This window comes from Sciurus vulgaris, assembly GCF_902686455.1.
Source record: "Sciurus vulgaris genome assembly, chromosome: 1".
In the NCBI taxonomy this organism is placed as follows: domain Eukaryota; kingdom Metazoa; phylum Chordata; class Mammalia; order Rodentia; family Sciuridae; genus Sciurus; species Sciurus vulgaris.
This window is the reverse complement of record NC_136461.1, coordinates 197,291,759-197,363,847: the sequence shown is the minus strand read 5'-3', so window position 1 is coordinate 197,363,847 and position 72,089 is coordinate 197,291,759. Positions and strand designations below refer to the sequence as shown.

General features: G+C 47.3%; 1 long non-coding RNA gene across 4 annotated transcripts; it reads right to left on the bottom strand.

Annotated features, from left to right (window-relative positions):
• Window positions 1–32,620: 32,620 nt before the first annotated feature.
• Window positions 32,621–64,974, bottom strand: LOC306669218. 4 transcript variants are annotated; one of them, XR_013766064.1, is made up of 5 exons: window positions 62,567–62,936; window positions 62,100–62,534; window positions 56,299–57,816; window positions 33,938–34,058; window positions 32,621–33,472 (listed from the first exon to the last, which is right to left on the bottom strand). It is a non-coding gene; the product is annotated as an uncharacterized lncRNA (long non-coding RNA). The 4 variants fall into 4 exon arrangements; XR_013766061.1 differs by lacking the exons at window positions 62,100–62,534; window positions 62,567–62,936 and adding an exon at window positions 64,768–64,974; XR_013766062.1 differs by lacking the exons at window positions 62,100–62,534; window positions 62,567–62,936 and adding an exon at window positions 64,503–64,634.
• Between the last annotated feature and the right edge of the window lie 7,115 nt (window positions 64,975–72,089).

The window sequence follows — 72,089 nt, the reverse complement described above, 5'->3', positions numbered from 1 at the left end:
CACACACGATAGGCTCTGGGTCTCTGGAGAGCCCAGCTACACAGTGCTACTGGTACAGTGATTTATTACGTGAGCTTTCCTTAGTACAGAGGCAAAACAATCCTTGCAACTTGTTCTGTAAGCTCAATGAAGACCCAGCTCCCTGTCCATTATATAATCATTCTGCGTGCCAAAATAATATTCCGGAAGGCAAGGTTAGATTGTCTCTCTATCTAGCATCAGGCACCCTGGAGGCAAAAGCCCAGCTGTGGGAGGACCCTTCAGAGATCAAGCATGGGGCACATGGACTCCAGGCCTTGCTACACTCTCAGAACTCATCCTTGCAAGTGTGGGCACTCTCTCTAAAATAGTTACTTCAATGCACATATTATGTGAAGCACTAATTTTGCCAGTAAGAGTCCCTTTTGAGCACCCATTATGTTCATTAATAACCCACATATATTGCTAATGAAATCTATTTCTTAATTCATTGTACTAATTGACAGAGTCCTTGTTATTAATAAAAGAAGTAACAAAAGCGATCGTCATAGCCATTTCCAGAACGTGAGCTTTCTGATTCTATTATTTGCTGTCACTCCTGGGAGGCAGCCTCCTGATGCATGGTAACTGACTGCGGCTAGGGTGCGGTCAGAGCTCATTGGTGCACAAATGAAATCACGCTGTGATGCTGAAGTATTTAAAAGTACATTACAGGCATTGCAACCATGGGGTATGAAAAATGTCACATTCCTAAATCAAATTTTAATCTGCTTTAAACCACTGTCCCACTGGGTGGCAGAAAATTCAATCCCAGACCCCAGTAGATCCCTCCTCCAACCCCTCCTTTGCAGGCACAAGAGGGTCCCAGAAGCCTTAAGCCCCGGCCTCTCCTCCATGTGGTTCCTCTGATGACTCCCTGCGGAGACTCCTCAAGCTCAGTGTCAAGTCGGGAAGCCCAGGGCCTAAGTGCCGTCTCCAGTCACACCACCCTGTAGGCCTGAGGCAGATCTGTACCTTGACGCTCCCTCCATCCACCCACAGGGTGAAAAAGCCAAAGGGCCACAGGAGTGTGGCAGCTGTGACCCATGAGAAGAAAGGGTGAATCCTTGAGAGCTGGAAAAGGAAGAGAGAAGGAGCAAGACGCCGGCCCAGGCCTGCATCAGGGAAGGCCCGCAGCATCCTCAGGACTCAAGGAAGGCTTTCAGCAGGGCTGAATCTGAGCAGGCCCCATGTGGGGGTTTGCAAAGATCTGTGAGGTTCAGAAGCAGAAGAGGAAGGACAGGAAGTAAGAAAATGGGAGGAGAAGAAGTTTTTTTTAAAGAAAAGAAGAGGAAGAAGTGGCTGGCTGCCGAGGACAGCGCCGTGTCCTGTGGGTCCTCCAGGAAGCTGACACCAGGAGGTTCGCCACCTGAGGGACTGTGTGATGCAAGGGTGGAGGGAGGAGCAGGCAGGGAGAGGCTTCAGAAGCAGGCCGCGTGCCAGAGCTGACATCCGAGCAGGGAGAGCGGGGACAGAGATGACGTAGGCAGAGCCTCCAACAGCAGCTCAACTCTGAGAAGGGCACGGCCGGCCAGTGGGCAGCTGCAGGGAGATGGCCTGTGGAGGGGCGACCTGCTCGGAGCCCCAGACCGCTCCGTCCCACGTCTGCTCCAGCACTGCTGTGGACCCCGAGGGCCCACAGCCCACTGACCCCACTTCTCGCAAAAGACTCTCCTGAAGGGACAAACTGTCCCGCTACCAGGCTGCTCCATACACCCTAAACTGAACACAAAACCATTCATTTGCTTTTGGGAAAGGCACGTGGGACAATACTGCTGCCTGATAGCATTGGTCACCTCTGAGTGGACATTGTTGTGGCAGGGGTTGTGGCACCCAGCACCCCCTTGGAGGGTCCCTTCTCCTTCGTGCTGTTCTAGTGGCCTCATTCCCACGCCTGCGCCTCAGCAGGGCAGATCACCTGATTGTGACAACCAAGACATTTCAGTCTCATCCTGGCTTAGACTGGAAACACAATTTCAGCCTGTGTTTAGTTAAGATGTAGGTTAAAATTAAACACAAATACTAAGCAATTAGAAAAATAAAATAACTTCCAAATCATTAGAGGGAAAAACAGATTAAAGACAATGCCATCAAACTAAGGCAGGAAAAGAGATACATATTCCGTGTCCAAGGGGCTCACATTCCAAGACCCCCAGTGGATGTTTGAAACCTTGGGTGGTTTTGAAGATAATGTATCTTGTTTTTTCTATACATTCATACCTGTGACAAAGCTGAATGTATAAATTAGGCACAGCAAGAGACTCAAAACAACGAACAAGAGAGAACAATTATAATAATATACTGTAATGAAACTGTCAGCATCACGACTATTGCACTCTGGGACAATTATTAAATAAACTGTCACTTGATCACTAGCACCAGGATGCCGCAGCAGTGGATCTGATCACTGACAGCTACTAAGTGGCTGATGGGCAGGCAGTGTACACCACGTGCACACACTGCACCAAGGGACAAGCCACATCCTGGGGGCTGGAGTCGGGTGGCACAGGCTTTGTCATGTTACCCAGAAGGTATGTAATTTAAAATTGGCGCATTGTTCATTTCTGGAGTCTACATAATATCTTGGGCCATGTTTGACCATGGGTAACTGAAACTGCAGACCACCAAACTTCAGTCAATGGGCATGGCTACAAAAAAGAAGCATAAAAGTCACAGCCAAAGTACAAATTTAAGTGATAGGACCAAATTCAAACATCAATATATCCACAATAAACATAAACCAAACCCTCCAGGAAAAAGACAAATTGGTTGTCAGGCCTGGAGGAATACATACTCGGGCTGACCCCATTATCACACCAGCAAGCAAGGAAGTTTACCAAGACTGCAAAGGGCTTCCTAAAGGACTTGGAGCCCACTTGGAGAGGCTCCCACAGGCCAAAGCAGGGACAAGTTGAGCATTGATGAGGACAACTGCAATGGAGAACACAAAAGATACATACAACATCAAAACACGTAAAATCCCTTCACAAATAGGGCAGCAGATGACATGATGAACTGAAATTGAAAATATGTCCTAATAGTAATTTCAAATGGCAACTTTTTTAATGTTTTAAGGAAATCAATTCCTTTCTTTAAAAGCTGGTCAATAACTTAGGGGGTGGGGGGAACAAGCACTTACCCTGCTCATTCTCTGCAAATCCTCTATCAGGGTAGCCACATAATTGGTAGGGAAAGTATCTCCTTATTATAGCACCCCATCTCTTGAATGAAGAGGGGTATACAGTTAGAATTCTCAAAGAAGGAGCACAGAATCACCATCTCACACCCCTACCAAAATGCTGGATCCAGTCCAAGGGCTGACATTCTATTTCATGAAAGGCCAGATAGTATTTTAGGTTTCATGGCCCCATGATCTTTGTGGCTACTACTCACTTCTGCTAGTGTAGCTCAAAACAATTGGGCGTGGCTGCATCTCAATAAAATTTAAGGTACAAAAACAGGCCAAGATTTGGCTCACAAGCCTCTACAGTTTGCTGACCCCAATGGTGATCATTAACATTTGCTAAAGTCATAAGAGAGGTGACCACAATAACCAAGCACTCTATAGCACAATGTCACCCATTTAAAATACAAAAAGCGAAAGAAAGTCATCTTTGGAAATGTTTGAATATAGTTCTAAAGATTAAAGCATAAATCAAAATGGAAATTAGGAAATGCTTAGAACTAAATGATAACCAAAACATTGTGTATCAAACTTGGAGAATTCATCTAAAGTGGTACTTAGAGGGAAATTATAGCCTTTAATATTACATTAGAAAAGAAAAAAGATTGAAAATTAATGAGCTTAGCTTGCAAGCAGGGAAAAAACAACAGAATAAATCCAAATAAAGTAGAAGAGGATACATAATAAAGACAAGAGGAAAAGTTAGTAAATCGGAAACCAAAACACAGAACAGGGGAAACAGAGCCGAAAGCTGATTATTTGAAAAGAACAATGAAACAGACCCAGCAGGAACCCAGCTACACCCACACTGCAGACAGTCAGAATGAAAAGGAACCAGGACATTTCACATTAAAAAATGCTGCCAAGGCAGCCCAGCATGGAGACCCACGCCCGTAATCAATCACAGTGACTCAGGATGCAGAGACAGGAGGATCACCAGTTCAAGGCCAGCCTGGACAACTTAGCTCGCTGGTAAAATATCCCTTGGTTCAATCCCAGTAGCCCTCCCCAAAATGCTGTGAATGACAGACTGGAAAGGAAGCTAATGTTTTGTTAACTAAGGACTTGCAAACAATTAGGGTGTACTTGGGGGTTCCCAACCTTTTACCTAGGTACTTGTAATTTCTTTGCGTTTTGTTCGGAATCCGCTAGTTTATACCTGATCCTGCCTCTTTGGTTCTCTTCCTCTGAACTTCCCTCCTCCCTCTCAGCTGATGATAACCGGGCCTCAGTGTCATGGAGGAGATAGAAACTGTTAGGTGCCAGCCCCTCCCCCACCCCCACCCCTGAACCCACTCACCCCCTGCCCTGTTTCCCCCAGGGCCAGGACTGTGGCGCCTTTTCCTGGCCTCCCTTCTCATCCTGTAGCCAGCCTGCTGTCCCACCAACACCCTCATTAACAGGCAAGGGAGCAAGCACAGCCGCCTCTCACCCCAGCTCCCCACCCCTGTCACTTTCCCCCATCACCAAGGCAACCACAGACAATTTAATCTCCCTTTAAAAAATTAAATAAAAAAAAAAAAAAAAAAAAAACTAACCATGATTCCAAGTTCTAAAACCAGCCACAACTCCCCCCGCAGCCTGTCAGATGAAGACCCAGGCTGGTGTTGGCCATTCAGGCTTTTAGCTTCCCACTTGGGCCCTGGCTCCCATCCGCTCCTGCTCTTCCAGGACCAGCCTTCGGGGCTCTGGGCTCCTCGCTGCAGCTTTCCTCCCATTTCCTTACCAAGGGCTCCCTCCTGGGGGCCTCCTACTCACCCAAACGTTCCCCCAAACTCTGTGAACTTCACTCTGTAAAGGATTTGGGGACTTCACTTGCAAAACACTTAAGAGTGATTTCTGCAAGTAGAAAGTCATTCTTTCATATTGAGTATTTTCACCTAAAGACTTTCATTAGAGCTTATCGGTTCTGATAGATGATAGATAGATAGATACATAATCAAAAATTTAAAATAACCCAAAAAAATAGAATGGACAAGTAAATTGTGGAACATGTTAGAATGAAATACCCTGCGGCACTGAGATCAACAAGCGACCATAATGCAGAGTGTATCTATGATGCCGTCCATACAAAGTGTGAAATGAAGCTTTGGGACTGGAGGTCAGGATCATGATACTCACTGGATGACAGGAGCAGCTGGGGACCAGAACAGGGCACTGAGGAGTCTTCTGTGCCACTAACGGTTCTGCTTTTTGGTCTGGGTGCTGGCGAGAGGGTATGTCCGTTTGTAAAAGTTCCTCAAAGCATAACTTTATGATTTGTGCACTTTTCCTTTGTGTTAAACTTCAACAAAAGTTCTGCTGGAAAAAAAAAAAAAACTGCAATGGGCACCCTCATTGAATACCAGGTGCAGGATTAGTGGCACTAGTAATACAGAAAGTGGGTCCCTCAAGGCCTGGGAGTCCTGTGCAAGAGACAGGTGGGCAGCCGTGACCAGCATCTCGACATGGGAGTGAGCAATGAGCAGAGTGAATGCAGAGCCTCACTTCACCTCTTTGAGCCTCAGTTTTATCATCTGTGAAATGGGAATGTAGATCCACCCTCAGTGATCTATAGGAGCATCCAAGTAGAACTCCAAATATACAGTAGATGAACAAGCGCCACAGAGTGCCTGGGGCACAGAAGGTGCTCATTGCTTGACTCTGAATTCAATTCTCTGCATGAATATTCCAAGGAAGCTCCAGAATAGAGGCCTCACACTCTGCCCCCTTCCTCATCCACACATGGGTTCATGCACACACTCGACACACATCCACATGCACAGACACACTACTATTCACTGCTTCTTGAATGAAGCCACCAGAAGAAAATTCATATTGAACTTCAATAGGGCCGTTTTCTCTCTTGTTTCTAAAAATCCCCAGGCTCCCATCTCCACCCATCTGCCATGTCCTGCCCTGCTCTGGCTCAGAAGGTACATTGAGTTCTTCTGCAATGCAGTGGCCAAACTGCAAGACAAAGGGCTACCAAAGAGTCCCATCTGAGGCAGACAGGCCCACCCTTAATGCACCTGCTGAGAAACAGATGGTTTGATCTCCAGACACTCCCTTTCCGTGGGATGAAAAGAGTCACCTGGAATCTGTTCGTGTTTAGAAATGAATGGGGACCTAGGGTGGGCTGTGCTGGCTTGGGAGGCCTTGACTCCAGCTGGATTCATTGGCCAGCAGTCCCATGACACCTGATGACTGAAACAGTGGCCTTAGTCAGCAGCTACTGACTTGTGCTTTGGGTATGAAGTGTCCCCCAAAAGCACCTGTGTTAATGCTGGAATATTCAGAGGTGAAATGATTGTGAGGACCGAACCCAATCAGCCATCCTACTGTGAATGAACTAACAGGGTGGTAACTGTAGGCAGGTGGTGTGATCGGAAGAGGCGGTCACCAGAGGTGTGCCTCGAAGGGGGCGTCTTCCCTGAGTCCCCTTCCCCTGCTCCCCTCCGCTGTGCCCTTCTGCCATGATGACTCCTCGTCTTCACCTGGAGCAAGAGAGTCAGCCCACCATGGACTGACCCTCTGCAGCGGTGAGCCGGAATCACCTTCTCCTCCTGAGTTGTTCTTCTCAGGTGTTGTGGTCACGGCAGTGCCAAGCTGACTGACACATTGCATGATGGTGACCGGGTGCAGGGGACTCATCACCTGTGAGATGTGGGCATGAGCAAGTGAGCCGTGGAGGACAGGCAATCCCCCGCGGTGGCTCAGCAGCCTCGCGCCCGTGCAGGGAGTCTGGACAGCACTCGCCTCCTCTGGTTCCCTAGCCAACCTCTCTCCACAACTCCACCCCTTCTTCGCAGCTCCCTGGCCAAAACCTAAGCCCCAGCTTCTCTCAGCTGAATGTGTAAAATTGCTTCCTCTCCTATCTCAATTGCTTCTGGACCACCCCCCATACCTGCTTCCCCTCATTCCCTCAAACCACCAAGCTCCTTGCTCACCGGCAGGTTGTCCTGGAGACAAATTGTTCAGAAAGGTGCAAACGTCGTAATCGTGTTCCACACCCCACTTCATCTCCTTCCTTTCCAACGTCACCTTCCCAAAGTCCTTGCAGACCCCTCTCCAGTCTGCACTCGATTCCTGTCCTGTGGCCCACCCCCGCTATCATCAGCTGCCTGCAAGGATCTAGCCATGCGCTCATGGGTTCCACATCTGTCTCCTTCACTGCCGACCACAGACTCTGTGAGATCGGACGTGGCTTCCCTCACCACACCACCCGCAGGGCCTCGCAAGCTGCCTCAAACACAGTAGGTGGTCAGCAGGACTTGACAGATTGAATGTTTGGTTGCTTGCTTGATTGAATAGGCAACAAACAGTGCCAAACAACTTTAGTGTTAAAACTAGGAGGACTGTTCCTTCATTTATGAAAAGGGATTGAGGAATAATGTGCTTTTCATAGCTAAAAATTATGGGGACGGTGTGTAATAAACACAGAACTGGACAGGCCTGTCATTGCCATACACAAGCTCTGTGAACTTTAGAAAGTAATTTTACCACTCTGAGCCTTAGTTTCATCTTATCAAAGAGGAAAATAATACAGTTTCTAGTTGTTGATAGAATTAGAATAAATAAGAGATAGAAAAGTGTTTAAAAACTCTTAGAGCACTAGACATTTGTGCAGTCTGGACAGTAACGGAGGCAGAGGGTCATGGAAGTTGAAGAGTCTGTTTGGGGTACAATCCACACAGACTTCACTTGCTGTTCTGGTTGAATAGTATCCCCCCCCCCCCAAATCCACGTATACCAAGAAAATGGGAGTGCAAACTTACTTAGAAATAGGGTCTTCATCAATGTAATCAAGTTAAGATGAAGTCATAAAGGATCAGGATGAACCATGGCCCAATGATTGACAGGTTTATAAGAGAGAATTTTGAACACAGAGATACAGGGGCGAAGGCATGTAAGGATTGAGTTGGGATTGGCGTGAGGAGTCTACAAGCCAAGGACACCAGTGATTGTGAGCAGCCAGAAGAAGCCCAGGAGAGGCGAGGGGGCCTTGCCCATGGGAGCCTAGAGAGCAGTCACCACCGTGAGTCTTCAGAGGTCACAGACTCTGTTACCTTCAGAGGGGCCACGGCCCTGCCAGCATCTTGGTTTTGGATTTCTGGACTTCAGAAGTATAATATAACAAATGTCTGCTGCTTTAAGACACTAATGCACATACACGTGGAATTTGCCATTTTGAACACCTCCAGGTGACACTGGCAACCCACCTTTGCCCTAGTAAGTAAGCCTTTGTCACCAAGGAGACATCTCTAGTTCCTAGCCTTTAAAAGCTACCAAGCAAATCTTCAGCGAAAGGTGAAGAACAAAGATGAATTGTTCTCTGCCTGCTCCTTGGATGACACCTGTCAATCTTCCTGCCCCAGTTCCCTGCTTGCAAAGAGTGCCTGACTAGGTGACAGTGGCAGCACCAATGACAGCTCTCCCTGTTGCCTGAGTTCTGATCAAACCACTTAGGGAACAACTCCATCCCAGGTTCAAATTCACTGCGGAATAAGTAGCCAGAAAGGATTTTCATTTGCAACCATAGGCATGTGACTCTAAACAATCAACTGGAAGGAGAAACTAGCCAGAGAGGGACCCCAGACTGGGACTGCCTTTTCTTGACTACTTGTTAGACATCAGAGAGCAGAACAGCAATCAGCAACTAGCAGGGACAGAGAAGAAGCCCCAGCTCATCCACTGCAGCTGGTTCTGAACCTTCTCCTGCTGGTACGGGTGGGAATGCTCCTTCCTTACACCACTACCCATGAGCTACCCCAAATATTCTGGTCCCTTGCCACTTAATCCTCTCTACAGAGACAAAATGAGGCTCCCGGTACCTGTTCTACAGTCACTGGCTCATATTTCTTCCAAAGGTGTTAAAAGAGGGTCATTCTTCCCTTTTACTTTCCCTCTCCTCCCAGACCTCCCAAGTCAAGGGTAGCAGTGACTTGAGGAAGTGTGTCTGCTCTGCAGAGAGAATCTCCCCACGAGGCTAGGCTATAGGCAGGGAAGGAGCAAGCCCACCAGGGCCCTGCACTACAGCCTCCCCGATCTTCATCAGTCACAAAGGTAGCATTTGTTCTCCATATTTTAGTCATTTGTGTTATTTCTCAATTGACTCAGATCTGTTAAACAGAGGTGCTCTTCCTTGGGCACCCCAGTGTCCCTGAGGTACAGCCAATTCTCGCTACTCATGGTAGTTATCTTCTATAAAGTCATTGCAAACTGAATTAGCTGATATTGAATCATTGTCCCTAGGGGAAATACATCTACAGATACACGCACGCATTTCTATACCCATGGGGAGAGAGAAAGGGGTGCCGGGGTTTGGGTGAGTTTTCCCAAGTGTCCACGTGTTACATTTGGTCCCAGGGTGGTGCCAGTGGAAGACGGTGGGACCTGAGACGTGGGGCCCAGTGGGAGGGCCTCAGGCAAAGGGGGCATGCCTTTGAAGAGCACTGGAACTTCAGGCTCAGTCTCTCTCTGCTCCCTGGTTCATGAAGTGAGCAGTTGGCTCTGGTGCCTCCTCCCCGCCCTCCAGAGACCTCGCCATAGGCCCAAGCAATGGGGTCACCTGGCCTCGTACTGGAAGCCCCAGAATCATGAGTGAAATGAAAGTTCAGTCCTTTTTAACATAAATTATCACCTTTATTATTAATAATGCCTAATGTGGCTAATTATGAAGTTCCAGATGGGTTTGTAACTTTAGTAATTTCTTAGGGCTATAGTAATAAATTACCATACCATGGCCTACAGCAAAGGAAACATATTCTGTCACAGTTCTGGAAGCCAGAAGTCCAAATCCAAGTGTTAATGGAGCCATGTTCCACACTCTAGGAGAGTATCCTTCCTTATCTTTCCCCCTTCTTTTGGTTACAATCATCCTTAGCTTGTGACTCTGTTCTCTGTATCTTTCTTCACATGACCTTCTTTGTATGACTGTCTTCTATTCTGTCTCGTACAAGAACAATCATCATGGAGTTTGGGACTCACTAAGATAATCCAGAATCTAGTCATCTCAAGTTTCTTAGCTAGATTTGTAAAGACCCTTGTTCAATTAAGGTCCCTTTCATAATTTTCAGAGCTTAGGATGTGGACACACATTTTTTGGGGGGTTGGGGCATGCTTACCATTCAACCCATTAAACTAACCAAACCCCAGAATTAGGTACATCTACCTACCTAATTACACACACAAAATAAAAAATAGTGAACTCCTTTGCTTCACAGGGGAAAGACTTTCGTCCTGGACCCAGGGATCTCTACCAGGGACAATATCTGCAGGAGCTATTTGGCAAGGTCTAGAGCCATTTTGGGTTGTCATTCCTAGGGGTAGACCTTTACTTTTTATAAGCAAATTGCCTCAGATTTTGTTTCAGGAATACGAACCTGAATAATACAATAAACACATGCTCACACACATCTCACGTAGATTATAACCTTAATACATAAAAATAATTCATCCTGTTAGATTCTAGTTTCTTTCTATTCTACAAAAGGTAAATAAGGTCAAGAAGTGTTAAATGACTCTCCGGTGGCTATCACACTACCAGGTGCCATAGTTGTGATATAAACCCTGTTCAACTGATTCAGTATCAGAGCTCCTTGCACTGAACTGCACCCTCTGCAGTGCCCGTCCTTCACTCTTGTCTCTAAAGAGTTAAAGCAAGGAGGCAGAGCATCTCCCCAATACACCTCAGCTTGGAATATACACATTGGAAAACAATTGTTTCACTGTTCTGGGCACGTATGCAAATGATATTGATATGGGGATTACAGATAAATTTTAGCAGGTAGAAAGATTCACAAGTACAAAATGTGAATAATAAGGATCAACAACCACGTTATATTATTGTTCCTAATAGTTCACTCTTTCAGTCAGTTTTTCATTGCTGTGATCAAAAGACCTCACAAGAAAAACAGAAGAGGAAAAGTTTATTTTTGCTTATGGTTTCAGAGGTTCAGTTCATGGTCAGATGACTCCATAGCACTTGCCCTACAGTGAGACAGAACATCATGGTGAAAAGGGATGGAGGAGGAAAGCAGTTCAGGATATGGCAATTGGGAAATAGAAAAAGCTCCACTCACCAGGGACAAAATGAAAATCCAACAGCATGATCCCAGTGACTTATTTCCTCCAACCACATTGTACCTGTCGAGAGTTACCACCTAGTTAATCCATATCAGTGGATTGTCTCACATACGAGTTTTTAAGCGATATCTCATATTTAAACCATAACAATTGACCCCTGGCCCCCAAAAGCTCATGGCCATCTCACAATGCAAAATACATTTGGTCCATTTTCAAGAGTCCCCATAGTGTTAACAGTTTCAGCATTAGCCAAAAGTCCAAGTCCAAAATCTCTTCAGAGGCACAAGGCAAACTCTCAGCTCCTTTCCCCTGTAAAGATCAAAAGAAAGTTGCATATATCCAGAATATAATGGCATAGAGTAAACTTTTCCTTTCCAAAATAGCAAAGTGGGAGCATAGAAAGAAAGGATGAGACCAAAACAAGGTTGAAACCCAGCTGGGCAAATAAGTCCTGGGACCCCACATCCAGCATCTGGGGAACATGGCATGTGATGTTCTCTCCAAAGGGATTGTGCAGCTTTGCCTCTATGGCCTGGCTGGTTGCAGCCCACATGGCCTCTCTCTTGACTGTTTCTGTGCCATTACTGTAGCTCTCCTTGGCAGACAGTCCACATTACTAGCATCACTTAATCTCAGGGGTCTTAACTGCAGCTTCAGCTTTCTTCTCACATCTCTATGCATCACCCCTTTCAGAGGAAGTCTGCAGGGACTTTGACCCTACTACACTTTGCCTAGCCTCCTAGGTATTCCTTTGAAATCTCAAGGGATGACTCCATGACCCCCTGACTCCAGTATCCTGCAGTCCTTCAGAACCAGCACCACATGGTTGATACCAAGGTCTATGATCATCTTGAACAGTAACCAAACCTCCAGGGACCATGGCTGTAGTAACCTCTGAATGCCTGGGTGTCTGAGAATAGTGAAAACTTCCTAGACCCCTCCTGTACAAACAGGGTGCCTCCATAGTCTCTTCTCAAAGGAATTTTTACTTTTGCACCTTTCAGCCTGAGATGGGTGGGTCTTACCAATTCCTGAGATGCCCTCAAGCAATCGTTCCCATTGTTTCTGGGAAAAGTGCTTAGCATTTCTTTAGTGACTATAGTCTCTTTAATAACCACAACTTCCTTAGCCCCAGTTTTACTTGCACTTTTCTGACCAACTTCAAATTTTTCAAGCCTTTCTGCTCTGCTTTCTGTTCCTGATTATCAGAGTAAACTTGGTTAAAAGTTGCCAGCAATGCCCATGCCACCCCTGAATGTCGTGCTGCCTTGAATATTTTCCCTCAAGTTAATTTAGTGCATCATCTTTAAATTCTGCCTCACAGAAAGTCTCAGGACATGGGCAAAATGTAGACAACTTCTTTGCCAAAATGCAACGTGAATGGCCTAGTCTGAGTTCCAAAGGGTCCTCCTCCTCCAAAACCTCATGAGCCCAGTCTTTACTGTCCACAGTCCTATCTGCATTCTGATCTTTTGGGCTCCTATCAGAATCGCCCATTCAGCTCCACTTACAATATTCAAAAGATTTTTCAGCTTACATCTCTACACTTTCCAAAATTCCTTCCACAAACAAAAAATCTTCAAAGACTTCTGGACCACATGGTTAAGTTAGTCACAGAAAGAAAAAAAAAAAAAAAAAACCCTTTGTCAGTACCAATTGCTTTTATTTTTTTCAGGTTTTTCATTGCTGGTGAACAAAAGACATGACAAGAACAATGTAGAGGAACAAACTATTTTGGCTCATGGTTTTATAGGTTCAGTTCACAGACAACCAATTCCATAGCTCTGAACATTATGGTGGAAGGGCATGGAGAAGGAAAGTAGCTCAGGAGATGGCAATCAGAAAGTAAAGAGAACTTTGCTCACCAGCAACAAAATACAATTCCCACAGGCAAGCCCCCGTTACCTATTTCCTCTAGTCACACTCTACCTGCCTACAATTACAAACCAGTTAATCCATATCAATGGATCAATCCACTGATTATGTTAAAGTTTTCATAATCTAATCATTTCACCTCTGAGCCTTCTTGCATTGTCTCACAATGAGCTTTTGGGGGACATCTCACATCTAAACCACAATATTAACCATCCTTGAGGTAAGGGGCTTATATGCCCCACCACTGCTGTGTAACTTACACTGCCCCCCTGGGGGATAACTATACCTCTCTGTCCACTGTCATCAGGTTTGGTTCTGACTTGCTTCAGCCAATGAAATGCAAATAGCAGTAACATGTGCTCCCCCCACAGGAGAATTGATAGGAACCATTTCATATTTTTATCCACTTTTGTGGTCTTTTTTTCTCTGCCATAAGAGCAAGATCCTGGAATGAGGAAGGAACGTGGATCACATCTGGCATGCCATGTAAGAACTGTGCACCTTTGGGCTTGTCAACCATTGGGCCTTTGAGGTTTGAACTGCAGCCTCATCAAGTCAAAGCTGACTAATATGGACGCAGCGTGATTACAGCCACTCTTGCTATAACCTGCATCCTGCAGACTGAATAATAAATCCCCTCCTGTTTAAACAGCAGCCATTGGGAACTTTACTATTTGCTTTCTACAAACCAATAAAGAGGAAAGTCAGTCCACGTGGTCAAGAAAACAGACAATGCTCAAACACAGGACCTGATTCCACAATAGCTTGGGATGCCAGTTCCAATCTTCCAGGAAGTGCCACCAAAGCAGTAGTAGAGATTCCCTAGCAGTGCGGGATAGAGGGGAAGGAGCAAAGGAGGTGGAGAGCATTCAGACAGCCAGGCAGGTTTATTGCAGTGCGACCAGAGGGAGTAAAGGAGGAGGTAGGGAGGAAAGGGCCCAGACTGAAGTTCTGAGAAAGTTTCAACCAAGATAGAAGTCCCAAAGGCAGAGCTGCTCCTTGGGGAAATCTAAGGTTGAGCAGGACTCCTGCCAAGCCCAGCCAATAGCCAGGAGCAGCCTCGAAGGCCCTGCCTTCTCGAGCTCACAGGGCCACAGCTGGGCACTGTCAATCCCCTTTGCTTCCTGCAGCATGATCTCTTAAGAGACCTGAGCATCCCAGCGCCATGAACCCCACACTGTCAAGAATGAGAAGAGGAAGTCTGTGCTTTAAAAGAAAAGCCCCTCTGTGGGGTCCAAATGGATCCAGAAAGTGGGTCAGATGAGGGATATGTTAGAGATAAAATCCAAATGACTTGTCACCCGATGTCCCTTTACTGGCCACCTCTAACACATGGAATTGACTCAACACCTAGAGTATATTTTTATTTCTACAAAGTTCTTGAGAACCAAGCCATCCCATTACCCATTCAAATAAATATTAAGGACACCCCTTTAAAAGAGTAACAGTGAGGTTCAGTCACCTATTTAAGATGGTGCAGCGCGTCCAGGCAGGCCCAGCAATTGGGCTCTGATAGTACAATCCCCAGACAGCCTCAGATTTCTTCTCAGGAGGCCTGTGCATATTCTCCACTCAAGAAGGCAGAAGGTGACTGCGCCTGCCCCTGCTCACACCTCCTGCCTCAGAGGATGTGTGCTTATAGAACGTTCCCAGGGTCACCATATCCACTCCTAGCTCTTCACTTCACATGGAAAGTAAATGACACCCATGCAAGAGGAGGGCAATGCCTGGGCCCGCACGCCCAAGTGGAGGCAAAACCTCCGACTCCCCGAGTCTGCTCAGGATAGAGAGGAAGCAGCCTCTCTCAAGAACTCACATGTGTTGTGTCCGTCCATTCACTCCACACAAGTTTATTGAGCCACTACTACATGCCAGTCATTGGCTTCAGCCCTGGGAATACAAATGAGAACAGGCACTGGGGATCTGCCCTCGCAGAACCGACCTCTCCAAAGGTGCCGCTCAGAAACACAGCTCCAGGCTCCCGGGCTTGGTTCTAAATCCAGCCAGGTAAAAACCCCGCCTTTCCTGGGCCGTGGGAGCTCCTGGCTTTCCTCCTGTGCCAGTGAGGTCAGTTACTCTCCCACAGCTCTGCATAAAGCTTTTCCAGACTCACGAGCCCCCGCTCGTATTAATTACTGTATCAGCTGTTTTACATACCCTAATTATCTCCCCATGGCACAGACAATGGCCTTTCCTAAGATTTTTTTTTTCTAACTCTGCCTGGTAAAAATAGAAAATATGAATATGTATTGAATTCTTCAACCTTTTTCAGAATTTAAACACAACATGTGAGCGCCACCTTCTGGACACACTGAGAAATGCCCACATTGATTTCTACAGCCTCCATCTTGAAAATTCCACTAATAATAAAACAAATGGTAATCAAAATAAGTAATGATGTGTTTTAAATAATATTCTGAAAGACCATCTCGGCACCCACCATATCCTCCTGATAAATGCCAAACCCATTATTCTAAAATATCCATCTTGAATATCACTTGGCAACAAATGTGTTATATATGTATTATCTCATTAAATTCTCACAATGGGGCTTCTGTTGGTCTTTGCATTTTGAAAATTTGTTGACAGAGAGAGGAAGTGATTTACCCAGGCAATAGAAGAAACAACCAAGATTTGAACTCCTCCTTCTGTGCTTGTATTGTATAAGAAGCTAAGCAAAAGGAGGCAGAGGCATATTTAAAGTACACAGGGACCCTTCCCCTAGCCTAGCCCCATTCCCTCTTGCATCTCCCATGTCTGAAGGCTCCCCAGTCCTCACTGGGGACTCCCAGCCTACAGTCAGTCCATCTCTTCACATGCCCACATGCTGCCTAGCCCTGCCTGATTCTGCAGTGTTTCCCGAACTTCAAAGAACAGTGAATATCATTGCTTAATCCTTCCTGGTGCCTTCCAAACAGCACTGTGCACCCGTTGTTGGTAACTCATTGACACTGAAGGAGCAATTAAGAAGGGAGAAATACAAAGTCCATTTGAAACCAAGTAAGTAATTTTGGGCACAATTCCAATCTTTTCTGAAAGTTTTTAAATCTCTGTGAACTTCAGTTTTCATCTCTAAAGTAAAGACAATACTCCCAAGCTCTGAGAAGGTCAATGGTATCAAAAGGGATATCCCCTTGGAAACTGCCCATCAAGTATGAAAACCTTTGTGTGTGGTAGACAGCCTTCCTAAACATCGTGGCTTTGTGCCACGAGGTCAGCTGTTGACTCCTGCATAAACTGTGGAGCTGGTTGGAAACTACAGAGATGTAAAGACTGACTGTAATATGCTGCCTGAATATACATCTCACCATTATCAGACACGCAGAACTGGGGTTCCACAGTGACTTCTCAACTCTACCATTTATCAAGTTCTGTGCGCCAGGCACCCATGCTGGCGGCATTGAATGGCACAGTTTTCCAAACACACTATGACCCGGGGCTTGAGGCAATGGCTACCCAGCAGAAAGGCTGTCCTCCTTCCATTTCTATGAAACTGATGCACCAGGACCAGTGAGCAGCTACAAAGAAGGCAGCTTCACCTTGGAGTGGAAAGTAGGCCAGTACAGAAGTGGGAGAGCAGCAACAAAACAGTTCCCGGCCTGACTCCACTACGTGCCCTGCGTGTCCTTAAACAAGGTCAACCGTATGAGCATCAGCCCTGACGGTGGACATGAAAATGATAGGTAAAATACTAAGCCAATGCTGTAGCAAATACTATTAATATTCCTCATTTTCATCCCCCAACTTCCAACGCTGAAATCATGGCTGTTCACAATAGACTACATTTCCCAGACATCTCTGTAGGTAGGTCTGATCACATGACTAAATCCCACCAATGGGAGATAAATAAAGAGCCATATGGTAGACTCTGGGAACTTCCTTTAGAAATAATTGCCAGGCCCCTCCTTTCACCTTCCTCCATGATATATTTTCAATTTGTTTGTGACTACTGAAAGTCCAACTTGGATCATGAGGACACTAGTTAAACAAGACAGAGTAAAGCAGAAGGTTAGAAATGGCCCAGGTCCTGAGGACTTTGTGGAGCAGAGCATCATAGCAGTCCTGGATTGGATTGTGTGTGGACATTCACATGACAGAGAAATAAATATTTAAGCCATTGCCACTTTGAGTTTTCTATCACCCATAACTGAGCCTAGTTCTAACTGATACGTAGCTCGCTGTCGTTACTGTTCTGAACTTTCTAGCAAAGGGCACAACATAGTAGAGTTGGATGAATGAAAGAGAAAGTCACCTCCAACCACAAATATCACTCAAGGAGAGAGTGTGTAAATTTCCGTTATTATAGAACAGAATCGTCCATCATCTGGATTCCAAGGACCACCAACCAAGGGGCATGAGTCCCACGTGCATAATAGAATCCATGACAGAAATCAAACCATATCACGAATCATCCCTGCAAAACGTGTGTTCAAAGCACTGACCGTGTGCCAGATGCTCAGACAGCAAGGGAGCTGGGATATGATCCCTGCCCTTGAAGTGGCTCACGGTCCAGTAGAAGACAGACAGTGAGAAACCCTGGGGTCTGTGCTACAGAGGAACTTGAAGTGCTGCGGGGACCAGAGGGTGGAGAGACCCAGGCTTGCTGGTAAGGACCTCGGGGAGCAGGAGCGATTTCTCAGAGCAGACACTTGAGCTTGGTCTTCATGGGTTTATGGGTTATCCCGAAAGGAAGGAACAGCGAGGGAACATCCCAGGCAGGGCACAGAGTGCAGAGGCCAGCAGAGGCCGCCCTGCCACGGGCCACAGAGCAGCACCTGGGGGCGGGGGCAGCCCAGGTGAACCCTGCTGGCCTTCCCGGGTTTCACTTGCTGGGTGACTCAGAGGATGATGTGGAAATGCTCTGGGCTCCCAGGTGGTTTTTAACAGGGGCAGCTTCTGCATTTCAGGTCACTGGTGGTGAGTAATGAGACAGATGGACTCCACAGATGGAGAGTGAGACAACATCAAAAAGCTCGAAGCAGGAAGAGAGAGACTTGGGTCAAGCAGGTGTCACTGACTTCATTTCTGGAGAAAACTCTAGAGCTGGGCCTGCCACCTTTTGGTCTGTCCCTCAAGGAACACTGTCTCAATCCCACCGCTGCAGGAACCCAAGGGGCCTGGCAGAATTGTCAGGGAGCCTCCCTGGACATCCTCGTGCGGTCTTCCGCATCAGAACAGAAGCACGCCCCTCTGCGGAGTACTTGGGCCAGGCTTTGCATACTCCGAGAGCCAAGTCCTGCCTCACCCGGCTGCCTTCCGAGTCTGCCTTCCGGAAACCCAGGACATAGCAACGTCTCCTTGTACCGCTTCACACGTAGTCTCTGGCCTGACTGGAACTTGGCCGAGCACATGTAGAAACTGTCGAGGTGATAAGAAGGCTGATGTTTGGAGGAATCCAGCATCCTGGCAATCTCACCTGAGGGCTTGCCAGCCCCATGTGTGTGTGCCCCAAGGACACTACCATCAGCCTCCGGTTACTCCCTGAGGACCACACCATGCTGGGGCCCTGGGAAATCAGAACAAACCTGGGGCCTTGCCCTTAGTGCAGACAGGCCTCGGAGGAACACCTGCTGAGTGCCCAGCGCTAACATCAGTCATGTCACCTGTCCCTCACCATGACTACGATGAGGTGGGACCATTAGACCTGCTGTACAGACTTGGGGAAGCTGAAGGGGCTTCCTAGGAGACCCAGAAACCAGGAAGCAGAAAATTCAGTCCCAAAACCTGTGGCCTCTTCCTCCACCAGAGATCACCATGGCGAGGTGTGCTGGGTCTGGATGGCCGCAGCAGCCCCCACTCACCTTTAGAAAGACTTTCCTCCTTGCAGTGATTTTTCCATGAGCAAAGCGTGAGGACAGTGTCTTACCTCCTCAAGTCCAGTCATCTGGGCAACAGCGCGAGAACAGTGTGACCAGGAGGCTGGCACTCAGGGGCCAAGAGCATGGTATCTGGAGCCAGGGGGCTCGGGTTTGGAAGTGGCTTTGCTGTATATCAGCAGCATCCTGTGGCAAGTCAGGCAGCCTCGCTGTGCCTCAGTCTCCTCATCTGAAAGGTTGGAGTCAGTTTTTTAGTACAGACCTATATAATTGAGGGATCAAGTGAATTAAATTGTGGAAAGTTTCAAACAGTGACCAAAGTGACAGTGTCATTTCTGATATATGATTATTGCCAAAAATGACCCAGAAAGGGGGAGAATACTTGATAGTGTCCCTGAAGGAGAGGCCAAAGGGCTGAGTTTCTCTAGGTGGATCCAGAGAAAAAGAGATTAAATCATCAGCTGTCTCCCGTTTCCAGGCTGGTTCTTGAGCCACTGTGTGTTGTTCCTCAGGAAATGTCACAAGAGCAAGTCACTGCTGTGGAGAGAGGTCATGAATCATTCTGCAGGGCTGAATCACAGCCACAGTGCATCCCTGGGACTTGCAGATGAGAGAGGTGACCACCGGTCTCAATGCTATTGCCTTTTTCCAAGGAGGGAGCTGCGTTTGCTTCTGGTGGCCACCAGGGGGAGACAGATAGAGCTTATTTGACTAGGACGTTCGAGCAGGCTCTGGAATTCCTCCTTTTGCACCACTTTCCATTGCATTAGTTCCACCAGTGCTGTCCCTCTTCTAAGAATGGCCCCACTTCAACCCATCAACCTGCTGTCAACTTCCCGGATGGCTTCTTCCTAATCAACTCACTGTGATGGGGCCATGCACTGGCCATGCACTGGCCCTGCCCTGGCAGGCAAGGGCTGCTAAGGCACACCTGCCGTGGGCTCACACCATGCTGGACACCTGACACAAAGCAACTTATCTAATCCTTACAACGGCTATGATGACGTGGAATTCATATGGTCACTGTTCAAGGCTCAGTTCAATGGGAATAATATTCATGGTACTACTACCAAGTGTCAGTCAGTATGCTAAATACTAACTCAGTTAATTCTCAGAATGACCCAATGAGTAGGTACTATGTTACCCCCATTTTACCACAGGAGAGACTGAGGCTTAATGAAATTAAACAACTTTTCCTTGCCCCCAAACACAGAGCTAATATGCAGGATGGAATTCAGACATGAACCCATGGAGTCTGGTAAAAAAGTCAAAGCTTCCAGCCTGGCCACCACAAAGCCCTGTCCTTCCACAAGCCCTTGACTCTAGCCCACAAGTCTTATGCACTCTCTTCTCTGTATTCTGAGCATATTTGTAGCTAAGTTGCACAGGGATTTAAACCTACTTCTCTCTCACACACAGAATGGCTTCCACTCTCTGTTCCATCCCCACCCTGCCCCCTCTGGGTGAAGAGTAAGTCTCTTGAAGACAGTGACCCCCTCTCTCCTTCCTCCAAGCAGCCACTGAGCACCTGCTGTGTCCTGCATTACAGGGGCACTTTCATTCTTTGGTGTTCCTGTCTCTTAGCCTCTGCAGTGACACTGGGTACTATTATTCATTTTCACAAACAGAAAGAAGATGAAGGTGACTCTAGACCAGGCCTCTACTCAGCAAGTAGAAAACACAGGACCCTAAAACCTATGCATTCCCCTTTATCCTGAGCAATCTGTCCCCTTCTGAGTGAAGGTAGGCCTCTGAACATGAATTTGAAGAGTTGGTCAGATTCCCCAGTCAGTGACTAACTAGTTGTGAGACTATAGCCAGTCATTTCAACTCCCTAAGAGTCAGGTCTAATGCATCATCTGTCAACTCCTGTCCTGTACAGCTCCCAGGCAGGGGCCATCCCCTGTTTCCAGTCCTGCTCCTGCCTCTTGAGATTCCGAATTTGAAAACACCACCTTTAGAGACCTCCTTGAGGACAGAAATCTTGTCATACACATCATCTTGTCCCTGGAGCCCAAAGTCCAGTACGAAGTGAACACAAGTCATACTTGATGAATAAATGATCCAATAAGCAAAGAAAAATGTTGACATATATAGTTCCACGTGCACCCCGTGAACTGGCCTGACTTCACACCAATCTGCTGCCCTCAATTCCATGATGCAAGTTTGGACAACAATAAAAACCCTTTGTGGGACTAGGAGTGTGGTTCTGAAGTAGAGTGCTTGCCCTGAGCTGGCTACGTGGCAAAGAAGAAGAAAAAGGAGGAGGAGGAGGAGGAGGAGGAGGAGGAGACTGACTCTTTGAATTTCAACAGGCTATGAAAGGCTCTCTCTCTCTCTCTCTCTTTCTCTCTCTCTCTCTCTCTCTCCATCCCTCTCTCCCTCCCTCCCTCCATCATTCTCACTCGTCTTCCCAATAGTCTGAGGAGAATCCCACTAGTCCTAGGATGTCCAAGGTCACTCTGGCAGCCCATGGAGACAGTTGATACTTGATCTAGCCTAGTACTGAACCTCGGATACTGGTGGAGACCTAAGAGTCGTCAGTACCTCTGGGCCTCTGGTGCTGGCACAAAGATGCAGGAGGTTTCAGACATCTTCCAAAGCCCAGGAGGTGTCATGAGTCCATTAACAGCTGGAGTCAGAGCTGTTCGTGATGCTGGTGCTGCTGGTGCTGGCTGCCACTGTCCAGCCTGGCCTGGTTCCCCGCTGGTTCTTCAGCCCCCCCTCACTCCTGAGCTACCCAGCATGCCTTGGCAGAGTATCCTTCTGAGCTTGCAAAGTAGCCAGTTAGATGCTCCCCAGGGCCGTTTCCTCTTCTCCTCGGGACGCCAGACTACTCTTCTCCGTGTCCCTTGCAGTGGGGTTAGTGGGATTTTGGCCAATGGGATGCTCACAAAACCTGCCGAGCTATTACCACACTTTCTGTTCCGCTTCCACAGTGACTTCAGAAGCCACTTGGTTAGGAAAACAGTATCACAAAATGGAAAAAAACCAGATCCCCAAGTGACCACTGGGAAAAAGACACCACAGTCACCCAACCAGGATGAAACCACACAATACTTAACTGTTAGGTCACTGAGGTTCAAGCAATGTTGATTCAGGATCTAGACGTCATCCCTTGGGCTAACCCACCAGGGGTGACCCTGACTACCTCAATCGGGTCTTTGGGGTCACTGTCATTGGGATCACTATCATTAGCATGGCTATTTATAGTAGCAATTCAATAAGTACTTTATTGCTGGAAATGGTGCCCTATTTAGGTCATGGATAACCAGTTCCTATGAGGCACCTACATTACCCTAGACACCGTCATGCATCAGTGTCCAGGAGGCATCAGCCCCATGACCCACTTCAGACACCAAAACCTGCAGATGCTCAAGCCCCTCGTGTAAAATGATGTGGCATTTGCATATAACCTATGCACACCCCCTGCACGCTCTAAATCATGTTAGATGACTCATTATACCTAATGCCATGTAAAGGTTACCAGAATACTTGTTATTCTATATTGCTAAGTTTCTATATGTTTACTACAGTTTTGTTTTGTTTTGTTTCCAAATATTTTGCTTATTGGTTGATTGGAGGATGCAGAACCCCCAGTGCAGACCTGGTGGCTCGGCAAGGCCACCTGCGCGCGAAGTCAAGGACTTGATGGGGAGCACTAAAGGAGCCGGGGTTGGGGTTGTGTAGCACCGGCACATGCGCAGTGTGAGTGAAGAGCGCCCCGCTCCTCAGACGTAGCAGGACTTGGTGGCGAAGACCGTGGGCTCCCCAGTGAGACAGACCTGGATTCCGCCCTCAGCCTCTGCATGCAACGGTGGGAACTGAGAAGCTCACTCTGCTTCCTCGAGCCTTCCTCTATGTCTCTGTTAAACAGGGGAAACCAATGGGGTTTGATTTCACCAAATCCAGGAAACTTCACTGAGGTCTTTCTTTAAGGATTATGTCATCGCAACATGAGCACCCGGCCTTGAAGGACACAGCCAAAGTCCTCACATGCCCAGGTCTGACTCCTGTCCCCACCACGCCAAGTCATGCATCTGTAAAATGGGCACGATCAGAGCTGCCTCGCGGCGAGGATCAGGTGTCAAACAGCAGGGTCCTCCGTGCAGAGGTGCTCCCTGAGCCGGGGTTCTCGGCCCTTCTCCTACTTCCTTCCCTGACATTAGGCCAAAAGAGTGACGAGCCAGTGTCACACCCAGCCAGCCAGCAGTTGTAGTTGTTGTTATTGTTGTCATTGTCGATGTTGTTGTTGTTGTCATTGTTGATGTTGTTGTTGATGTTGTTTGTCCTGGGCCTGGATAGGGACGGGGGTGTGGGAGAGAGGTGTGTCACAGCTTCAGCTTCGTGACAGGCAGGAATGCCCTGAGGAGGCTGCTATAAATGCAGAAGCCTGGACTCCACCCAGAGACATTCTTACTCTGCAGAGTGAATTCTTAGCAACTTCTTGGGAGACTTGCCCTCGGTCACCTGACTCCAGCCTGTCCCCCATGTCCTCCTACCCTCCCAGTATTTTAAACTTAACTTCTCTATCCACTGTTTATTCCAACCCATGTGTTATCATACCTTTAAATGGATCCATTTCTCTGAGTATACAGTTGGCCCTCCGGATCTGTGGGTTCCACAGCCTTAGATTTAACTAACCACAATAGAAAACGTTCAGGAAAAAAAAAAATCATGTCTGTTCCCCCATGATTATTCCATAAACAATGCAGCATAACAACTATTGACAGAGCACTCACGTTGTCTTAGGTATTATAAGTAATCTAGAGATGATTTAAAATACAGGGAAGGATGTGCAGAGCTTATGTCCAAATAATGTGCCATGCTTTATAAGGGGATTGAGCATCCACAGCTTTTGGTATCTGCAGGAGATACTGAAACCAATTCTCTGCAGGTACTGAAAGACAGCTTTATATCAGTACCATAAATGCAAATATTTCCAAAAATAAAAATAAAAAATAAGACATGTGGCTAACAAGAACTTGGGTCTCGGTTCCAATCCAAGATGGCCTGATAGAAATCCTGTCTCTGCTGCTCACCACCTGTGTGGGTTGGAAAGTTTGTAAGGCTCCTTAAAGTCTCTGCATCTCAACAGATCCTGTGTGCAAAGGGGGTAATAAGAATATCTAATCACAGGGCTGCTGGGATGATTAAATGCTTTCCTGTGAAGCACTTAATACAGGGCCCAGCACAAAGTAAGCACTCAGTAAATGGCAGTTGTTCTTGTTCTGAGTGAAAAAAAAAATTAGTATCACTTGCTACAGATAGAAAATAGGCACAAAAATATGGGCAAAACTATGAAAAGTTATTAAAAGTTCATTCATGGATCATCTAAAATAATGTGCCACAGTGTACATTCCACACGTAAGCAATGTGGTTCCAGAAAGTCCTAAGTAACCATGTCAAGTGGTAGTCTCACTGGACTGGCTACTTTGGAGTTACTTGATATCACTTTAAACGTGAATCTGAGAGCTGCAGGGGTCTAGGGAAGATTTCCCTCAGAATCCAATGTTTTGGTTCATCTGGAAGCAGCTGGAAGACACCATCTGCCAGAGGTTAGGCACGGATTCCTCCTCTGTGGGAAAGAGAGCAGCCTCTCAGAGGCAGTTGCTCAACCACAGGCTCATTAGCACGGAGTTCTTCTTGAGGTTCGTTATCTGCAGATCTCAACGTGCCTCAAAACACTCATTAATACTCCCAGCGCCCTGTCAGCCAGAGTCACGATCCCCATTCTGCAGATGGGAAAATGGATAGAAAGGGCTATTAGGTGACTGAGCCATTAAGTGACTGTTGAGCAAGTAAGGAGTGTGGCAAGAAGGAAAGTGATGACTCCTGAAGTCCAGGCCTGCAGAGCTGCCCGCAGACCAGGCTCCTGCCCAGCTCATACCCACACGTGGCAGAAGGCCCCATTGTTCTCTTGCTGTTCCCAAGCCAGGGCAGAAACAGACAGGGACTCCTCTGGAGAGACTTTCAAGGCTGCCAGGCCGTGCAGTGTGCACTTCATAAACCTCTATTGGATGCAAAGGCAGCGGAAGTTTCCAGAGGAAACTTCTTGGAATCCAGTTCCCACCAAGGAGTGGAGGGAACCCCACAGGCTTTGCGGTGTAGGCCAGATCTGGCTGGGAGATTCGCGGCCCAGAGTAACAAAGAGCAATGAGGGAGAAGCAAGAGAGAAGGCCAAGGAAATGGAGACGTCAGATCCAAGGAGTAAAGTGAAGGACAGAACCAGAAAACAGGCCAACAGCCCAGGAGCCACGCTCCAGGCTCAACACAGAGGGGAAAGATGGGCAAGAACTCTCAAAACAATCATGCCTTTTAATCCAGCAGAGTTTCAGGAATCTGCCCAAAGCAAATAGGAAAATTAAATGTCTCTACAAATTTTCATAAAATAACTATAAATACAAAATTATAAATAATACAAATATTCAGAATTATAGATTGGTTTTCTGTGTGTTTTATGTTGCTATAATAGAATATCAGAGTTTGGGTTTTTTATTTGTTTGGTTTGGGTTGTTTGGGGATTTTTTGTGGGGGGAGTCTTGTTTGTTGTTTGTTTTGTTCTGTGTTTCTTTTGCTTTTTTGGTGACAGGGATTGAATCCAGGGCTTTGCATATACTGAACACTGAGCTACAGCCCCAGCCCCAGACTGGGCAATTTATAATGAGCAGAAATTTATTTCTCACAGTTTTAGAGGCTGAAAAGTCCAAGATCAAGATGCTGGTATCTGTTAAGGCCTTCTTGGTGCATCATTCCATGGTAGAAAGCAGACAGGCAAGAGAGCAAACATGAGAGAGAGACAGAGAGAAGGAGAGAGAGACAGAAAGAGCACACATGTGCAAAAGGAAGCCACAGAAGCTCAAAGTTACCCTTACACCAAACACTCTCTTGATAACCAACCCCTCCGTGAGATGATGGCATTTGTTCATTCATGAGGGTTCTGCCACTTACCTCTTAAAAGTCTCAGTTCTCAAATGTTGCACTGGGAATTAAATTTTCCACTCACAAACTTTGGGGGACGTGTTTAAATGACAACAGATTCAGAAAGGTTATGCTACCTCCATACTACACAGTCATTAAAAATGTTTGTCAGAATATTTTATTATATAAGGAAAAATCATTAAAAATAAACTTCAATACTCAAAATAATAGATATCAAAGGAAACAATTCTATACTTAAAAATAATAATTTTTAATTATAATTTGGGTGGTGTAGTTAAGTGTGATTTAAATGTCGTCTCTATGTATATTTTACTAAAATTTCACCAATAAGTATGTATTACTATGATTTTTCATGTTAATTGTCTGTGTTCATGAAAGGTGTTGCAGGGTGTGAGAATAAGCCCCAGATTAGAAGTCAAGAGATCCCTGCTATTCATCCCAGGTGACTTCCTTACTCACTCTACAACCTTGAACAGAGTACTTCATCCCAAATTCTTCAACCAAAATGGCAAGAGCAGTGCCTACCCTGACAACCTCACAGTAGCATAGGTTATTAAAAGCATGCTCAAATGGGAGGGGTCATTCCAGTGGAGATAAAATGAACAGCATCCTACACCATGACCCAGAGAATGACTTCCAAGTCCATCTTTGATAGGTTCTGCCCAACCATGTGCACCATCTTCCCCTGTGGGATCACCTGCCAAGAACCAAAGTTCACCATGGTGCCTTGGAGACACATCTAGCTCCTAGAAGGCCTTCAGAATCATCCAAGAAGGACTAAATCTGGAGTGAAAATATTGGAAATATTTGCCATAGTGGTTCTCACTGAGTCAGGATATTTTAATTAGCTGGAACATCCCATTCCTGCATACAACTGGATTAATAATTGGCAGGAACCATATTGGCTACTTTGAATAACATTATCCGTATTCAACTGTTAACACACATTTATGTGGTATGGGGAACTGGACCTTCCTGTGGAGTCCTTCATCTTTTTAGATTGTACGATTTCTTCTCATGAAGTGGGCAGAGCATTTCTGACTTCATAGGCTGCATGCTAATTCATTGGTGTTGTCCGATAGGCTACATATCTCTATATCTCTAAGGTCAAGTTCTTTAAAAAATGAACAGCAGAACATTAGCTACACAGAAAGATGATTACAAGAAAAAGCATGTCCTCAAGTCAATTTGGGAAATAAAGCATCAATAGAAAATTCACAATAAATCTTCTAGAGTCACCATGGTAACCATGGAAATTTTTCTCATAACCTATCACTGAGACTAGTGGTCAGGGACATGTTGGTTAACACCGCTTTGAGGTCCTGTCATGTCTGATAGCAGTCAAGCTAGCCTTGTCTTCAGATCATTCCCATCTAATTTTTAGCTATCTGGTAAATATTCTTCAAAAGGAAATGTCTTCGCAAAATACTCTACACTAAACAAAGTCATGGTTAAGCCCTGGGGGTTGCCCAGGGGCTTCCTTATTCATCTTTCACCCAAGAAGCCATGATTCTGAGGCATCCCTGGCAACCCACCCTCCACCCCACATGCACATAGCTAGACTCATGCATGGAAAAGAATGCTCTGTTTGTTTGTTTGTTTGTTTGTTTGTTTGTTTGTTTCTCCTGCTTTATACAACTTTCTTGTGCTCACAGAAGCCTATTTGAGGCTTGTAAAATCTCAACAGAGGCATCAAACCAAAAAACAATCATAGGCAAAAAAATCCAGACCTCAGCACCTTGGAGAGTCGACCGCCCTCAGAGGCTCATTTACAGTAGGAGGAGGTGGGACTTCCTCCACCTTCTTCAACTTTCTCCAAACTTCAAAAACAAAGAAAGCAAAAAACCTCATGGTTGAAAGCAAAGGGGTGTCCCCATATGAAGGGCCACAGCAGGTGCTGCACAGTCCCGGCTCCAGGGAACCTCAGGTCTCTTCATGATATCAGATTCCTACTTTGCCAGTAGGGAAACTGAGGCGAAAAGCAATTGTTTGTCTAAAGATGCAAAGCCAAAAAGAGGAAAATCTAAGATGAAGACTCAGATTCAACAACCCATCATGCTGAGCACACTGGAGACCAGAGGCCAAAGGCACATCACAAGCCCATCTCTGTGATCTGGAGTGTAGTGTCTGCTCGGCCTGCACACAGTGTTCACTCTCTTCTCCTTACCATCCCCCACCCCCCCACCCCACTTAAGGATCTTTGTAAGGTCCCCACACTTGGGCAACTTCATCTTACTGAAATGCAAATATCAGGACTCTAGGAGGAAGACACCAGGCACACATTCCACACCATCTCTGCGGCTTCCCCTTCGGGAATGCAACGGTCGACACTTCCCACACCGCTTCCGGCTCTCTTGCCTGAGACAGGAACCTCTGATGCCTTCCGTGCCTGGGCTTAGCCTGAGGATGAAGGCCGGGGTGGCCTGCAGCCTGCAGAGGACCCGCGGGAATTACTGAGCATACTCCAGCAAAGGCAGCGGGGGAGGTTAGAGGTGGAGCCACAGAGGGGATGACCATCTAATCACTTTCCTGGAGCGCACATTGTGGGCTGGTGGAAACTCCAACCATTTTCTTTTGTCTCACCTGGAAAACAAAGGGACACTTTTCCTGTGATCTGCTGAGGAAACATGCATAGCAAGAGGAGTCAGCAAGCAGGACCCCTGTGGAGACACTGGCTGCCCCTGTAGTTGCATACACCACCTTGAGGAAGTGGGGCTATCGAAAGCCCACCTGCCTTAATAACCAGGATCCTGATCTCTCACCTCATCTGGGACCCCACAAGAAGGACAAACCCATCCCAAAGCACTTCCAGGGATCTCAGGCTTACTCATTTGAGGATTTTCCCAGGGATCTCCATTAAAAAGGTAAACATCTTGTTTCTATCCATGTCCATCATTTAGCCAAGAAGGGGAACCAATGACCCTCCAATGTGTCCTGAGCCAACACATTGCTTTTACACTGGGACTCAATCTATGGTCCCAAATTATACTGTCTATCAGTTAGGAAAATTATCTGTCACTCTACCTCCAATTTAAAGGTTTGTTTTGCTGCTGACTTTTGGACGGTTGTCTGATTGTGTTATGAGTTGGTCTATTAATGTTCTAGAATTGCACACTCCACCTCTGAGCTCACTGCTTCAATCCATGTTTACACTTAGTCAATCTCTGGCCTCAGCTCCGGAGTCCAGGGAGACAGACACACCCAAACCACGGCTGGGAGCTGTCCTTTCGATCCCAACTCTTAACACCACTTCTAAGAGTGTGATTTCTTCTGAGTGGGGCATCAAGTCCCAAAAGAGGATGGAGAAGGGAGATGTGGTCATTTTAATTGAAAAATCCTAAATCCCTATTGCCTTGTTGTTGATGTCGTTTTGCAAGACAGAGTTTCACAAACTGTCCACCTCTTAGGAAAAACTTCACAAGGGTCTGGGGCACCAACCAATTCAGATCCACAGCTTGTTTGCAGCACCTGTATGTTAGCATAGCCTTTACGTACAGTGGTGATCCTCTGGTACCCAAAGGTGATTTTGGACTCATGGTCTGCAGTTACCCCGCCAGTGGAAGGAGATGTCCAGCCTGACTTCTTAACAAGTCAAACCTGTGTCCTCCAAAGCGGAGTATGGAAGGAGGGTCTCTAAGAGCTGAAGCTGGGGCTTAAAGGAGCCAGTATCTCTGCTTTCACAAAGATTCTCCTTTCACGAAAACACCGAAGGCTCTGCGTTCAACTTCAGCAAAGAATTGGGAGACTTTGCAACTGAATTCCAGACTGCCCATCCTTTCCCTTGGCTCTGCCAACATCCTAAGCAGATCTTTAGGGAAGTGGATTATTGGGGAATAAGAAATTGTTAGAGCCCTGGAGGATTTTGAGATGAGTTGATCAGAAAAGAAGGAGGCTTAGGGCCAGGCAGACCCTGGTTTGAGTCCTGGCTCCAACTCTGGCTATCTTCCTGGTAAGAGTGAAGATGGGCTTTCTGGCCTTCATTAATAACAGATGAAACTAATACCTACCTATGGGATTCATAAAAATAAAACCTGCATGTAAAACACTAACACCTTGGCTATATTAGTCTATAATCACTTAAGAAATAATAAAAGCTAACTATTGTTTTTTGCTCATTTGTTCTTTGGGTAGTTTCTAGGGATTGAACCCGGGGCACTTCACCTCTGAGCCATATCCCCAGCCCTTTGTATTTTTCATTTTGGGACAGGTTCTTGCTAAATTGCAGAACTTGCAAGCATCGTGCCTCAGCCTCCCTGGTCACTGGGATTATAGGTGTGGCCACTGCCCTGGCAAAGCTAACCATTGCTGAGCGCTGACTGTGTGTTGGACATAATCCTAAGGACTTTACATATGTTAAGTCACTTCATTCCCAGGAGACTCTGGATGCAACTGTTCTGTTATCCATGTTTTTAATAGATAACAAAACAAATGCACCGAGAAGTTAATGATGTACCCAAGGTCACAGAGTAGGAAATATTAGACCTAAGACTTGAACCCTGTGATCTGGATCTGGCCTATGTTCTTTGGTACCAATTTTATTGCTTCTGCGTGCATTTAGTTAATAGCCACCATGTATTGGGCACAGGAACACCAAGGACTAAGATCCAGTGCCTTCTCTCAATTAACAGTAACCTGTAAGGAGGGAAAAGGTAAGAACGTGACCCAAGCAAGATGCGGGGGAAGGCACCTGAACCAGAGGAGCAGCGAAGAGAAGACAGGTTCCCTTCAGGGACTCGTCCAGGTTCGTCACCTTCAAAACTCAAGGGCTACCTGAGAATAGGAAGAACGATACCAAAGAGGAAGCAGGGCCCTGAGGCAGAGACCTTCGGAGCCCGGCAGGGGTCTGGGCTTCCTTGGTGATGGTGGAGAGCCCTGGAAGAATATGAAGCAAGGGAGGAGCACAATGGGATTTAGGGTATGGGCGTAGCACTGAGAAAAAGATGGAACGTCCATCTGGAGGCTCAGAGACAGGCTGCTGTTGGGGCCTTCCAGAGACCTGTGCTGGAAGCTGGACCACGGGAGTGGCGGTCAGGAGGAAGGACAGAAGAGCCGTCAAGGCATGAGTGGCAAAGTCATGCCTTCAGGAGGACTCCAAGAAGGGAGGGCAGTGGGGAAGGAAGCGGGACCCCAAGTCAGGCCTCAACAGTTTCCCCTGGCGGTGAGCCCCACTCCAGGGGACAGAAGAGGGGACGGGAGCGGTCCCGGCTGCAGCGAGCTGTGCTGAACGAGGAAAGAATGGGCAGTTGGAAGTGCAGGCCGGGCCCACAGGACGGGACCGAGCGTGGGCTAGCAACGTGGGCGTCGTGGGGACTCAGGGCACGGAGCCATCGGAGGGCAGGCGGCGGCTCAGGAAGACGGATCCAACACGCTGGCAGAAAGAGCACAGGGAGGTCGGGGCCAGAGCCTCGAGGAACAGCAGAGTCTAAACGGGGAGGCCGAGGAAGAACCCAGCGAAGGAAACAGAAGGCAAAGAAGGGAGAGCTGTGCGGTTTCTCAGACGTCAAGCGACAGAGCTGCTACGGGAGAGACAGCCACGGGTGGCACCTGCCGCAGACTGGTCTGTGCTCCTAAACCTCACGGGGAAGCGCTAACCTGGAACCGTGATGGTGTTTGGAGACAGGGCTTTTAGGAGGTGAGGTTAAAGGAATCCTCAGAGGGAGTCCTACCCAACCTTCTCAGGGGGCCTGAGAAGAAGAGTTCTCTCCCCAACGCCTACTTCATACACACACGTGTGAAGAGGCCCTCACCAGAAACCAAGGGAGCCAGCACCTTGAGCTGGGACGCCCAGCCTCCAGAACTGTACAAACCAACGCCTGCCATGGAAGACGCTCAGCTTAGGCTATTTCATTTCAGAATCCTGAGCAGACTATGCACTATGCACCCAGTAATGCAGAGGTGTCTAGCATTGGCACAAATTAGTGTACTTGTGCAGAATCCAAACTCAAATTGGCCCACTGTTCCACACGAGTGAAGAGACCATCAGCATGGCCTTCAGGAAAGGCTTGATCATGACTCAGGGTCCTCTTTCCTGCAACTCTCCCAGATGGATCCCCCCCTTCCCCCCCGGTTACGGGGTTACGGGGCTTTTGAGGCTTCCCATTCACCTGCCACACTGACCAGAAAGCGGGAGGGATCAATGAAACTGAGCCCCAGGTTCTCTCCTGTAAATAAGGACAGTTGACCCTCCTCCTACAGCTCTTGTGAGAATTAAATGTGTCAATTCATGAAGCTTAAAACCTGATGGTGCCCCACAGGTAGCCTTCCCACAGCTGGGAAGAAAAGAGAGACTGGATATTGGCACTGAAAAAAAGGAGTGAAAGCAACAAGGAAAAAAAAAAAAAAAAAAACCTACATCAAATCATGTCACTTCCTCTCTCAAATATGACCCATGGATCCCCAGTGGCTAAACTCCTGAGGGTGGAATCCAAGACTCGCCACCTTCCAGCCCAGGCCACCCTGAATCCACCGTCTGACTCTACTCTGTGATAATACCCACTCCTGGCTGTTCTCGAAGCTTGTGAACCTCATCCCCCTGTGAGTCTGTAGTTCCAGTCTACGGCATCCACACATTCACGTGGTGCCCTCCTCCCAGCTTGTCATTCTAGGCCTGGTTCTAGCTGCCCGACTTCTGAATCTGTCACTCAAGATACTCGGTCTCTCCTTCCTCTGTGGCACCCTAAGACACGAAAAGCAGGGGATCTCTAGGTGCACCGAAGCCTTTGTAGAAGTGTTGATCTCGCAGAGCAGAGATAATGTCTTCAGAGCCCCAGTTGATCCTCTAATCAGCCTTTTTAGGTTAAACTCTTATTCAAGTAGCTTAGAATCCACGTAACTAGTTTATCATTCATAACCCATGACCCCAACTCTTCCAGAAAAGACTCCAACTATTCATGATGGATCCCACAGAAGGTTGTACTGAAAGCAAGATGTTCCTCTCTTTTTTCTTTTAACAGGTTTCACTCACTATTTTTCTTGTACAAAACCCTATATTGTAGCCACAGTTGGAGCCTGGGTCCACAGAGACTCTGGTGTGATTTTTCACAAGATGGTGGTGAATTCCTAATAGGGAGTTTGATGAGCACAGTGTCTTTCCAGAGATCGGGTGTCAGGTAGCTGGAGATGGCATCAAAGATGACCTTGGCAAAACTGCTCAAGGTGACAGTACAGGCAAAAGTGTGGCCATCGTCAAAACCAGCCAGCGGCAGCAGTTCAGCCCTGGGCACAGGGGCTGAGATGATGCAGTACCTCTGGGGGCAGAAATGACATTCTCGAGGGTATCACAGGACCACTAGTCTAACCACCATGTTCAAAAAAGAAACGTGCTTAGCCTTAGCATGGTCACTGGGATGGGACAACTTCTGCAGCGGGAACGGGTCAGGACATCTCTGTGGCTCAACAGAGGACAACCTTGTTTTCATGCACATGAAGTCCAGCCTGGGCCCTGCTGTCCTACTCTGTCTTACTGTTTTGTCCTTGAGATAGTGTCCTGTGAAGCTGCCATGGCAGAAGAAGAGAATGCCAGAGGTTACCAGTAAACTGTCACATGGCTCCAACCTGACTCCAGGGGCATCTGTGAAATAGCCAGGAGAAAATGAAGCGTTGGTGGCACTAGCCATCTCTGCCATACCTGGGTGCTTCTCTGTGTGATCTGGTGACCACTTTTCCCTCCTCTGTGTTTAGAAACCTTCATCACCCACCTTAGCATATGTAGCCTGTAGAGAATCCTCCACCCTGAAGTCTGGACTATTTCCATCACCATCAACCACTGCAGTAACAAATGCCAGTACAATAACCTAGATGTTCCCAAATATTGCTTAAGAAGTCCTTTCATGTCTCTGAAAAAAAAAAAATCTAATCCTCTGACCACTTCAGGAAGGAACTCTCAGTTCTGAACAACGTGCTTGACTAAGTCTGATTAATGAATTTCTGAAGTTATTTTTGTTGATCCTCCCACCCTTGACGCCATAATTAGCCTGTGGCAACATGTGTGTAGATTAATGAGGCTTTCAGCAGCTAGTGGAAAAGTGTTCATTACCTTAATTATCCACACCTTCAATTGAGGGCAACTCAGGCTGTCAGGACACAGCAGAGCATCGGGCTGGAGAAGAGCCCTTGCCGGGCCACGTGGGCTGTCCCTGGAGATGTAGGGTGAGGAACTGGGAAAAGACAAAATGACAGAGGAAGATTTAGCCTGGTTGCCTGAATGCACGCTGAATGTGCATGCATTTATTTAGCAACGGGTCTGGGTAAACCTGCAGAACCAGGCACCTTCCAAACCTTTAGCCTGCTAGACCCTCATGCAATTCAAGGACCAATTCTCTCCAATGGGAATGGAGTAGATAGATGGATCCTCATCAGGATTAAACCACAAAGCACCTCGTCCACCCTCCTCCTGGACCCATCTGATTTCATGTCCCAATTCTCATCTGGCACCTATGTCACAATGATTCACAGCCTGCCCAGAGTGCCTCCAGCATACCTAATTCTCCTTTACTATCCTTCCACTTCCAAGTTCCTGCCCTGTCCCTTCCCATCTCTCCCATCCCCCCACTGTGATACTCTGCCTCCTGGGACCTTTTACTCAGCCTTCCAGCTGTGAGTTTTCACCTCCCCCACCTGCTTCCCTTCACCACCCAGTAGCTTGTAGAGCTCTCTGCAGACACCATGAGTGACAGGCACGGTCCTACATAAGCTCATGGGGCTTTGGAGATAAGACTTGTCCTCAGAGAACAATCTTTAGAGGAAAGAGGACTTCAGTAACTCCTAAATCAGCCTTTCTCAAACTCACTTGAGATCCACTGGGACCTTCTAAAGATACAAGCTCTAAGTCCCCACCCAGGAGAATCCAAGGTGACACCTAACCATTTTCAACAATCACCCAGATCTGTAGTATGAGGCAAGTTTGGAAAGCACTGGAAAATGATTACCTGACTGTGGTAGTGGCCCCTGATTCTACTTCTTATAGAAGTCAAGGTGCTAAGATACTTACACAGAGTGACCCATTGGGTAAACCCAGCTATTTCAGATAGACATTATTACACTAATTTAAAAAATCCACATCCATTAATTCATTGCTCAAAATCTTACATTTTGTACTTAGTAGAATCAGGACTCAAACCCTCCTCTCTCTGGCTCCTAATTCACATTGGCTAAGACAGCATGTTACTAAAGGCCAGGCGAGGGTAGACCAGCAGTCTCTGAGCTTTCTGGGATCTGGTCCCACATCAGTAACAATGTGCACAACATGACCATCAACATAGGCCTATGTATTGTTAATTCATAGATATAGACTATTTTTCAGTGTATTATTGATATTATATAAATTAAAAGAACTATTTTTATAAGTTAAAATCAAGATGAATTAAGTGATTTATAATAGTTTATTTTATTGGGTAACACCTTACTACATTTTGTTTTTCTAAAAAAATGCTAATGATAAAAATTATTATAGTGACAGCAATATGATTTTGAACATGGTTTCCTAATTTTTTTCAATATGGTTTAATCTTTCTGATATAATAATTGATGGTTTGATTAAAATTCAGTTTTTTTTCTGAAATTTGCTTTTAATGGTTGCCCTACCTGGAAGAGATGCCTCAAAAAAATGTAGATCTAAATGAAAGAAATGCAGCACTTTTGAGCATTTCATTTCATTTGAGTATTTCATCCAAAATGCTCATTTTTTAATTCTAACTATGCAAAGGCTTTGGTAAAATTTGGCTAGTAAATTTCTAACTTCCCTGAAAACAATCTGTTTTTCCCACAATTTATTAGAAGTCATTTTTTCTTGAACAAATGAATTCAGTATGCACTGAGACATTTCATTTGGTTCAAACAGGCTAGAATGTTTTATTTCAATACTTTCAGAAAGAGAAATATAAGCTACATTCATTACATTCAACAGGGTTAACATAGAAAATGTTTTTAAAACATCAGTGCTCAAACACAGTATTCATAGAACAAGTGACATTTTATTCGAGAATAATATGCACACAGAAACGCACACTTATTACAAGAGAATAGATCAGTGTCATTTCATAATATAAACACACCCTTTTCAAGAAGTAGAACATGTCCTTCATCCACAGGAGTCTTTGTGCCCTTGCCAGTTATTGACCCAACCTCAAAGGTAGCCACTATTCTAATTTCATCAGAGTTTTCCTTTTAACTTTTAAACTTTTTTTTTTTTTTTTTGGTATCAGGGATTTTTTTTAGAACTCAGAGGTGTTTAACCACTGAACCACATCTCCAGACCTTTTTATTTTTATTTTGAGACAGCATCTTGCTAAGTTGCTTAAGTCCTCACTAAATTGCAGAGCTGGCTTTGAACTTGAGATCCTCCTTCCTCAGCCTCCCCAGTCACTGGACTGACAGGCTTTAAATTTTTATAAGTAGAATCATATCAGAAGAACTGTTTTATGTGTGTGATTTATTTTGATCAAAATTTCATTTCTAAGACTTGCCCCAATCGCTAAGTGTGATCACAAATTATTCACCCAGTGTCCTCCTGTGTGAATGCTCAACAGAACGTTTTACTGGGCATTTGACTAATTTCCAGTATTGAAGTACTAGAAATAGCACTGCTGTGAACATTTCAGTGACTTCCTTTTGGTGAACATATGTATGCATTTCTGTTGGCTGTCAGTCTAGAGTGGAATTGTTGGGTCATTAGATTTACTTACGTAAAACTTTCCTGGATGCTTCCAATCTGTGAGATGTATGATCACTTCACATTCTCACCAACTCTTGTACTATTTGCACTTTTCTTGTTAGCCATATGGATGAAGTAGGATGATATCTCATTGTGGTTTACAATTTTTTTTCTTCTCTCTCTCTCTGTCTCTCTCTCTCTTTTCTTTGCAGTGCTGGGGCTTGAACCTAGGCCCTTGCACATTCTAGGCAAGAGCTATACCCCTAGCCACATTTTCAGCCAGCCCTAAAAGTTTTGTTTTTTTTTAACCTTTATGCTCTTTTTTTTAAACTTTTTCATCTGTTCTTTTTAGATATACATGACAGTAGAGTGTATTTTGACATATTATGCGTACATGGAGTATAACTTCCCTTTCTTAAGGTTGTACATGATGTGGAGTTTCACTGGTTGTGTATTCAAATATGAATACAGGAAAGCTATGTCCTCTTCATTCTACTGTTTTTCCTGTTCCCATCCCCCTCCCTTCCCTTCATTCCCCTTTGTCTAATCCATGGACTTCTATTCTCCACCCCCCTTTGTGTGTTAGCATCCACATATCAGAAAGAACATTCAGCCTTTGGTTTTGGGGATTGGCTTATTCACTTAGCATGACAGGCCCTAGTTCCATCCACTTACCTGCAAATGCCATAATTTCATTCTTCATTTTTTTTTTTTTTGCCACTTAATGGGCAATTTAATAAATGTTAAAAGAAAACATTTAGATGTATTAAATTTAACAGAGTTTAATTGAGCAAAGAATATGAGCCTTAGGCTGGGTACGGTAGCACATACCTGTAATCTCAGTGGCTTGGAAGGCTGAAGCAGGAGGATGGAGCCACAGCAACTTAGTGAAAAGAAGAAGAAGAAGAAGAAAAAGAAGGGGGCGGGGAGGAGAAGAAGGAGCTCCTTAGTTAGATTTCCAATTTGTTTGAATGCTTAGTTAGATTACAGGTCCTTAAGTAGAGAATCAAGGAACAGAGTCATCCTCGGACCAAATGTAGTTTAACATAAGGTACTGTAGAGTATTTGGGATGAGTGAGAAGCAAAAGAATGCCTTTGCTTCTTGGTGGGGCAGTTCCAGGGATTGAAATTGGGGCACTTGACCACTGAGCCACATCTCCAGCCCTATTTTGTATTTTATTTGGAGACAGGGTCTCACTGAGTTGCTTAGTGGCTCACTATTGCTGAGGCTGGCTTTGAACTCCCGATTCTCCTGCCTCAGCCTCCTAAGACACTGGGATTACAGGTGTGGGCCACTGTGCCCTGCTGCCTTTGCTTTTTTTTTTTTTTTAATTAATTTTTTTTTTTTTTTTTCTTTTACAGACTGCATTTTGATTCATTGTACACAAATGGGGTATAACTTTTCATTTCTATGGTTGTACACAATGTAGATTCACACCATCCATGTAATCATAAATATACATAGAGTAATAATGTCTGTTTCATTCTATTATCTTTCTGTCCCCCAACCCCTCCCACCCCATTTTTCTCTACACCATCCAAAGTTCCTTCCTTCTTCTCTTCCCCCTGACCACCCCACCTCGTTATATATCGTCATCCACCTATCAGAGAAAACATTCAGCCTTTGGTTTTTTGGGCTTGGCCTATTTCACTTAGCATGATATTTTCCAACTTCATCCATTTATCAGAAAATGCCATGATTTTATTCTTCTTTATAGCTGAGTAATATTCCATTGTGTATATGTACCACATTTTCTTTGCCCATTAATCTATTGAAGGTCAGCCCTACAAATTTCTTCACAAAATTAGTAAATCAGTTATTGTCTCACTCATTATTAAATCATGACATTTAGGAGACTATTACCCTAAGGGACAACTTGAGGGTGTGTTTATGAATGTTCTAATGTATCTGCTGAGGCTTACTCTCACTTGTCATCCTAAAAAAGATTGGATTATTTGGAACAATTGATTTTATGGTCCCTTGCTGTTTCAAATGCTTTTCCAAAATACAAAGAGGAAATCTCTGATTGCACAAAAGATTTTCAGACTCACTGTCTGTCTAACCACAAGGATTATAAGGGTTCTGCTATATTTTAAATACTTTGCCTCGGCACAGTGATTCACCTCAATGACATCCTATTATGCTCTGTGTTCCTGTGACTTTAATTTTCTTTGCTTCGATAGCTTGCTATAGACAGCGCAGCAGATCAATTCCGCATGAAGTGCTAGCGCACGAAATTTATCTATTTTTCCATTCTAGTGATACACAAATACCAAAAGCACTGTTTTGATTAAGGGGTTCCTTGACTATTGATAACATATTCCTTCTGCTACATTTTTCCTCTTAGGGGGTCACAAAAAAGGGTGCTCCGACATCACTACTGAGGTGAAAAAACCTGGCAATAGAATTAGCTGAAACGCGTTGTTTCAAACTCTCCAACTAAGTTGTTTGTTTTAATAATTGTTTCTTCAACCCTTTGGCAACAAGTTCTATGCATTTTCCAATAGTATTGAAAAGAGACCCAGTGCAGGCCATATAGCCTATCTGGTAGAGTGCCTGCCTCGCATGCTCGAGGCCCGGGTTCGAGTCCCCAGCACTGTGGGATTGCAGAAATAACACACAAACGAAAAGAGTCAATTTAATGTGTCTCCCTGTCATTTCCAGACATTTCTTCAGCCACTTTCACCATAGCAAGGAGCAAGTGTTTGACCAATCAATTATAGCTTTTTATTTTTATATATTCCAAATTTTCAAATTTAATCAAACTTCGTAAGGGGCTGGATTGAATGTCTCAATACTTGACACCGTCATAAAAGCTTAGTTTTTTAACGTCCTGCCATTAAAAACTGCAATGGCTTCACTGTCCCATCAGCTGTTTCAAGAAATGATATTCACTCGAGAAGACTCATTGTGACCAAAGATGAAACGCCATAATAATGTTTTAGGTCTTTCGATCAATCTTATGACTCATGTACTTGGATTGCCATTCATTTCCCCCTCAACCAGCAGGAAAGCAGTAGCATCAGGAGCTGCAGACGTGTCAGTCAGCATTCCTGCCTCCCTGGGGCTTGCCTCATTGATGGGATCCTCAGCCGGCAGCCTCTCAGAGGAATCATTCAAGTTGATCGTCCATTGCTTGAGGATTAGTTAAATTGCAATGTGACATTATGAGCTGTAAATCCACTTAACCAGGAAAATAGACACGCAACGTGTCACAGATAGACAGGCAATGTATCACAAAGAGGCTACACGGGTATAGGAGACATATCAAATTCCATTGCAGAATATTCTCCTCCACCCAAGGGTTCCTGTGACTCAAGAGTTCCCAGGTCCCCATCCTAGGAGTCTCAAATATCTGTGCTCAAGTGCTTCCAGAAAGCATCTTGTCAGCTCCTTGTTTGATAGATGAGGAATCAACAGCCCTTAGAGGAAGGGCGGGGGCCCTGTGAGAACTGGTGGCTCAGTACACAAGCTGTAGCAATGGAGAACGCAGGTTCAAATCCAGGCCTTGCCAGTTCCTCTCTGTGTGTACTCTAACTGGTCATTTTCCCTCTTTAAGCCTCTCTCCATGGAAACACCTAAATGGGGTAAATGGTACTGGATCTCAATTGTATCTCAATAAACCAGTCTGAGAAAGGAAGGGAGTAAGGGAGGGAGGGAGGAAGCTTCAGTGCGGAGGCTGAAACTAAGGAGAGATTCCCAAATGAGCCTGGAGTCTCCTAGGGTAGCATCTCTTATTAATCCTCTCTGCATCCCTGCCGTGCTTAACACAGTGCCAGGCCCATACTAGAATGTTCTGAAGTTATTACTGGTTATAAGTGGGTTGAATAATGCCCCTCAAAAGACATGCCCCCATACAAATCCCCAGAACCTATGAATTGAATGTGACTTATTTGGGGAAAGGATCTTTGCAGATGTAATCAAGTTAGGAATCTTGGATTAGCCAGGTAGACCTTACATCCAATGACAAGTGTAAGAGACAGAAGAGGAGAAGATATGGAGACACAGAGGCATGGCTATTTGAATACCAAGGAGGACTAGAGTTCTCGGTCAAGCCAAGTTGCTGGAGCCAGGAGAATCTTGAGAAGAGAAAGGGAAGGACTTTCCCCTCGAGTCTCTGGAGAGATCATGACCCTGCTGACTCTTTGAACTTCTGCTCTCCAGAACTTTGAGAGACTAAATCTCTGATATTTTGAGCCCCCAGTTTGTGGTAATTTGTTATAGCAGCAGTAGGAAACTAATACACTGATCCTGTTGGCTACACATAATCATACAAAGTCCAGTATTACCTAATTCAGTGATTTCCCAACTTAAGCTCTACAGAGTTAAGCATTTCCCATGATATAGTAACAGGTAGGGTACCTATTTCTAAGATTTCTTATAATTATTTTACAGACTAACTAAATTAAAAAATTAATCCACAACCCTAAATCATAGCCAACTCTAAATGTGAACCCTGAATATCAGAGCAGCTGCACAGCTTGTCCAAGTTCTTTGGTGGGCAAGAGGCATAGCTGCAGCCTGCACCCCATTTTCCTACTGCTGGTTCATGGCTCACTAGACACCAAGCAGCCTCCGGTAAGTAACTGTCCCAAGAAAGGAATGGAAAGGCCTAGCCACGTTCCCATAATAGTTGAAGACAAAGAAGCCCCCCAACATCCTCCAGAGGCCAAGCATGACAGTAAGCCAAGAGCAAGGAAGAGTGTGGAAATAGAAAAGGGAAGAAGAAGTCAAGTGTATTGGGGTGGGGTGGGACTCAGGGTCCAGAACGGGAAACCTGGGGAAAGCACTCACAGCGTCTGCACCTGCAGAGGTAGAACGTCTTGCTCTGTGGACCAACCAATTAGCTCAGCCTGCCCTTGCTTTGAAGTCAGACAAAAGCAAATTCCAGCTGTGTTCCTGTCACCTCTGTGTGTGTGACCTGGAGCAAGCTTACCTCCTCTGTGCCTCGGTGTCCTGAGGATATGCGGCAACACTCTTGTAGGGCTGTTGTAGGACTTAAGTGCAGGTTTTGAGGCTTAATGGATGCCAGACCTCGCCATCCCAAGCTCAAATTCCAGGGCCCAGCTAGCGGCTCCCACCCCTGTGCTACAGTAGCTGTGGCACTGGGTGTGAACTTGGGTGATTTGCTTGATCTCCTTGTCTCCGTTTTCTCATCTGTCAAGCAGGGATAATGTTGCTGACTTTGGAGGGCTACCATGAAGTTAAGAATGAGCTAATGTTCATAATGTATTTGGAACAGACACTGGCAGAAAGTGCCACATGAGCATTTGTTAAATTAAAAGTTCATAGGAAGAAACTGAAGAAGACCTTAGACCATGGAAAGATCTCCCTTGCTCTTGGACAGGCAGAATTAATATTGTCAAAATGGCCATTCTACCAAAAGTGTTATATAGATTTAATGCAATTCCTATTAAAATCCCAATGACATTCTTCATAGAAACAGAAAGAGCAATCATGAAATTCATTTAGAAAAATAAGAGACTCAGAATAGCCAAAGCAATCCTTAGCAAGAAAGATGACGCAGGAGGTATCACAATACCAGGTCTTAAATTCTGCTACAGAGCCATAGTAACAAAAACAGCATGGTATTGGCACCAAAACAGACACATAGACCAATGGTACATAATGGAAGACACAGAGACAAACCCAAACCCACATAAATACTTTTTCTCCTACTAGAAAAAGGTGCCAAAAACATTCACTGGGGAAAAGATAGCCTATTCAACAAATGGTGCTGGGAAAACTGGAAATCCATATGCAGCAAAATGAAATTCGGCCCCTATCTCTCACCCTGCACAAAAATCAACTCAAGGTGGATCAAAGACGTAGACACTAGAAAAGACACCCTGCGCCTAATAATAGAAAAAGTAGGCCCAAATCTTCACCATGCTGGCCTAGGATCTGACTTCCTTAACAAGACTCCTAAAGCACAAGAAGTATTATTACTCAGCCTTAAGGAAGAATGAAATGATGGCATTTGCTAGTAAATGGATGGAACTGGAGAATATTATACTAAGTGAAATAAGCCAATCCCAAAGAACCAAAGGCTGAATGTTTTCTCTGATGTGCAGATACGAATTCACAATGGAGCGCGGTGGGTGGGGGGGGGGGGCAGGATAAAGGTATTCTGGACTAGACAGAGGGGAGTGAAGAGGGAAGGGAGTCTCAGGGTAGGAATGATAGTAGAATGAATCAGACCTTACCACCCTATGCGCATATATGATTACATGACCTGTGTACAAACATGTACAAACAGACGAATGAGAAGTTATACTCCATGTATGTATGATGTGTCAAAATGCATTCTATTGTTGTGTATAACTAATTAGAGCAAATAAAAAAAATTTTTTTAAAGTTCATAGGAAAGCATACCTGCAAAGAGGAGGATTTCTCTAGCCTCCTCACAGGAAGAGACTTGCATAGAATTTGGCAAAAAAAACCAGACTCTGATTGCATCATAATGCAGCAAAGTCAGTTTTAACAAGAAAAAGCTTTGTTTTTCTGACCCGTGCTCCATTCTGGAGATTCTGAAAGACTGAACGTCTCCTCCCCTGCCTGAAGCTGTATGGACAGAAAGTCAGATGAGGAAAGCAAGACCCCACGGGCTTCCCTGATTGACTGACAGAGTGTTTTCTTTCTGGTGAAGAATTGTTCCGACATCACGGGCCTGAGTGAGGGGTGCGCACAGGTCAAGCCCCTGGCACAGAACAGTTGTTGAGCAACCCCTTCCTGTTTCCGGGTGCCTCCCTCTGAGAGGATAAAGATTGTTCCAGGCCGGGGACCAGCCATCCCCAGGCAATGGCCGTGTGCCTGGCTGACTCATGTCTAATTCCCGTAACACTAATCCACAGGTCTTTAGCTTACATCAGCTCATCTCTGAGCTCTTTCATTCCTTCTGACAAAAAATAGTAAAAATAATAATAATAATAAGCTCCAAGCATGCGTCAGGCTCTGCTGCTAGGCACGAGGAACACTGAGACGAGCTCACAGGGAAGGCAGATGAACAAATAGAACATGGCGAGTCCTGTTAGGTGGAAGCAGAGGAGAGAGACAGCACAGCTCAACGGCGGGCAGGGAGGTGAGTAGAGAAGAATCAGGGAGCCATTGACCCGTGCTCAGCACAATCCCCTGTGCTTCCTCTTATGAATACAGTCAGCCCTTACAAGCACTCTGCAAGGTAGATGATTGACAGAGCCCCAGTTTACAGCCAAGCCAAATGAAGAACAGAGAGATTCTGTAACTAGCCTGCAGTCACACCGCTAGCACGGGGTGGAAACCATGTGCATCCAGGTCGCGGGACTCTGGAACCCATAGTCTCTGCCATCACATTGTCTCTCAGATGGGACCAAGGTATCGCACCTGGCATTCCAGGTGCTTTCTGCTTTAGGGTTCCTAGTTCCTTTCTCTTTAGAAAAGAGTGAGTTCTACCTAGAATGCCAGTGTCATATTCCTGTCAGGAGAAAGGAGCTCGTCGGCCCTCTGAGGGACCTGTCTCTAAAAGTAACTGCTCAAAGTGGGGTGAAACTTCAAGGGACACACTTTGGTGGTAGGGACATGGGTCACATTCTAAAGGGTCAGTTGCAGTCCAATGCAGCAGAGTGAGGCCTGATAGGAACAAGACTTGCATCTGACATCATGTCCCGTGTTCACCCCCACTCCAAGATGAGTGTTTGAGTCCTCGTGTCACAGACAAGGAAAGCAGAGGGTTGGAGAGTCGCCATGACTGATGAAATCACCTGACAGACTTGAGAACTCATGCCTGTTCCATTGTGCACTGGAATCACTAGAAGCCAGAGGGTTCAGAGTTTGTATTGTATACAGGAACCAAAAGCTGATAGTAAGAAATAATAGGGATAATAGTGGCAGATCATGTTTACTAAACTCTTGGCAACACCACTCTAAACACGTTATCTCATTTAATCCTCTTGACGTCACTATGATGTAGGTCATTTTTTTATCCTCATTTTCCATATAAGAAAAATAAAGCTCAGATGATAAATAATTTTTTCCAATTTCTATGTGGTGCAGCAGGAATTCAAATCCAAGCAAGTTGGAACATAGAGCTCATACCCTCAACTTCTCTTGCCCTTGCAGTCAGAAATGAAGCATCCAAACAATTCCAGGCTCCACATAGTCAGGTACCCTTGAACAACATACATAACCTCTCTGAAATTTGACTTTCTCAACTGCAAATGTGGGACTGTATTTGTCAGATCTCTGTTGCAATAGCAAAATACCTAAGGCTGGGTATTTTATGAAGAAAAAAGTTTTACTTAGCTCACAGTTTGGGGAGTTAAAGGTCTAATATCAGACAACTCTATCAATTTGGCCTTTGGTGAGGGCCCCCTTGGCTGTGTCAAAACATGGGGGATGACATCACGACACCATGGTGGAAATGCATGCCAGAGCGCGAAATAGTATGGTGAGACAGGAAGCCGGAGGGATTCAGGGGCCAGGCTTGCTCCTTTACAATGATCCACTCTCTTAGGAACCAACTCACTCTGAGAAACCAACATTAATCTGGTTCAAGGGCAGGGCCCCAGGTCTCTAATCACTTCACATTAGGCCCACCTCTTAATGGACCCAGTGTCACCTCACTAGGGAGCAAGCATACCCTGGGGAGACGCACTCAAACAACCACATCCACACTGTAGCAGGAACGGATAGTATCCACCCTCTGGGCTAGTCAGAGTGATTGAATCAGGATCCCCGGGGACCAGGGGCTGGGCATTGCTGTTGTAAAATCTCCCCCAAGTGATTCTAATTAATAGTTCATCTATTTGGGCCTGCTATGATTCAGATCTTTTACTTTTTGCTTCCTTCTTTGTTTGGACCTTAAATGTCCCCCAGGCCCTTATGCTAAAGGCTGGGTGCCCAGCCCAAGGCACCACTGGAAAGTGGCAGAACCTTTAGGAGGTGGGGCCTAGTGGAAGAAAGTTAGGTCATTGGAGGTGTGGCCTCACGGGGACTTTGGGGTGCTGGCATTTTTCTCTCTTGGCTTCTTGGCCACCATGTGGTGAGCAGCTTGCCTCCCACACACCCCTGTCACACCCACACACATCCTGCCTCACCACAGGAAGAAAAGTAGTAGAGCCAACTGACCATGGACTGATGTCTCTGGAACCACATGCCAAAACAAATCATTCTTCCTTATGAGTTGACAACCTCAGGTATTTTGTCTCAGCAACGGAAAGACTAACATACAGTCCTTATAGGCCTTCAGACTTCTCACACTGAGAACTGTTAAACCATAGCTTCTGGCAGCAAATCAGAGGGCGAGGGCTGAGATTCTGCATTTATTTTTTTTTTCCCTTTTTGTTTTCTTGCAGTACAGGGGATTGAACCCAAGGTAGGATTTACCCTACTACTAAGCTACATCTCCAACTTTTTTCATTTTAACTTTGAGGCAGAGTCTCATTAAGTTGCCAAGGCTGGTCTTGAGATCCCCCTGCCTCAGCCTCCTGAGTGGCTGGGATTACGGGTGTGCATCAACATGCCCAGCTTTGAGATTCTCATTTTTAACTAAGCCTGCCTCCTCACCATCCCTCCCTCAGTTCCCCCAAGTCTGTGAACCCCACTTTGAACATCAAGATTGCAAAGCATGATGATGATATGAACTTTCTTTTAAGTGCTCAATAAAGTGCCTAGAGAGTTTTAAATAGGGGTATGTGGTGCTCTGTTCTGCACAGAAGAATCCTCTGGCTGCTCTCTGAAGAGGGAGGGCCACAGGGCAGCTGGAAGGAGTGAAAAGGAGGTGGGTCACAGTGAAGAGGGAGGCCCAATGTCTGTCCTGGCCCAGAGACCACATAAAAAGGCTCCGAGACTTGACCTGCTTCCAAGCAGGAGCATGGGCCAGGAACCAGGCAGGGTGCCGGCCACAGGGAGCCAGCAACTTACAGGAGTGGTGGTTGCCCTTGCCAAACCTGAGAATGGGCACTGCTTGTGCCCCCGTGGCCTCAAGAGGAGGAAGCATGTGTTGGATCCCAGGTAAAGAGCTTCCTCTCCCAGGCTGCTGACGGGGCCTTTGGGCACAGTGGAGAGCGACAGACCTTCTGGGAAGGCCCAGTCCTGGAAGCAGGAGCAGCAGACATTTCCTGAATTCCATGGTGCACCAGAGCCTCCAGCCAGCCCTTCTGAAAGGCCACGGCACCTCCACCTTGGTGCCGTTCCTTTGAGAGCCCAGGTGAGGAGCATTCTGAGGGTTACCCTGTGGCACTTGATAAGGCTCATCTTGCCTGGCATTTCCCTCTTGGCCAGCTGGGCAAGTCACACCACTTGCAAACGTTGAGCAGAAGGACTCGAGTTACTCCAGGGACATCAGCACCCCACAGCAGGCAAGAGGCTGCCCTTGGAGAAGCTTGGCTGTGACTAGGCGACCCACAGGTACACCTTGTTTTGGTCTTTCCCATCCTGGTTGCAGACAGCATTTCACAAGGTGGTTTTCAACCAGGAGCTGCAGAAGTCTGGCAGACTCTGGAATTTCTCAAGGAAAGGAACCCTGTCCAGTGGTAGACAGACCTGTGTCCACCTTCTCCAGAAAACATGGCACCCTCCCCTGGTCACAGCTGCTGTTCTTCTCCTGAGAACTGGGCTAAGTCTCATTTTCTCCCGGAATCCTCCCTCACAACAATTTGGACCCTGGTGTGTGTCTGTGTAAATCAGAATGTCTGTGACTCATTTTAAAAACTCTACTCCCACCCTAAAATTCTTGGGAGGTGACAGGTGAAGTTAAACGGGCCAGATATTGACACTTGTTGAAGCTGGGCACCTGGGGTTCATTCAAGCATTCTCTCTACTTCTATGTTTTTAAATTTCCATAATGGTAGCCCTTTGTCACTGGGGTGTGCTCAGTGATAGAGCATTTGCCCAGCATGAGACCCTGGGTTCAATCCCTAGCACCACAAAAGAAAAAAGGAAAAAATAAAATAAAATAAAACCCCTTTGTTGTTGCCAGTGTTAAGATTTCTGGCCCATTTTGCCTTGTAGACACCCAGACCTTGCTGGGAAAGTTTGAACACCTCACTTTTCTTCATGGGCCTCAGTTTCCCCAGAAACCTGGCCATTTCTGAGTAAAAGAGGGTGTTGGCTCCAGGGCTCTCGGGGCCTTTTTTTCCTATCTGCTTCCCTATGAGTTGATGATTTCCATCAATTCCAGCCACACACCACCCCAAACCAGTGTTGATGAGCAGGCTAGGGTGGCATGCATAGCACAGTGGTTAGAGCAGAGACTCTGGACTACTCACTTAACATCTCAGGACTTCAGCAACCTGATTTGAAAAATGGAGATACAAATAACTGCCTCATGGTGTTATTACAAGGCCTTGATGACTTCATATTTGTAAAATGTAGAACAGTGCTTAGCAATGGTGCGACAGAAGTAATGATAAATAGGAAGAGATCTCAGTCCATGACTGATTGGCACTCACCAAGAATTAATCTGATACCCACACTTCCCGGTCTTACATCTGACTTGTTCTGATGGATTATGAGTGGAAGTGACATGAGTCACATCCAAGCTAAGGCAACTTGAAACCAATATGCCACTTCTATCTCTTCATTTGAGGTCATACTGACCTCAAATGCTATGTGTTCCAGATGGTGTCACTAAAATTTAAAGAGAACTCACAATATCCATCATACTTTGACAGAGTGAGAGATAAACTATTATTGTGTGAAACCACTGAAATGTTTGTGGTTCGTTTTGTTCTTGCAGCACAACCTAGCCTAATCTAACTAATATGTGATTGGTGACATTTGGGACCACAAAGAATAAAGTTACCTCTTTCCCATATCTATTCCAAGTTATGCGGCGTTTTTCAGTTTGTTTTTCTGTGTGTGTTTTATTTTGGAGCTCTTCATATACAACATCAAATTCCTTCACTATGCCAGCTGATGTCTTCTAATACCTTCCTTCCAATCTGTGTGCGCTCTTCCCTTAAGTCAGTGCCCAGAGCCAACCATGATTCCCCCTGATGAATCTGACTTGCAACAGAATGGACCCTTCCCAGTCCCACTCACAGGAATATCTCCTAGGGTCACATCACATAGGGAAGGGAGATCAGCTCAGAGTGACATATCCAGAATTTCTCCTGCTTAAACTTTTGCTTGTATCATGAGTGCCTCTTTCAAGCACATCTGCTCATATGGTCTTAGTATACTTGGCTCTTAAAGGAGACTTTTCCTCTTAGACTATTGCCCAGCTGAAGAGAACCAGACAATGGGAGGAACAGTAAGAAAGTGATAAAGGAACCACAGTTCAGTGTTTCTAAATCCTGGGGGTCTCAGGTCCTTGGAGGAATTCTGAGAAAGGAGGGCTCAGTGGAAGTTCTAATTATGGTGACTGATTTTCCAAGCTGAAAATCAGAATATGGATCAGATTTTTACATGTAGGCCATTTCTGCAAGGAGTAAACTGGGGGATTGATTTGGATGTTAACACTGGAGAATTTGAGGAATGTTGGACAGTCTTTGGGTCAAGAAGAAAGGACCCTTGAATCTGGGTTGCAGGACAATTGGAGAATGTGCTTATCACCCATCCTCTGGTCTGGAGGCATCAGAGAAGGAGGGCCCCAAATCTGTAACCACAGGGCTGGGACAAGCTGATAGGTCCAATGGGTTCTGTTCACAGGTAGGAACAAAGACATTGGTCTTTGGGCCCTAGTGAGACTGCATTGAAATCCTGGCTTTGCCACTCGCCTATTTGGTAACTTCTCCGAGCTCCTTTCTTCATTTGAGTTCCATTTAGATTGCTGCCCCTCCATGGCGGTATGAGGATTAAAGGAGGGAAGCACAATAGACCAGCTCTTAGGAGGTCTGGGACTGTGAGGACCATTTCTCATGCTTCTCCTCCCACGAGGTGCCAGTACTTTTCTCCCCAGTACCAGTACTAGGTACTGTTCCCACCACCTAGTACTTACTCCCACTAGATAACAGGCAGGAGAAACTATCTGTAGAGATTAAAACATTCCCTTTATGTAAATGTTGAGGAATAAGCTTTATAATTTACTATATACAAGAATCACTGGTGAGCTTTTTCAAAAGGTAAACCTCAATGCCTCAGCTCACCTCCAGGGATTCTAATCCAAGCAGCCTGGGTGACTACAATGTGCCTTTGGGCCCCACCCACTTCCCCCAAGGGAGCCTGCCATAGAGCATCATGGGTCATGGAGCTGGAGAATGGGCCTCCCACCCTATTCGCATCTGGACTGCAGCCCCTGCCTTGAAGGCTGAGCATCTTGGCTGTCAGCCACATGACATGCCAGTCTCCCCTTGAGAAAATGGAGATTTGACAAGCTCTTTCTAGGAGAACACAGTTCCCCAAGGCTGGGGCTCCCTTGTTGCCAAGACATAATTTATGGCTGTTACAACGAAGAGAAGGGAATGAAAGAGGAAATGTTTGTCAGTCTTTATATCGTGCTGTGAATCATGAGCCTTTCCATGCCTGCTACTGTGCAGTAAATCCATTAGAAACCAGAAGAAACTGAGCACCCAGGACCCCAAAGAAGAAAGAAAGAAGAAATAGTAATTGAACATCACTGTTGTCAATTATCTCAAGTATCAAAGAGAGAGGCAGGTCACCTTGTCCCCAGGCTAGCAGTGAGCAGGCTTCATCCCAGAAACTGAACCATGGAGAAGCCTCTTTGTCTCTTCCTCCTAGAGGAGGGGTGGGTGAGAATGGAGGTGTCGGGGAAGGGAACGAAGCTCACTGTTCAGAGTCTGAGTCACTCTGTCCAGCAGAGAGCTGATTGGATCTCAGTGTCTCTATGAGTGGCAGATGAAAGGGACTTGTTGAAATGGCACCTGCTGATAGATTCTCTTGGACTTATAAACTTCGCACTCTGCCTCATTAGTTTTATGGTGTGTGTGTGTGTGTGTGTGTGTGTGTGTGTGTGTGTGTGCATGTGTGTGTTTTAATTAATTAAAAAGTTGGCAAAAAAAAAAAATCACCTCTGTTCTTTGGCCAAGAATTTTCCTAGGACACCTGCAGAGAGTGGGGGGCAATTAAGCATGAAAAGTAAAAGTGCAGAGAACCAGTGAGAATCCAAAGGAAGGAACAGCCACGAAGGCCTGCAGTGTTAACCGTGCTCATCAGCCAAACAACTCAGTGAGCCTCAGGCCTCCCCTGGGGTCCCCGACGTAGCAGCATCTCTACTCTTCCATGAGGAAAGCAGAGAATGAGGGAGAGAAGGCTTGTCCCTAGCACTTCCAGTAGAGGACAAATGAGCAGAAGCAATTTCACAACTCCATGAGCCAAGGCAGGAAGGCGGGGGCATCTGTGGACTATTCTAGAAGTCATACCAGTCCTATCACCCAAGGACAAACTCCCATCTCATTATTCTTCATGTTCCCCTTCCACCTTTATTCCACTTATATGTTGCGGAAACACAGTGGACCTTCCAAGAACTGAAGGAAAGTAGAAAAAGAAACAGACTTCCGCTGGTTCTAAAAAAATTCCTTCAACTTCGTGGTGACATTATATCAACAGGAAACCAGGACTGGGTGCCAAAAAATTAGGTTGTCCTCTGCTTCGAACAACCTGAAGCCCCTGATGCTGCCATGTCGGGGACCCCAGGGGAGGCCTGAGGCTCACTGAGTTGTTTGGCTGTTGAGCACGGTTACACTGCAGACAACGTGAGTCTCTGCCCCAGCCTGCAATGCCCACCCTAGTCCTCAGCCCACCTTCAAGCTGCCCACCTCCCCTGGGCCTCGGTTTGCTCATCAGTTACGATGACAGTGGTTGCTCCGCCAGCCTCCTGCAGATTCCTGTAAGAAGAGAGTGTCTACGAAGGCAGTGCAGTGGCCTGAGAGGCTGTCTGTGCCTGCAGGTTGGGTCTGTACAGATGGTGTAAGGGACAAGGAGGTTGGATCTGTCCTGCCCGCCATCCAAAAGTCAGGGATAAGGAAGAGGAGGCGAGGGAGCAGGAGAAGGCGCTGTGGATGATGATGGTAATGATAGGGGTGATCATCACTGTGACAAAGACCCTCGTAACTCATGGTCCAGATTCTGTGGCCAGGCCCAGCAGAGTCAGGTAGAAAAGGGGGAAAGGCTCCTTGGTAGACTGGTTTCTCTTCTCCCTGGGAGCACATCTTGGTTGAAGGCATAGTCCTGTACAAGGGCACTCGCCTCATGTCATTGATATTTTGCAAATTACTTGCCACCGTTTTCTTTTTATTTACATTAGCATGAGTATTGCACCAAAGATGTCAAAGAAAGGATCAAAATGGGTGGCAACACCTGCGGTGACAGCCAGGACTCCAGGCAGGGGTGTTTGCGTTCCGCCTCTCTGCCTGGCACCCAGCACCAGTGCAGAGGGGGTCTTGTTCAGGCACCCAGCACTTCCCTCAGCCCATGGGAAAAGTGAGCATCCCTCCCTCAGAGATGCTGTGCCCGGTGTTGCAGCAATCTCTCTGAGCCAGAGACCAAAGGAAGGAGGAAAGCAACGAACGTTTATTGGGTGTTAACTAGGTACTTGACTTAATCCTCACAATTATCCTATGCAATAAAAATCATTGCTCCCATTTTATAGATGACACAACTCAAGGTCTCAGAGATAAAGTGACTTGTCGAGATCACAAAACTAATGAGCAGTGGGAATGGAGCTGGAAGGGGGGCGTGGCTCAAAGTACTGCATGCTGAGTGCTCATGGGAACCGCAGAGGAGACAGTCCTGAGGAGACAGACAAACACAGCTAACGTAAAATAGAGGTCGAATGTGATAGAAGGCAACCTACAAGTAATAGACTCTGGGTACCCAGAGGAGCAGCTAATGCTGACACTGGGACTCAGGAAGGCATCAGAGAATAGGTGGCGTTTAAAGGGGCCATGAAATGTGGGTAAACAATAGCAGGAGGAGCTTGGGGGAAGAGGGAGGAAGGGAAGAGGCTCAGAAAGCAATACTGTCCCTGGCAGAGGCCTGGAGTCCCAGAGCAACTGACCAGGAGCCAAACCAAGACATGGTGGCCACATTGACCATGTGGCTCAGGATTCCTTTTCCTTCACAATGAAGTCCAGGCCTCTTAACAAGGGTCACCAGGGTGCTCAGGAACTGAGCCTCTTCCCAAGCCATAAAGTGCCACTGATGCCCAGGTCCCCCTCATATCTATGCCCTTCTTGCTGGAACACTCTGGTTGTGTACTTCACTCCCATTTCCTGCGCTGGCTCTTTGTCACACTGCATCCTAATCATCCTCAGTGGCTGAGCTTCTTACTCTCACCCCAGGCGGAAAAGTGTTCCCCTCCAACAGACTCCTACAGACCCACCATCTCCCACAGCACGGCGCTCGTCAGAAGCTGTGCCTTCCTGGGAGCAGGGGCATTATCGTATTACGGGAGCTGAGCACAGCTTACCACAGTACTTGGCGTACAGGAGCTGACACAAGCTTCAGTGAAAGAATTGGCTAAATGACAGATGAAGGGAAGTGAAGAGGAGCAAACTTGCAACCAGACTGGGAGGAAACGTGCCGCCAGACTGAGTTGGGGTCCAGGACTTGGGAGGCCAAGTTCCTCATTCCAGTTTTATCCTGTGGACAATGCAGGGACTCTGGTGGGTCCCCAGGAGGAAGCAGCGTGCTCTGTTTGCCAGACTGCAGTGTGGTGGACATGGAGAGCCGGCCAGGCTGGAGGCAGGCAAACACTTCAGGAAGCTTCTGTGCTGGTGTCAAGCCCAATATTCACTTCACCCTTCCAAACACTGGGCCCAGAGGGACAAGGCACTTCCAGGTTGTCACAGAAGTGACGAGCGCTGTTCTCAAAGGTCAACAACAGTCCACAGCTCCAGAAATTACTGCTATGGACAGGTTCAAGGAGGAGGGAGAAATTGCCATGTGCTCACAGGAACTCTCAGGAAATACTACGTAAATACATGTAGCGCTGGCCAAAGCACCCCCAGGGAAGCCACCTGTTAGGTGACTCAGGCTCTGAGAGATTTCCACTGGCAGAAGCTTTGCCCACCAAATCTATCACTGAAACCCTCTGAGGGCTTCTGGAGCAGGTAGATTATGGGCTGTGGGAATCTTGGGTCATAAAACTTTCGCCCAGCTGCTCAAGTGCCTGGCCTGGCAATTAAGAAGGATTCTTTAAAGCACATCAAAAGGCCCCGTGGGGTGCTCTCAGGAAACTTCCTGCCCTACCTGTGAGGAAGGCAAGAGTCAGGTCTCATTATCCTCATTTACAGATGAGAAAAGTAGGTTTCCTGGTGACTAAGTCCCTTGCCTGCAGTCAAACAGCCAGCAAAGGGTGGGGCCCAAAATAAGCATATCAGTCGCCTGAGTCCCTGGACACCACAGCTCCAGAGCCTCCTGCTCAGCACAGAATGGCTGTCCGTGGGAAAGTCCGGACCCACTTTGGAATGTCAGGGCATGGGGGTAGCCCACAGCTGCTTCTCCAACCACATGGCACACGCAGACTGCCCTGCACACACAGGCACGTGGCATCTGCCCAACACAGCCTGAAATGTAGTGACACCCTCTTCACATTAGCATTTGATTTTATACCCAAGACCTCAACCAGTTCACCTCTCATCTTTCTTTCTGCAAACCATTTCAGGCGCATATGCACCCTTAGCAGTCATTTTATAGACGTCACCCCCAAGTTCTTAGGGTGTGCTAGCTACAAATTGTAGTTCTGTCCTCACTGTTTCAGGACATGGGTAAATCACTTACCCTCTCCAAGTCCAATACCTCTCCAGGGAGTTGTTGTGAGCATTCAGTGAGGTCAAGCACGTGAAGTCCACAGCAGTGTCCAGCATGTAGCCATTAATAACGTCGATCATGCCCATGATCTGAGTTAGGAAGCTCAGTCTGCATTTTCTCTCGCTCGGTCTGACCAATGCCCTCTGTTCCAGACCAAGCAAGTTCATTGTCGCTCCGTCTCTACCGCCTGCCGGGTTTTACACAGAGGGTATTTGTTACTCTTCAGCAAAGGATGCAGTAGCTGCAGGAATACACCAAGAGTCACCGTGCAGCTGGTGGTTCCCCCCCGGAGTCCTTCCTTATACATCCCTCATCTTGTCACTGTTGCCTGTTCATCCATGGGTCCAGCATCCCACTGGTTAAAGGCACCCAACAAAGAGAGGCCAAAACCTGGAACCCATGCTGGAGACATACATGTGTCTCCCCTGAATCCACAGTACCTTTGAGTCTTCTGGTATATCTTGACCTGGTCACTCCATGTGCTTTGAAGAGCATGTCCTGTTCTAGTGTACTGTTCCCTATGGGCATACCCCCATACTTCATGCATGCCAGTGTCCTGCCCTTGTCCCATCAGTCCATCTCTCAACTCACCTGCAGTTTGGTGACAGCTCCCACACACTCCTCTACTTTCTTCCTCCAAGACCTCTTATCCTGAGGTCTTTGTCCACCACAGGAATGTACTTGACCCTCTCTCTGGACAGGAGGGAAGCTCATGCTTCCAAGAGTGACCCTCAACTAATGAAGGAGTAGAAATACTAGATCAATACCCAAGTTGCCTCGCCCCCAAGTTGGGTAATTCTGAGATGGACTCATATTGTCTCTCTAGGGGTCCTCAGCACGATTAAGTCCCCGGTGCCCATGGTGTCCACCAACTCTGTCATGTACCCTTACAGGTGGCTCCCTCCCTTCACTTGGCTCCTTTTTGCACTCCTCTACTAGAGTCACCTCCAAATTAACTGCTGGCACTTAAGTCCCTACCTGGGGTCTCTATTGGGAAAGACCCAACCTAAGACTAATAAAATATAAACCAAGCCTAAAAAGAATAAAGCCCTGAATACAAAGCAGATCTTTCTCTCAAAAAGACCAACTACCAGGTAAGTCTTTTGTGACGTTTTCCAATCAAAACCAAAACTTCCATTTACCTGTAAAGTTCCAGGCAGAAGACCTGCAGCATAGCATACGCAGGGTGCCCGTGGTTGTGTGGCCATTATTCACAGATTGGGGTCTAAGCACTGGTACACCTCCCTGGGCATACAGTCAGGGCCAGGATCAGGACCAAAAGGGGATCCTGTTCCCTCTTTAAAATATTGATAACTTGTTCATTGTTGTTTGTCATGATTTTTTAATTTTTAAATATTTCATTAAAACTCTATCTTGATTTCCAGGTTTGGGGCACTCTTTAAATTCAGCACCCCTACTCTACTTAGCGTCCTGGAGTAGGATGGGAGTCCCATAAGACCCTGCAGTCAACTGTCTAACATCTCAGAGACAAATACCTTCAACTCCGGGGGGCCAGGGGGAGCTGTTCTTGTGTCTACTTAGTATCAACTGCCCGCTGTCCTTTCCCTTCTAACTCACAAACTTAAAGGCAAAAAGTAAATCTGAGCATTCCACCACCCTCTTCCTGCATGACCCTCACAAACCCAGAGTTGAGGCAAAGCATCCGCCGAGTGACTTGATCCACGTGTCCCCCGCTCCTCGGAGCCATGCGTCTCACCTCCCTTGACTCAGCTCTGCAGATGTTGTGTGTTTTATATCCTGGCTAAGATGGCTCTGGCAGACCTTGGTTTCCACCAAGACTTGTTCAACTTGGTCTTGAGAGCTTTATTCTTGGGAAGGTTTTATAAATATTTGGAACCTAAAAAAGACAATTTGTATACAAAATTATATGGTCCAATTGGTTGCACCTCAAAATGTTTTTTAGATGTCACACGTGCCTTCTGGAAGGTATATTCATTCTTTTCTCTTCCTGTGCAGCACATACCACAAACCGAGGCTTAACACAGCAGTGATTTCCTGAGCTTCTGCAGGTCAGGAGTACAAGCATGCTTACCTGGAGTCTCTACTTAAGATCTCACCAGGTAGGCTGCATATTCACCTGGAGACTCAACTGGGAATGAACTGGCTCCCAAGTTGGCAGTTTAGTCCCTTATGGCTGTCTCCCAGAGGGTCCTGGGTTTTGCCAGCTAGAGGTCACCTTCACTTCTTAGGTCCCACCTGCAGTTCTTTGTCATGTGGGCTTCCTTCTCCCATCTAGATTCTTGCTTCATCTAGCCCACAAGGAAAGCCTCTGATAAGACCAAGTCTGATACAGTGTTATCTAATGATGTGAGTGACATCCCATTGCCTTTGCCATCGTCTGTTCATTTGGAGCAAGTCACAGCTCCTGCGGGCAATCAGAGAGAGGACTCTACAGTGGCATGAACACCAGGAGGTAGGGGTGATAGGGGCCTGAAGCAGGTCCAACACACAGTGTGGTCTCCACTTCAACTCTAGCAACGGTGCCTCATACTTTTCTATCAGAATCCCTCACCAGCAGAGGATGATGCCGCATACACTCCCTGTCCACCACAAGAAGGAGGAGCGACGTAGCCCCAGGCACGGCTGAACCTCACCACACCGAACAGTTTTTCTGCAGTCATGTGTTTTATTTTAGAAATTCTTGGAACATTTGCATTTAATTCCATAATGCATCAACACTTATTTTTGCATTAGGATGTTTTTTAAATATTTGCTGGTCATATATTTTAACTTTTCAATTCAATGTCTTTGAATGAAACTATCGCTCAGGAAGGTCACCATGTTTTCTCATAAGGAAGTATATATCTCTTTTTGAGAGAGACCGTTTAAGCTGAATTTGTCCTCATTTTCAAACCCCTTAGAGTTTACCGGGAGGGTATACAGGGAGGACCCACCAAGAAAATATTTTCATGAACCATTGAAGAAGGAATCCAATCGCTTTTGCCAAATGGAATTAATTAGAAACAATTTGGCAAAAGTGATAGGACATCCTCACCAATATCAGGTTATAAGAGACCATGACTTGAGTCTTCTTTGCATTCTCCCTGCTTATTCACTTGCTCCTCATGAAGCCAGCGCCATGCTGTGAAACGCTCTGTAGAGAGGCCCATGTGGAAGGAACGGGGGAACTTTCCAGCCCACAGCATATCAACCAGAAAGAACTGAAACCTACCAGCAGCAACATGAGTGAACCTTAAGATGAAGGCAGCTTCGTGAGAGAGCAGAGAACCTGGGCCAGGACCCTGCTAAGCCCCTCCTGGGTTGCTGCTCCAAAAAGACTGTGAGATGCTGAAGTATGCTCTTTGAAGCCACTTGAGTGTTGGGGTCTTTTGTTACACAGCAATAATGCAGTCTCCACCAATGGTCTCTTCCCCACACTATTGAAGGCATCATCCCAAAGGACAGTGCTCCCGTGGGTCACCGTTCCACTGGGGCAGGATAGGCAACAATGGAAAGCACAGGGAACACTTGAGTGAATGGCTCAGAAGTTTCCTGATATACTTCTTTAGCCCTGCCTTGGAGCTTGTACCAGAACCTGTGAGAGTAGAAGCTGAAACCGAAGAAAACGAAAACAGTTATTTTATTAAAACCTCCATGAGTTACTGAAAAGCAAGGTGACCTGGCTTTGGAGCAAATGTAAGCTGACAAGATACAAAAAGAGAGAAACATTCTCTTTGAGTCATTGTGGAATACAATACTCCACTGGATGGAGACGGGAGCCCAACTCAGACACCAGCCATGCCAGCCTGGAAGGAACCTCCAAAGCTTAGCTATGGACATCAAAGCACAAGGCGGGGCTGGGAAGGAGCGGAGTAAACACTACGTGGAAGATGGAAGGGTAGAGTCCACTTCTACACACGAGCCACCCCCCGGGACTTCCAGAAATACCTGGGGTGAGATCCTCGGGAAGGGATCTGAGATGGCTGTGTGAGACACGGGCAGGGTACGCACAAAATGCAGAGAGCTGTTTATCGATGACTGATGAAATGAAGGGTGTCATGGATATTGTGACCCTGATCCTCTCCAAACACTGGAGACCCCAGGGACTTGAGAATTTAAAATATGCTTCTTCCTAATAGCACGGAAGCCCGTCCAAGGTAGGGATCCTCTCCACCTGCTAGCAGGGCTGCACACTGGACATTCAGTGGAGAATGTGGATGGAGAGGCAGACACAGGGGTCTTTCCTATGGTGGATGCCAGTACAAATACACTTACGCTGCACCCTCCTGGCCTTGCCCAGTCCCTGGAGGCTGTCGTTCAGTGGTGGACACACACATGCCAGTCAGCCACCTTCCTCCTCATCACCACAGTCTGACCCCAGCTCCAACTGTTCTAAAGACCACCCAGGCAGGACCCCTGCCTCAAGCTCTGGGTGAGCAATCGGCCCTGAACATGTGTGAGAGGAGAAACATCAGTGCATTTGGGGACCATTTCCCAACAGTCAATGATGCCGTCTCACACCACTAAGTATTAGGGTCATTTGTTACGCAGCAGTGGATAACTGAGCCTCCCCTGACCTGTGGTTCAGGTTCTACTCTATCAAGACGCACCAGCTGTGTGAGCTGAGGGAAGTCATTTCCTCTTCCACAAAATGGAATTAATGATAATGCCTTTCTTACGTCATTCCATGATTGTGAAACTCAAATTACAGAACTCAAGTGAAAGCTTTGTAATATGTGAAGCTATACACCAAATAAGGGTCTACAATCACCAACCTTATCATCGGCATCTTTACTGCTGGCTGTCATGAGTAAAACCAATAAAAGTTTAAGTGCATCAGCCGAAATCCAGCCAAGTAAACAGAAGCCACTCCAAGTATTTGAAACAAGGGGAAATTAATGTGAAGAATGGGAAAGATGGGAAGGCTGAGAAGATAACCAGAAAATGGCCAGGCCACCCAGAGGCAGATGGAGCAGGAAGCTGTTGTCACTGGTGAGCTGGTGAGACAAGGAGGAGGCAGATGGTGGCAACCCAAGACCCGCGGTCACCCTTGGGCAACTGGAGCCATGGCAGGAGCTAGAGACAAGGCAGAGATGTATCTCTGCCAGAGACACCACCAAAGGCAGAAGGAAGGAGAAGTATGCTGGTCTCTCCTTCCCGTTGCCCTCTGAGCTCCCTGCCAGTGCCTCCCTCTGGCAGGATGCAGCCAGAAAGGAGTTGTCACCCAGTGACAAGTGGATCTGGAACCAGCTCACCCTGGGCCAAGGGTTCTCTATTTAGAAGTTCAATAGTATGCTGTGAATGAAAGTAACAACGAAAAAACCCAAAGCCCCAAAGACTCAGAGCTGGTCGGATCCCGGTGCACATCTGTCCTGCCCTGCGTTCTGCAGGTGAGGCCCCCATAAGGAAGGGGATGTGACTTGCCAGGGACCCTGTCACAGCTGGCTGGGGCAGCCCAGCACACAGACATCAAGATTCCCAGTTTATGGCATTAACTCTGTAATGACAAAGAGAACTCCTCCAGTGTAACAAAGACGGGTGTCCCATGATTTCTAGGATCATGACTTGACTCTCAGAACCCTTTTTTCCATAGTAACAAGATTATCTTATTAAGTCCACAACTTGGCAAAGAAAATAAATATCATACTTTAAATCCATGAGAAATCAAGGGGCTGATTAGCAACTTCTCCCTGGGCAGACCAGAGGAGAGGACGCTTGCCCTCAGTTCTCTGCCTCTGCATACTGCTGGGGTGTCCCCTTGCTGGGACGTCAAGGGGAACCACATGAACCTTGTCTTCCACCTGGAGATGACATTCTGCTCCGTGACCACCCTTGGTCCCCAGGGCTTGTTCCAAAAAGGGAGGCTGCAGGTGCAGAGCCCCCAGCAAGCAGATCAAGAGCCCCTGGGGGGCTGGGAGCAGGACTTACTTTTGCCTCTTGGCTTCTTTCCATTACATCTGCACATCCTGCTCACCCTTCTAGTAACCAGCACATCCAGTGCTGAGATTGTCACTGAGGACCACACCCTCCCTGCCCAGGTCTGAATCAGTATCCTCAGGGTGTGCAGCGAGCAGGAGCCGTAGTTGTTGTACAACCATTTTATATTTGGAAATTGAAAAAAATCTCTCATTTTCTACTATAAGTTAAACAAAGTAAAATTTGCACACACACCTAGTGTTCCTGGCTGGGAGGATAGATGTCTAGGGAAAAGGTGAGAGCCAGCGGGTGCTGGGGAAACTTCCGCACATGGCACCTGCCTTCTTCCACGCTAGCTGTCTGTGTGATGGGCTCCATTTCCTGAGGACTTCCCTCGGGTTTTAGCAGAGAAATTCCTTATGCAACTGCAGGCCACCCACATTTGATCCTCCAGTTTGGGACATGCCACCTGCTGTTGCTGTGCTATAGTTTCAGGAACAAACCACCCCAAAAAAAGAGAAACTACCCATTGACCCCCCAAAAAAGAGAACAAGTGCAAGATTCCTGGGAACTTAAAAGAAATGCATTTCCATTGCAGAAATGGAAACTGAAATAGATTTCCTGCCCTTCAGGTCAAAATATAGAAACACATTTCCTTAAAATTTGCAACAGTCTTGAGAAGAACAGGAAATCCAAGTCTTTACAGCGTTGGCAGCCCCTGTGCCCTTTTCCATGACATCCCCCTGCCCTGCAGAGAAAGAAGCGATTGTTCCTTTCCCTCACCTCTTTGCCCTGACCCATGTCTGCATCCCACTCAGTCAGGGACACCATATACACTCGCCCAGGCAGTGCATTGCAGAGGTCAGGAGGTGTCGTCTCTGCCAGCAGCACTGTGGCAGGAGCTCCCTGGAATCGTGTAGAGTTTCTGTTTGCCTTAGGTCACACTTACACCTACAAGACCATGGGCTCCTGTCACAGTTACATTCTCTTCTCTGTCCCTGGCACCTAGCACAGGACCTGGTATGCAGCAGAAGCTCAAAATAACTCTAAGGATTTAAGAAGCAATACATTTGAGAGTCCACTCCACTCTTAGAAAGGAAATAAAAGTATTTAAAATAGGAGCAAAATTCTTGAGTCATCCTTTGAAGGATAAATATAATATGGTGATTAAGCTCTCCGGCTCTGGGGTCAGAAGGATCTGAGTTCGAATCCCAGCTCCACAGCTCACTGAACCATGTACACAGGGTCCTAAAACTCCCTAAACCTTAGTGTCCTCATCTGTGAGGAGCAACTGAGATGCCAGATGAGCATGGTGCCAACACCTGGTAAAATCTCGGTGGCAATTATGAAGGACCCTGTGGGTGACAATCAGTGCAACAATGATCCCAGAAAGCAAACTTTAGTTACCAATATTTATATCCCACAAAGAAGAGCATGCCCAAGATCTATTCCCTGCGTAAGGAAAGGTTGTTGAATGGACAGGAGAGGGAGGATTAGGAGGAGGAGGAGGAAGAACAAGAGGAAGCAGAAGGAGGGAGAGGGAGAGGAGGCGAGGGAAGAGGAGGAGAAAGAAAGATGAAAGGGAAAGAGGGAGGGAATGAGGTACTGAACTGGGAGTCAGGAGCACATCTTCTGACCTGGCGTCGCTAACTTTGTGACTTTGAGTAAGTTCCTTTCTAGGTCTCCCTGTGCTCCTTTTTCAGAAAGGTCACTGGATGCTGTCTCAGGTCCCTTTCCCTGGGTTCCCTCCTGCCTGCAGCTCCAGCTGAGACCGCCGGCAGGTCCTGGCCGTACTTGCAGTGTCCCCTCAGGCCCTGCAGGTGGTGCTGCTGAGTTAGGGAGAAGCCCGTTCCTGCCGCCCAGCTTTCAGCAGCCAAATGTTGGCGGAACAGTGGACCGGAACTAGGGAAATCACTTACTCCTTGCTGAAGGTGCCTGGGGCAGTGAACTAGTCATTCCATTTCCTTCCTTGCCTACCTGGCTTCTCCTGGTACCATGAAAGCACCATGGGTGTGGGCGGCAGTTGGCCCTGGAATCCAAGTCCAGTTCCTGTTCCCAGCTGATGACCCTGGGCAAAGGCATTGCCTGCCTGAAACCTCTTTTATGGTCTGCAAAAGGCGGGTAATAAGACTGCCCCCAGGAGTTCCGGGAAGGTTCATGAAAGAATGATTGAGGATCGCAGAGTGAGGCGTCCGGTCGGCATCCGGGAAGCGATGCCTGCTTTTCTGTCCCTGCTCTAGATCATAGTTAGCACAGGAAGAGAAATGAGTGGAGTGACATGCTAGCGTGATGAGGAGGCGGCTTTCCAAGAAGGGCTCCCGGAGGCGGGGACGGGCTGGGAGGATGGGAGCGGGGTCTCCCCAGCAGAAGGCAGGAGCCCCCGCCCAGCTTCCTGCCCCTGCTCCTGATACACTGCTCTGCCGCCCGCGGGCTCTCTCCTGCACGCCCGGCCCCACGCCACTCATCCCTCTGGAACAGCAGGCACCTGTCCACGCTGTATGTTTTACACGCCTCATCATTTTCCTTAAGGGACCAGAAGTGCATTTTATCGACCTGTCTCTTCAGAGCCGCACGCCGTGAATGCCGTAATGAACGACACTGGTGGCTTCATGCGGTCACTCCTTCCTCCCTCCTGGACTACCTTTCTGTACATCCACCCTTTCGGCTGCCCTCCCTGTTTGCACACCCAGCACCTCCTACGCAGCAGTGCTCACAAATGTTTGCTCTGTTGACTGCAGTTTAATTTTCAGGTACTGAACACCTGCTGTGTGCCAAGCACTCCAGTAAGCACTGGAGACACAAGGATGATACCGGGTAGGGAGCACTCACCTTCTGGAAACACAAGCTGCCCGCGTAGTATGCGACGGTTGCTATGTTCATACCTGAGGGGCTCTCTGGGCACTCCTCCACTCGGTCCTCACAAAAGCCCCACCAGGTGGGGACTCTGACCAGCACCATTTTGCAGATGGGGAAACGGAAGTTCACATGGACACTTGCACCGGTGTCAGAGACAGACTGCATGCCACGTGACTGTCACTAAAACCCTTCCACTCACCCCTGTGTCATGAGCATGTGTGCATATGGGAACTGTGTGCTCCACTTGGGAGAGCAGGAAATGGGGTGCAGTTGGGGAGGATTTCCCAAAGGAGGGTCAGTATGAATTGGACTCAAAGGTCCAAAGGTCGAGAGGAATTTCCCAGAAAGGATCCTGGTGCAGAGAGAGGGACGGAGCATTCTAGGTAGGGAGCTGAGGTCGAGCAGCTGACAGGGAAGATGGATACCAAGAGGCTGCAGACACAGGCTGCTCCCCAGCTGCAGAAACGTAATAGCTGGTCTCGATCAGGCTAGCTCAGTAGAAGATACACAGCACTGGAGACACCTGGAAGTTTTTTAGATATCCTCTTTAGTAGCTGATCTGTGCGACTCACCTGCCTCCTGGTGATCGAAACACACAAAGACCAAAGCACTAATTCAACATTCACTAAACACCCCTCGCCCCAGGAACTTACTGTTACCCACACATTCTGGGCCACAATTGTCACAAGAGAGGCAGCAGGACAAATTGAAGTTCGACTTTCTCTGGGTTTGAATCTCATTTCTGCTTCTCACTAGATATGTAACTTGGTACCAGTTATTTCACCCCTCTGTTCCTCATTTTCCTCACCTGTAAAATGGGACTCTGGTAATAGCCATCACAGGGCTACTCATTAAAAACTCAGCTTACAAGACAGTGTGGTGGACAGCCAGCCCCCACACATGTTGTTTGATGTGTGCTGCTACTGGATGTGTACTTGGTTGAGCACTAAGTGCCAGACACTGGGCTAGAGGCCAAAGACTCGGGCATGGGTGAGATGATCACCCCTGTATTCCAGCGGGTCAGCATCTATTGACCATAAGGCTTAGAAAAAAGTGATTACAGCAGAGTGCACTCAGAGCCACGTTAATAGCAATCAGCGTCATAAGAACCAGCGTCTGCTGTGTGATTCGTGGTACCTGGCACCACATAAGTCTGGCCGTGTGTTTGGCGCACACCACACAGCTTTAAGGGAGACTCTCATCCATTGTCCCTGTGGTTTATTTGAGGAAACACAGATTCCTCAGCAAGGGGTGCAGCTGGGGTGCAGGACTGAGGCCATACAGCTACGTGGGATGCAGAGAGCTGTGTGAGCCCAAGGAGTGAGGGACCAGGTCTTCCAGGGGGTGAGTGGGGCAGACACACGGAGGGGCCACAGCTGAGCTGTCTTCAAGGGTGCTGATAGGGAAGGGGTCCAGGTACAGGGAAGAGCGCAAGCGAACGTCTGGAAGCAGATGTTCTCTGTCACTGGCAGAGGAGAGTGAGGAAGTGATCTGACTGAACAAAGGCCAGGGTAGGAACTCAACCCAAAAAGGAGGCCTGGAGCGCCTCTTAGCAAGGACAGCTGTGGAGCTGGGACTTACACCTGGAGAAGGCAGGGAGTCGCTGCAGGTTCCTACCCAGGGACCCTGAGCAAAAGAAAACAGCCTCCTCCTCTCTTCTCCACGCACCCCCAGCCCCCAGGGAGTCAGGCCAGGCAAGACCCGTAGCTGCTTATTAACAAGCAGGCCAAGGAGCCCGTCCAGCCTCCACACAGTGCATAAATAATTCACAATGACAAAGCGTGTTTACCTGGGACGGTGGCCAGCTGCCACTCTTCTTCAGCCTCAGTGCTTCCTCTCGCTCCACTGGCTACCAAGGTCCCAGAAGGAATTTGTTCAAGTGACAGAGGTCCCAGAGCACCCAGACACCTTGCGGTAACCAACTGTCCCCACAGGAGGCAGGGAATTTGCAGGTCATGAAGGCTGAGGAGGCCTCCTCCTGGGAAATCACATACACCTCAGCCTCTGAAGCCTGCAAGGAACTTTTATGTTCTTCTAAACATGCCAGATAGGTGACGTGGCCTAGGGGTCAAGGACAAGGTGGGGCACAGTCCTAAAGAGGAAGCAGGGCCTCCTGACAGCCTGGCAGTTACTGCACCTCAGTGTCCCAGCCCGTGTGGAGGGGTCCTGAAGGAGACCTCCTCAAGCCTGCATAGCATCTCTCCCTCTGCAGCAAAAACTAAATGCATCCACCAAACACAGTACAAATATGGCAAAACCAAGATAATGGCTAATTTAGAACCATACCAAAGTCACATCCAGCTACGCTGTGATACTCAGCTCTGTGAGATGTAAGGTTGTATCAGAATCAAGTCGGTGAGGTGTGAGCTCAGTCGGTACAGCAGCTAAGGAGAGCAAGGGAAGACATTGGCTCAAACCTGGGCAGGGGAGGGGGTGGCTAAGGCGGATAAGGATCACTACCAGCTAGAATTACAAGAAAGCTCCCGAAGCTTACCTAGATGTTTGGATTTCACTCAACTCTTTCTGCAATGGTGAATTATCTTATTAAATAGACTAACTTGTAATACCAAGCAACAGAAATACTCAACAGTGGCTTAATGAGAAGATGTATCCCTGTGTGTGTGTGTAAACGTCCACATAAACACACAAACATGTACACACAAAGACATGCAATCCGTTCTCCTTGTTCATGGCAGTTACGTTCTGTGGAACTGCTGTGGATCCTGAATCAGCCTTGCTTTCCTGGGGGCCTCTGGTCATGACATTTTCTTCAGCCCATCCAAACCCAACTTTGCTTTATGCGACATTTGTCTAGCAGCACCTTACAGTATGTATAGCTGGTTCCTTAGCATTGACCTCACAGGCAGCTGTGCTGTAACTCACACCTGAACGAAGCTCATCTAACTCACGGATCTTCTCTATAAGACAGAACTCAGCTTCTTGCTTGGTCTCTGTGTGGGGTGGGTCCAATTTTTTCACAGCTCTGAACACATTCACAAATGACTGAGAAAGTGCTGTGTTGATTAACAGGTGAATATGAGCAGGCAAGTGAATTAGCAAACCTGTGAATGATGAAGATGGGAGATGGGTCTGAGCCGCAGCTGCGCTTGGCAGTCCCTGGAGGGCAGAGTGGGAAGATCTAGCTGAGAGCACCAAGTCACAGTGCATTCAGCAAGCACCAGGCTCGTCCAACGCAGCCTACCCTGCCTCTGCCCGCAAGGCATCGCCTACTGCATCCTCTGTGGACTGACAGCGCTGGCCCAGCACCCTGCTTCTGGAAGCCACACAGCAGCTGATGGCTTCTGCATAGGCATGTCTCCTGTGTCCCTATGACAATGCCAGTGCTTTCTCCTCTGTCCCCATGTCTACACTGCTAGACCCAAATGGTGGAAGCTACATCTTACTCATTTTTGTATCCTCAGCACCGGACACAGCACTCAGGGTCTGACAGCCCTGGAATATTTTGAATTTCGGAAGGACAGACAGCAGGAACATTAAAGACCATTCAGCCCCAGACTACTCAAAGGGACATCTGTGGACCAATCAGAGCTTGTGGGAAATGCAGCTTTCAAGTTCTCCCCAGACGTTCTCAATCAGAATTTCTGTAGTGAAGCCCTGTAATCTACTGTCGATGTTTTCCAGAATATTCTTATGCCTCCTCAATTTTAAAATCTGATTCCAGTCTACTCCCCAGGCATAGACAAGAAGGAGAGAGAGACATGGTAGAGGAACATGTTTCCCCAAAGTCACACAGGAGGCCAAGGGCAGAGGTGGGGCTGGAGTCCATCCCTAACTCTTGATCCGCCCCCATAACCCGGAGGCCAACAGGTGCCCTGGCCAAGGGCTTCCCTTCCCAAGTCCCCACAGACCACTGCCCTCAGGCCAGGACCCCTCCTCTCCCTCTCCTTTCTCCGGAGTCTCCTCCTTTTCCTCCTTCTTCCTTTTTTTTTCCTTCTGTTCTCTGCCTCTCTCTGGGTGTCTCTCTCTAACTGTCTCTGTCTCCCCCTTTACCCCATTTTATCTTGGGGAAATAGCTTATGCCCTCTGAGAGGCCATTGCCCTTGCATTATCCAATGGGAATAATCACACACACACAATCACATGCACACACAACCACCCAACACAACCACACACATAATTAAATACACACACAGTCACATGCACACACACACACATGTACACAATCACACACACCCCAACCTGCTGGTTCGTTCAAGTCAGTGGACACCATTGCTTTCCAGGGGATGCTGGCCGGAACAATGCAGAGTGAGGGGCTCAGGAACCAGAGTGCTCTCAGGGTCACTTTTGAACTTCCTCTGTCAGGCTGGCTCCCTTCCTGGCCCCCAGCCACCCTGCCCCCCACAGCTGGAACACAGAGTGTCCTTTTTTCTCTGCAGGAGGCTCTGGGTTCTACACACGGGTGGGAAGGTGCATGTTCTGGGAGGCAGTTAAGGTTTCTCAGAATGAGTCATTTTTTCTAAAATAACAAAACCTCTCGACATCACTGATTTCAGCACCGGCCAGGCTCTTGTAACCGCTTTTGCAATGCATTCCAAGCACGCCTGACTCCTTCCTCAGGCCCCTGGCAAGTCCCCCTCCCAGTAGAAGGGCTTTGCTGACAGACAAAGTAACCGAGCCCAGGATCTGCAGGTCCTGGTCCAGATGGGGTGAGGCTGCAGAGCGGGTGGAGGGAGGCCTGGAGGCCATAGGGGCAGCGGGCGTGAGGGACGCCAGCGGGAGTGGCTGGCCTGGCCTCTGACTCGTACTCTCCTGCTGGACTTGGACAAGCCCCGCTGCGCCGTGCCTTCCCCGTCCAGTTAGGCTCAGAGCCATCCCAGAGCAGTGACTGGCTCTGCCCAACCTGTCAGTACGTCTGGCCTCCATCGCCTCATTGTGCGGTGAGGGCTCTTGGAGCAGTTGCATGCCTCACCTGCCTGAGCCCTCACAGGTAAGAACAGCCCATCTCCCATCATCAGACAGCCCAGCATTTCACCAGAGGCTGACCTTCCCCTCTATTCGTCAACGCTGGCAGGCTCTCATTCTCCCTTTTCTTGAGAGAAAAACCAAAGCTCAGAGAGGTTAAGTAAGTTGTCCAGGATCACACACTGAACAGAAGAGTTGGAATTGAAACCCAAGTGTGTGTGACCTCAAAGCCTCTGTCTTCTCCAAAGCATGACGCGCAAACACTGCTCTCAGAGCCCTTTGAACAGTGCACCACTGGCACTTAGCACATGGATTTCAACTAACACTTTACGAATCTGCATCCTCTGGGAGCCCCTCAAAGCAAGGAGAGTGATTCATTTATTTCTGCACCCTCAGCACGTAGCTTCGCAATTGACAAATGCACATGCAACCAGTGCCAGAGGACATCAGGATAGACTCAACTTGAGCCCTCAGGCTGCAGACTGGGCCTGGCCCCCCGCTCACTCAGCCACTCCCGCTCTGAGGCCCTGGGAGCCTGTGGTCCCCAAGGACCCCTAGATCTCAACCCGACTCCCGCACTCCCTGACCAGGATAAAGACAGCTCTCTCTGAGTCCCAGCTTCTCCTCTGCACAAATGCTTCAACAGATGGGAGATGCTCAGAGCCCTCTGGGGACTCCCAGCTGGCAGCTCTGGAAGTGTGTTGAGCTTTTCTCAAGAAAACAGAGCCTAGAACATTCGGTGATTGAATAACATTTGTTGATGAAAAGGGTGGAACCAAACGCACGAGCAGAGTTTGCGATCCTACGTGGCCTAAGGGCTGCTCTTCACATTCACTTTTGTCTCTGTAAGATCCTTCCACAAAAGGGGAAGCAGAGCCTCAAAAGTCTTGGTTCTGGGAATGAACTCATGTGTGAACCAGACACATACTTCTACGGCCCTGTCATTGCTGTTTTTGCTACCCCTTGAAGACCCCAGCCAGGCATCATGTCCCTCCTACCCCAGGCCTGCTGTAACCCCCACCCATCCTGGGTCAATGGCCTCCACCAAGCTTGCCGGGGACATTCCACACCGGCATGGACTTCTCAAGCATCCGTTTCCCAGGGAATGTGCAGCCCACGTTTATGGGCCCGTTTCCTACAAGAATGCACACCTGGGGGTTCTCTGCATCTCCAGCACTTAGCAGAAGGCAGGCAGCTCAGAGTGGGCACTCCAGAAACGCTGGGCAATGGCATGAGTTCCTGAATCCTGCAGGGCACATTCCTATACCTTCTCCATGACACCCAGAGAAGTTGTTTCTCTCCTTGTACCCGTTTAACGATGTGCAGCCAAGACAGAACACGGACCGATTCCTCAACACGATGCACCCGGGAAGGGCCTGCCTATACTGGGACTGCAAAATCAGTGTCAGCGTTCAGATCTGGAATGTTCCAGAGAATGTCGTGTTGAAGGCATGGTGCCCAGTGTAGCAATGCTCAGAGGTGCAGTTTGGGAAGGCAATAGGATCACAAGAGCTCCAACTTCATCGGTGGACTAATCTGTTGATAGCTGAGTGGATGACAGGGAGGAGGTGGACACTAGCTGGTGGTACATGGAGGAAGTAGGTCACTGGGGCATGCTCTTGGAGACTGCGTCTGCGCAGGGCCCCATTCTCTCATGCTCTCTGCTTCCTGACGGCTGTGAGATGGGCAGTTTTCCTCCACCCAATCCTTCCGCCATGAAGTTCTGTCACCATGATGTTCTGCCTCAGAGCCAGCCGATCATGGACTGAAACCTTTGAGAACATGAGTCAAAATAAAGCCTTCCTTTTTTAAGTTGTTTATATCAAAATGTTGGTGATAGCCAACCTAAAGGGGACACACAGATCATGAGATGTGGGGGAAATCTGGAAGGCCATCTAAAGCAGGGCTCTCAGCCTGTTCTTAGCAATGGAAACTTGTTCTTCCTCCCTCCGATGAAATCTTCTTGAAGTCATAATATAAAAAGTTGGGATGAGTTTATATATATTTAGACAAAGACTCAATGCTCCTCAAGCCAACCTCACCTGTCCTGGCAGAGTTTCGGCCGCCAGCCACAGGAACACCATGACCACCCCAGAGAGCCACTGAGCCAAATGAACATTCAAGAGCACCGCTGTGTGTTTAATCTGCTGTCCCTTCAGCGGCAGCAGCCCACTGTCCTTACTGCCTCATCTGCCTCATGTGGAAAATGGCCCCAAGACTTGGGTAGAACCAGAGTTTATGGCTCACACATGTGAACATGCCAGGCATGGATCTCCACACCAGGAGACACTCCAGAGGTGCTGACTGCATTGCTCTTCCAGGGCTTTCTGCTGGGTGACATTGGAAGGCATGAGATCACTGTGGTTAGGAAATACGCCATATTTTAATTTTCATAATTACTATGGTGACTTGCTCTATCTTGCAAATGAGTACACACACACACACACACACACACACACTCACACGATGGTGATGTTTCTGTAAAAGACATTTAAGAATGAAGAAGTGGATTGACTTCGAATATCAAGGAAGCCATGCTGCAGGCAGGAGGCAGGTGTGACCAGCATCACCAGGGAAACCAAATGAAACTGGGAGTTCAGGAAAATAAAAGAATCCAAGCAATGGCCAAGCATGGTGGCACACACCTACAATCCCAGAGACTCGGGAGACTGAGGCAGGAGGATGGCAAGTTCAAAGCCAACCTCAGCAACTTAGCAATGCCCTAAGCAATTTAGCAAGACCCTGTCTCAAAATAAAAAAATAAAAAGGGCTGGGATATGGCTCAGGGATTAAGCACCCCTGGGTTCAATGCCTGATGCCCTCCCCAAAAAATCCAAGTGAAAGGGCCAGGAAGGACCCAGGTGACAGGAGGGCTTTGTGAGTGATTTGTTCCCCCTCCAGTGGGACTGTCTGGAGGAAATGACAGGTGCACACGTTATCCTCTCAGGTAGGAAGCACTATATAAGCTGGAAGCCTCCCAGCTCCCCTGCAGACCTCTAGGGAGAGAGAGAAAATGGTGTCAGGGAGGAGGCTGGACGCTGCTTCCCTCTCCGCCTCACATACCTTCACTCTGTCTGAAGGCGGCAACTGGCAGCTCCTGGATTCTGAGGGAGGCCCCAGGTTCCAGCTGCAAAGCCCTCTTATTTTTATCAGCAATAAGAATCCTCCAGCACGCATCCTGGGGACCTTGTCCTCTCACAATTACTTCGCTGTCTTTAAAATCCTGCACGTTAGGGAAGCTTTGAGGAAACACTCATGGTTGCCGGGGACCCTAGCCACCAGGGAGCACTGGGACTGGAACCTGGGGGTCTTGACCCCAAGCCCATTCCTCCTCTTAAAGCCCCATCCTTCCAGAAATACACAGTGACCTGAGCCCTCTAAAGAGGGGAGGCGGGGAGGAGGCCCTTGCCTCACAGGCTTCCAGCAGGCCTATGGCCTCCACGCCTGCAGCATCCGCCTGAGTGTCAGACCCGCCAGGCCCACTCAGGAGCACCTACAGTTTCTTGGCCTAGAGCTCCTGGCCCTGGCAGATACACCCGAGCCTCTGCCCTCTGTGGGGCCCCAGGAGCCAGCTCCCCTGAGCATTCCTTACCTTTCCTTTCTCTCTGTCTTGGAGCCTGAAGACTGAGCCAAGGTCAGCAGTCTCCATGCCAGGCTGGAAGGGACCTAACAGGGGTTTGAATGGTGTGAGGCTGGAGTTCGGCATTACCAGGGAGCTTGCTCAAAAGGCACATGTGCCCCACGCTTTCCTGAAGGTACCTCATTTCTGGCCAGCAGAGCTTGTGCACTTTGAAGCAGCTCTCTGCTCACAGCCACCTGCCCCACCACGGAACCAGGGCTACTGAAGCTGCTCCATTCTACAAAGAGGGAAGCTAAGACCCACGCAGGAGAATGTCACCAGGGATGGTGGTGTGTGTGACTCTGTGATTCTGTGACCCAGAGAGTCCCCTCCCAGTTTCCACACCAGGGCGATAACCACCAGAGGTCCCTTCCTGCCAGACATCTGCTTCTGTGAGGTCTAACTCCAGTCTCAGTCTCCCCAGGTCAGACAGGGCTCCAAAAGGAAGACACTGCACTTGCTTCAACAGGACGAATACCAAGTTCTCATGCCCCCAGCCCCAACCCAACCTGAGATTCCTCATCATTAAAATCAACAGAGAGGGTAGAAGAAATAAGATGAGGGAGGGT